Here is a 72,089-nt window from a genome sequence, read left to right as displayed (position 1 = left end):
AACTTCTTGAAAGTTAGTTAACTTTTTAAATTTAGAACAAGAAATTTTTCTAAAAGGAATACTTAGTTAAATCCTTAGTTTGAAAAGGAGGGAGTTTGATAAGAAAAATATAGTCAAATTTGAGATAGTTTTGAAAGACCATTTAGAAAACTACTAAGCTAAATTTGAAAAGTTTTTCGAAAGATATTTAATTAAATTTGAAAAACTTTAGTTTGAATAAATTAAAAAAACTTAGTTAAATTTGAAAAGCTTTTCAAGAGTTATTCGATAATTAGCTTGAATCCGCTTACTCCCCCTTAATTAATGCCAAATTAAATCCTTAGGGTCCTAGAGTACAAGCATAAAAAGAGCTTTAAAGTTAACATTATATTATCCTAATTCCATCTCACTCATTCTAGATTATCAAACATGTTCAGCTTATGAGTGAGTGTGAGACGGAATTAATTTTAATAATTGAAAATATTGAAAATTTAAGTTCCAAATGAGTAAGTATTAAACTTTTGAGAATATATTAAAAATTAATTGGAGTTAAATTTGCAATCAGAATATGATTTGAGAATTAAAGATTTTTTAAACCCCTTTAAATTAATTAATATTTTGAAATTAATTTTCAAATAATTTTAAATAATTTTTCAAATATGAAGTTATAAAATATTTTTAAAATAATTTTTCAAAGATTTTGAAATTAAGTTTAAAATGATTTTTAAATAATTTTTCAAATATTTTTCAAATACTTTGAAATTAAGTTTAAAATGATTTTTAAATAATTTTTCAAATATTTTGAAATTAAGTTTAAAATGATTTAAATAATTTTTCAAAGATTTTGAAATTAAGTTTAAAATGATTTTTAAATCATTTTTCAAAGATTTTTCAAATACTTTGAAATTAAGTTCTGAAAAGATTTTAAAATGATTTTGAAATTAAGTTTTGAAAAGATTTTAAAATTAAGTTTTGAAAAGATTTTAAAATGATTTTGAAATTAAGTTTTAAGTTTATTAATTTTAATCTCTTAGTCATCTCACCTGATCTTAATTTTCAATCAGGGAACCCTATAATTGTTGTGAGATGAATTATGGTTGAATGTTAGGGTAAGATTTAACTTTGTGTTAGATTCAGGTTTAGCTTTGGGTTCAACAAGTAATCATTCTTTGGATAAACTTCTGGGCTATGGTGAGTCACAAGGAACTCATTAAAGTAACCATGCCTTCGAGGTTTTCCAAATAGTCCTACCCATTGAACTTAATACTAAACCTTGGTCTAACTAGTTAGGATCCATTTAAGGGTAGCTTCGGTCAGTTCCACTTGGTCAAATGCACCAGGTCGAAGCCATATCTTCCTAAACATGCAATGCTCAAGTTTCCCTAACGTACTATCATCCAAAAACTTCACCAGTACCGTGGGTCAAGTTAAACCTAGCCCGTTTTAATTAACCTTCATTACCCTGCTGGGTATTCTACTCTTGTTTTACCCATTTCGGGTAGATTAAGTTCAGTTACCCAGTTGGGTAGTTCAGTTTAAGGGTGCCAGCTATTCTAGATCCTCCATCTATATTTGAATTCAAATTATTTTGAATTTATAATTTAATTTTAAAATTTTAATTTGATTTTTATTTTTGAATTTTGAATTTATAATTTAATTTCGAATTTTAATTTGATTTTAAATTTTGAATTTATAATTTAATTTCGAATTTTTAATTTGATTTTGAATTTTAAATTTTGAATTTATAATTTAATTTCAAATTTATAATTTAATTCCAAATTTTTAATTTGATTTTGAATTTTGAATTTAATTTTGAATTTTGAATTTTAATTTAATTTCAATTTTTGAGTTTTAAATTTAATTTAATTTTGAATTTTGAATTTAATTTTAATGGTTTTTCTGTTAACTCCCCCTAGATCATAGCCTCGATATGACCTATCAAGGTAGTATATTTGATCCTTTGGGATCCAATATTGACCAAGTCCAACTTGATTAATCAATTTGGACTTGGGAACCCATGCTTGAATTATGTTTCTATTATTTCTATTAACTAGAGACAGATATGATTTATATTTTGTTTTGGTCTTAAATCCAAGTCCGGATTTGTTGTAAATGGCTCGCTGTTCCAAGAATTAGATCCAAATTCTTGGAACCCAAGGTGAATCATTCCAACGTGTCTTTGAGTTCTTTAATTTGAGTTTTCAAATTAGAGTTTTCTTCCTCAAGTTGTTGGACTTGAGTCGAACTTCCAACTTGAACTGGCTCAGTTAAAGCACTCAAGTCAGTCACTTCCTTAAGGGTTGTTACCTCCTTTTGGAGTGACTTAACTCGGACGTTGGATTTAGCCAACTTCTTTAATAAGTAAGGAATTAAATTTTCTGAATCATCTAAGCTAATACTAGAAATTAGAGCACTTACAGTGGTTTTGGGTCCTTCAGAAACGGATACGGATCCGTGGCTTCGCTCGGACTCGGTGTTTGATTCGCTCTCGATTTCTGAATCGGACTCGAACTCGGACTCGATTTCAACAACATGTGCTAGCACTGGTAGAGTGAGGAGGCTTGCTTGTTCTTCTTCATCGGATTCAGATTCGTCTGTTGACTCGGACCATGTTGCCTTTAACACTTTCTTCGTCTTGCTTGTACCTGCAAATTGTTGATACAGTCTGACCTGACTGTTGTTTTGATGTTGACACTGATTTAAGTTTGTATCAGATATTAATTAAACTCAGACTGATTATTGATCAAGGTTGATCATGAGGAGAGGAAAAGTCCAAGTCCGGATACTTGGCACGCGAAGTCGGAGAGGGCTCGGCAGCTCGTTCTCCGGACTAGGTCAGAGAGGGCTCGGTAGCTCGTTCTCTGGACCGAACGAAGTCAGAGAGGGCTCGGAAGCTCGTTCTCCGGACTAGGTCAGAGAGGGCTCGGTAGCTCGTTCTCTAGACCGGACGAAGTCAGAGAGGGCTCGGCAGCTCGTTCTCCGGACTAGGTCAGAGAGGGCTCGGTAGCTCGTTCTCTGGACCAAGAAGACGTTAGAGTTTAGGGCTGGGAAGCTCTAAAACTAACTCAGGGACTTTGGATCGGTCAACAGACCGATCTAGTGATACTCTGTGTGACTGGATCGGTCGACAGACCGATCCAGTGATACTTGAAGTCTCTGATCGGTCTATGGACCGATCAGAAACCACACAGAGAGTTTCTGTGGGTTATCTGATCGGTCTGTGGACCGATCAGTTACCACACAGAAGCTTCTGTGGGCTATCTGATCGGTCTACTGACCGATCAGCAACAATTGACGGAGCTCAGAATCGAGGGGGGGATCGATCTATGCATCGATCCACCCATAGTCTGATCGGTCCACAGACCGATCAGACTCCTTCCAGACCGATTAGGAGAAACCCTGATCGGTCCAGAGATCTATGGATCGGTCTGTTGACCGATCCACAACATGTCGTTTGTGTCTGCTGCTTCTCTGATTTTGCTGATTCACTTCTGATTCATCTGATCGAATTATCTGCTGTGAGATCTTTAAGTTATAGGTTGCAGGTATCATGTCATTGGTTAATTTCAAATGAAGCCCCATCAGAAGAATAAGAACAAGTGACCTTTATGCTGTATTTCGCTGCAAGTGATGCAATTCGAGCTTCAACGTTCACTGACCGCGATCAGTTGGACTCTTGCTCATTGGTTCGAGCTCAGAGACACCAGAGAAGACCATGGATGGTATTGGTGTGAGTTCAGAGAACCAGGTGAGGAGCAAGAGTGATTGGCGACGCCTGGTTTGGTTGCAGTGATCCGATACAGGTGACAGCGATTCTCTATGGTAAGCAAGCAGAATAAGAAGAAGGAAGAAGAGAGGTTTGCTAAGGTTCTGGAAAAACTCTCTCTGTCGATCAAGCAAGAGGTTGTGTGTGTTGTTGAGCTCTTGGCTGATTCCTTCGATCTTTGTTTTTCTGCTTCGTGGCTGTAAGTTAAATTGTTCAATCCTTTAGCCACACTTTGTAAGTAATTGTGCTTCACTTTCAAATCTACTTTTGTGATCTTTGTGGAGAGGTTACTCCACCGAGAAGGAGAGATTCTTAGCCGGAATTTGTCCGGGGTGTGATCTACCGAAAGATCAAGGGATCGTCCACCTTACGGACACGCCGAGGAGTAGGGGCAAGTTATCCCCGAACCTCGTACATCATTTTGTTAGTGTTGGTTGGTTTTCTTTCCTTGCATCAGTTTTTGTTCTTGTTTATATCCGCTATGCTAACAAAGTTTTGTGAGGAGATTGTTGACTTTTAGTGGAGGCTCTTCACACCCCCCCTCTCTAGCCATCCCAAGATCCTAACAAGTGGTATCAGAGCAAGGCGCTCTTCATCCGGATTAACACCCTAACGAGCAAGAAGATGGCTATGAAGGAAGGCTTTAGCACCAATCGTCCACCCTACTTCGACGGAGCAGACTTCCAATATTGGAAGAGCCGTATGGAGTATTATCTCAAGACCGATATCTCCATGTGGTTCTCGGTCAAGGAAGGATTCACACCTCCGAAGGATGAAGAAGGTAAGGAACTAGAATCTTCGAGGTGGTCCGCCGAGCAAACTCGCAAAGGACAAGTCGATGCCAAGGTGGTGGTCACCCTATAATGTGGAATAGCCAAAGATCAACTTGTCAAGGTAGGTCCATTTGTGAGTGCAAAGGACTTGTGGAACAAGCTCATCGAGCTCCAAGAAGGAACTCGAGACTCTCGGATCGCCAAGAGAGATTTGTTCCTAAACCAACTACAAAATCTTTCCATGAAGAAGAGTGAAACGGTAAGTGAACTACACGGAAGGTTCAAAGAAATCATCAATGGTCTTCATTCCGTGGATGAACGCGTAGAAAATCGTGATCTCGTAAGGTACGCTCTCAAAGCTTTTCCAAGGAATGCCTTGTGGTCATCTATGGTAGATGCCTACAAGGTCTCCAAGGATCTTTCAATTGTTAAGTTAGATGAATTCTTTTGTGAAATGGAACTTCATGAATTTGCTAACAAGGGTCAAAAAGAGAAAGGTATTGCTTTAGTTGCAGGAGAAAAGAGCAAGGATGGAAGAAGGAAGAAAGAAAAGAAGAAGGAGAAAGAAATTCCTACATCCTCATCCTCCTCCGAGTCCGATGATGAAGGAGGATCATCATCAAGCGAGATGGCCAACTTCGTGAGGAGAATCATGAGAAGGAACCGAAAATACAAAGGGAAAGGTAAGTCTATTGATCAAAATATTGATAAGACTAACGTTACTTGTTATGAGTGTAGCAAGAAAGGACACTATCGGAGCGAGTGTCCAAAACTCAAGAAGAAGGAAGAAAGGGCCAAGAAGAAGAAAGCTCTCAAAGCTTCTTGGGATGAATCCTCCTCAAGCTCATCGGAGGAAGAGAAGGAGAAAAGCACTCGTCAATTAGCACTCATGGCGAGGGAGGAATCGGACTCCGGAAGTGATACATCAGCCGCGACTTCATCATCTTCGGATGATGAAGAGGTAACTTCCCCACATTTAGAAAAATGCTATAGGACTATTGCTCATTTGTCTACCATGCTTAAGAAATCAAAAACAGAAATTAAATCTTTAAAAGAAGAAGTAGAACACTTGAAGACTCTTAGGGAAGATGAGGTTGATGACCTTCATCAAGAGCTTCTTGAGGATGAAAATAATGCCCTAAAGAGTGAAGTTGAGAAACTCAAGAAAATGCTTGAGAAATTCTCAACTAGCTCTAAGACCTTAGATATGATTCTAAATGCCCAAAGGGCGGTCTACAACAAGGCTGGATTAGGATACCAACCTAAGGAGTCTAGTTTCATTTCCTTAGTGTCTAGAACCCAATTTCATAGATCACATGCTTCTAGGGTTCATGAGACTAGGAAGGGTGTGACCAAGGCATGGGTTCCTAGGTCTTTCATTGTAGATGCATTAGGTCCCAAGATTTGGTTACCTAAAACATCTATCTTTCGTGTCTTGTAGGCATTTATCGAGGGGGAGCATCTATCAACTTGGTTTGTTGATAGTGGATGCTCTAAGCACATGACCGGGGACAAGTCACTCTTTACCACCCTTCAAAACAAAAATAGAGGTAATGTGTTCTTTGGTAATAATGGTAGTCTTAAGGTTATAGGAATTGGAGATATTCAAATATCCGAATGTCAAAAAAATCAAAAATGTCCTTCTAGTCAAGGGGATAACTTTTAATCTTCTAAGTGTCAGCCAATTATGTGATACGGGTTACACAATTGAGTTTCATTCAAGTCAATGTCTGGTCAAACACATTGACACACTTGACACGGTACTAGTAGGCACAAGGGTAGACAACATTTACCAAGTATCCTTTAAAAGTGCTACTAATGCCTCTGCTAAGTGTTTCATGTCAAAAGAAGAAGAATCGTGGCTGTGGCATAGGAGGTTGGCCCATGTGAACATGAAGAATATTCGAAAGCTGGCCAACAAAGGATTAGTGCGAGATTTACCAAGCATCAAGTATCAAAAGACAAAATTATGTGATGCATGTCAAAAGGGTAAGCAAACAAAAGCGGCTCATAAAGGTAAAAGCGTTGTAAGTACATCTACTGCTTTAGATCTTTTGCATATGGATTTGTTTGATTGCAGTAATGTTATTTCATTAAATGGAAGTAGATACTGTTTAGTGATCATTGATGATTTTACTAGATATACATGGACCTTCTTTTTGAAAAATAAGGATCAAACCATAGATGTTTTTGTTTCTTTTTGTAGAAGAATTGAAAATGAAAAATCGACAACAATTAAAACAATTAGAAGTGATCATGGTGGAGAATTTCAAAACCATAGATTTTTAGAGTTTTGCCAAGAAAAAGGATATAGGCATGAGTTCTCTACTCCAAGGACCCCACAACAAAATGGGGTTGTGGAGAGAAAAAATCGAGTCTTGCAAGAGGCTGCACGAAGCATGCTCAATGAGTACTCATTACCGAGCTACTTATGGGCTGAAGCGGTAAATACCGCTTGCTATGTGCAAAACCGAGCCTTGATACATAGATTTTTAGGAAAGACCCCTCATGAACTTTGGTTTGGGAAACCCCCTACAATTAAACATCTTAGGGTGTTTGGTTGTAAGGTGTTTATCTTGAACACCAAGGATCATCTTGGAAAGTTCACGGCTAAGGCTGACGAAGGGATACTAGTCGGGTACTCTCTAACCAGCAAAGCCTATCGAGTCTATAACAATAGGACTAAATTGATTGAAGAGTCCTCTGATGTAGCATTTGAAGAAATTCCTAAGTCAAATGATCAATCAAGGGATGTAGGAGAAATTCAATTTGAACTTAGAAATCTAAGTTTAAATGATCAAAACATAGAAAAAGTCGAAGTTAACTCCGATGACGATGAGCAAAGGCAAGAGAGGACTCAGTCTGATCCTTTACCTGATACTGAGCCCTTTCCTGTGTCTAGTGAGATCATTCATGAGGCACCGCCAACATCAAGGCAATCTAGGATAGCCTCTAGTCATCCCCAAGATCAGATTGTGGGAGACATTCAACAAGGGGTTAGGACTAGGTCATTCTTCAGAAATGAGTCTAATGAGGTCGCCTTGATCTCAGAAATCGAACCAAAATTAGTTGATGAGGCATTGCATGATCCTGATTGGATCATAGCTATGCAAGATGAGTTAGGTCAATTTGAAAGGAGCCAAGTGTGGGACTTAGTTCCTAGACCTAAGAAGACCACCATTATTGGAACCAAATGGGTCTTCAAAAATAAGTTAAACCAAAAGGGAGAAGTAGTTAGAAACAAGGCAAGACTTGTAGCCAAGGGCTATAGTCAAGTCGAAGGCCTCGATTATGATGAGACTTATGCTCCCGTTGCCCGATTAGAGTCCATTCGTCTAATGCTAGCTTTTGCTACACATAGAGGCTTTAAGCTCTATCAAATGGATGTCAAATCAGCCTTCTTAAATGGTTTCATTAAAGAAGAGGTCTATGTTGAACAACCACCGGGGTTTGTGAATACCGAAGTTCCAAACCACGTGTACAAGCTCAAGAAAGCTCTTTATGGGCTTAAACAAGCACCTCGAGCTTGGTACGAAAGGTTATCAACTTACCTATTAGAAAAGGGTTTTGTGAGAGGTCAAATAGACCCAACACTATTTCTGCGTAGAGATTGTGAAAACATATTTGTAGCTCAGGTGTATGTCGATGACATAATTTGTGGCTCAAATAACAAGGGCTATTTGAATGAATTTATCACTCACATGGAAAGTGAGTTTGAAATGAGTCTGGTGGGAGAATTGACATTCTTCCTTGGACTTGAAATCAAACAAACTCGAGATGGCATTTATGTCCATCAAACAAAATATACTCAAGAGATGCTCAAGAAATTCAAAATGAGTGACTCTAAGGAAGTATCCATTCCAATGGCGACAAACACTCACCTTGACAATGATGAGAGTGGAAAACCAGTTGATCTAACGCAATATAGAAGCATGATTGGTAGTCTTCTATATCTCACAGCTAGTAGGTCGGACATACTTTTTGCTGTGGGCATGTGCGCTAGATATCAAGTCTGTGCCAAGGAATCTCATTTAATTGCAGTCAAGAGAATTCTGAGATACCTTAAGGGCACAATTCGAGTAGGTCTATGGTACCCTCGCACGGAGTCCTTTGACTTGATAAGTTATACCGACTCCGATTACGCTGGGTGCAAATTGAATCGGAAAAGCACTAGTGGGGGTTGCCAATTTTTAGGTTCATCATTAGTTAGTTGGTCAAGTCGGAAGCAACATTGTGTTGCTCTCTCCACGGCCGAGGCTGAATACATCGCCATGGGAGAGAGTGTATCACAATTGTTGTGGATGATCCACACTCTAGAGGATTATGGGCTTTCGTATAAGAGAGTGCAAGTGTTGTGTGACAACATCAGCACAATAAACCTAACAAAAAACCCAGTCCATCATTCAAGGACCAAACATATTGAAGTGCGTCACCACTTCATTAGAGATCACGTAGCTAGGGGAGACATTGCACTCACCTATGTTGAGTCAAAGTCAAACTTAGCCGATATTTTCATCAAACCTCTTCCGGAAAATGAATTTAGTCATTTGAGGAGAGAATTGGGAATGTGTTTGGCTCAATAGGCCATTAGGACTTCATCGTGATCAATAAGGACAATTAAAACAACAAGAGAAATAGGGGAATTAATTTGGGCAACTTGGGAACATCTCACACAAACTATAAGGTTTAACAAATGATTTTTGTTTGCTAGAAATGGGGTGAGATGCTAGGATCAGCCGAATTATTCAAAATGTATCATGCATCCCTTGAATAATTAGGTTGTGGAGACATAAATTGAGTATGGGGAAGACCATTACATAATTCATGTGTATTTGGTTCCTAGATCTTACTCATATATTCCAACCAAGGAAACTTGGTTGGACATTTACCTAAAAATTATGAAACTTTGGTTGATGGACTGTTTGATACACTTGAATGATGCTTTTCATGATTTTGATTGATACTAGGACAAGTCATTGAAAGAATGATAGCAAGTTGGTTATATTTTGACAAACTTGAAACTGAACATAACTAGTCGAAAATTTCAGTTTTCAGGCCTTAAGTTGCCTGCTTTCTGAATGTCTGAACTTTAGGGCTATAAACAAGTTCAGACCATAATCTCTAGGTGATAGTTATGCTTGTAGATCCTTTAGGTTCTAGGTTCTGAATTTGGAAGTTTTTCTAGAGAAACTTCCACGAACTATCGATAATCTCTACTAATTTCAGTTACTGAAATTACTGGAGATCTAAGTATCAGACACTGATCGGTCTACGGACCGATCAGGTCAGCCTGGCACGCTTTCTGATCGGTCTACAGACCGATCAGAGAGTTCCCTGATCGGTCCGGAGACCAATCAGATCAATCCGGCACAAGGCCACTGATCATTCTCTGATCGGTCTACCGACCGATCAGGAAGTTCCCTGATCGGTCGGTAGACCGATCAGCGAGTACTGATCGTCTCCTGATCGGTCGACAGACCGATCAGGATGTTCCTGGATCGATCCATGGACCGATCAGGAGACTCCTGATACCTCCTGATCGGACAACCGTCTGATCATTTCTTCACTGTACACCCATCTGTAACCCTTAAAACTTCCCGATCCTTTCTTTTTCTCTTCACGCGAAACCCTAGCCGACTCCTCCCTACACCTCACCACTTCTCCTCTCTTTGCACGCCGGAACCCTAGCCGAAGTTCTAGCCCTCCGAAGCTCTAGCCAAATGTTCAATGGCACCAAGGTAACTCCCTATTTCTCTAGAACTTTGGCATTTCGATTTCATTTCTCACATATCTGTGGTTTTTGTTTCTGGCGGCTCCGATGCTCATTTACTTCCCATTGTATCCCATTGTTAACATCTTAGAAAGAAACTAGTGGGTGAGGGGACCTCTAAGTCACCTGAAAAGTCGAAGTCAAAGGCCCCTTCTCGTCCTCAACCATCTATTTCCGGGAGATTCCCGAACCACAATTTTGAGGAAGCCTTTAGACAAAGAACCTTCAAATTACTCCCGTGTAGGTCTGTAGATCGTAAATTCATGGACGAATTTTGTCCAACTGTGTCTGAAACCATTTCCTACTACAAACTTGACTCACTTGTCTACTTAGAACGGGATATCAACTATGACTTGGTCTCTGAGTTTTACAACAACCTTCATCAGACTGCTAATGATGTAGGTTATAAAACAAGAGTTGCTAAGCGGACTATTGATTTCAGTTTCTCATCCTTCTTTGAGTATCTCGATTGTCGGAGGTGTTCCGGTAATGTCTTTTCGATATTTCCTGATCTACCAGACCCCCTACCCTCACCTTTTGATGTCACACCTGACTCAGTCTATGAGTATTTCTTCAGACAACCTAGACCGGGTGGCCTTGATGAGCTAGATGTTGACTTTCCTACTTTTGCAGCCTTGAGATTATCTCCTCAAGACTACATTCTTTTTAAAATTGTCACAAACTGTCTTCTGCCTATCACATCTAAACCATTGTCTGAGATCCATCCATATCATTGCCTGATGCTTTATGGATTGCGTCGGCGTCTCGACTTTGACATCGTATCTAGCATCTACTCTTCGATCATCTCCTATAGTGAGCCGAGCGACTACACTGTTTATATGTCTTATGGGCATATAATTACATATTGGCTCGAGACCCTTCAGATTGATGTCTCTAAGGGTAGAATAATCAAGATGGTCAGACAGGATTGCAGACTTGGGAAGCGGACATTTTCCAAGTCTGGAATCATAGGACAAAATGGGGACGTCCGGTGGAAGGATGGGAGAGCACTAGGTGAGTTACCACGAGGACCTCCACGACAGGTTGCTCCCATTGCTGCTCCTCCTGCTGCTGATGATGGAGAGGCCGATCCTGATCTGCGCTGGCAGATCGCCGAGCTGGAGAGTCGCTTTGATCGACACGATGAGCTGCTGAGCTTCATGGGACCAGCGCTACGATGATTTACGCAGTCAGCAGCTGGCGACACATGAGGTGATTATGGATTGGATGGCCAGATACCCACCTCCGCAGGATTTCCCGGGCTATCCATCCTCGAGCAGCAGCGTGCCACCTCAGGGACTCATTCCTCCCGTTGATGATGCTGATGCTCCTCATGATGAGGAGGCTGAGTGATATACATTGTTCTATGATGTTATTTTGACTGTCTATGTTTTTTGGATGTTGCTTGTTGGATATTTTATGTCTGACCTGGATGCTTGTTCATTTCATCTATGTTTGCTGTTTATTTTCTTTCTTTATGTTTCGCTCCTTATTGGTTTTTAATATGCTACTCATATGCCTTGTCTTGTATGTCTCTTATTCATTTATCACTGTCTTATAATACACTTAGAGGGTGTTCTAGGTGAATTAAGAAAAAGAAAGTATGAGTTAAGGGGGAGTCTTTTGAAGTTTTATTACCTAATTCGCACCTTTTCGGTGTTTGACAAAGGGGGAGAGAATAACTAAGTTTAGAGATAAATGAAAGCTTGGCTTTAGGGGGAGGACCTTGATTCCCCTATCCTTACATGGTGTTATATCTATCTTAGGGGGAGGATCTTGATTCCCCTAAAATTAGGGAAATATGAAAATATGAACATTTCTGATCTAAACTTAAATCGTGTTGTCAAACAACAAAAAATGGGAGATTGTTGATACAGTCTGACCTGGCTGTTGTTTTGATGTTGACACTGATTTAAGTTTGTATCAAATATTAATTAAACTCAGACTGATTATTGATCAAGGTTGATCATGAGGAGAGGAAAAGTCCAAGTCCGGATACTTGGCACGCAAAGTCGAAGAGGGCTCGGTAGCTCGTTCTCCGGACTAGGTCAGAGAGGGCTCGGTAGCTCGTTCTCTGGACCGGACGAAGTCGGAGAGGGCTCGGCAGCTCGTTCTCCGGACTCGGTCAGAGAGGGCTCTGTAGCTCGTTCTCTGGACCAAGAAGACGTTAGAGTTTAGGGCTGGGAAGCTCTAAAACTAACTCAGGGACTTTGGATCGGTCAACAGACCGATCCAGTGATACTCTGTGTGACTGGATCAGTCGACAGACCGATCCAGTGATACTTGAAGTCTCTGATCGGTCTATGGACCGATCAGAAACCACACAGAGAGTTTCTGTGGGTTATCTGATCGGTCTGTGGACTGATCAGTTACCACACAGAAGCTTCTGTGGGTTATCTGATCGGTCTACTGACCGATCAGCAACAATTGACGGAGCTCAGAATCGAGGGGGGGGATCGATCTGTGCACCGATCCACCCATAGTCTGATCAGTCCACAGACCGATCAGACTCCTTCCAGACCGATCAGGAGAAACCCTGATCGGTCCAGAGATCTATGGATCAGTTTGTTGACCGATCCACAACATGTCGTTTGTGTCTGCTGCTTCTCTGATTTTGCTGATTCACTTCTGATTCACTTCTGATTCATCTGATCGAATTATCTGCTGTGAGATCTTTAAGTTATAGGTTGCAGGTATCATGCCATTGGTTAATTTCAAATGAAGCCCCATCAGAAGAATAAGAACAAGTGACCTTTATGCTGTATTTCGCTGCAAGTGATGCAATTCGAGCTTCAACGTTCACTGACCGCGATCAGTTGGACTCTTGCTCATTGGTTCGAGCTCAGAGACACCAGAGAAGACCATGGATGATATTGGTGTGAGTTCAGAGAACCAGGTGAGGAGCAAGAGTGATTGGCGATGCCTAGTTTGGTTGCAGTGATCCGATACAGGTAACAGCGATTCTCTACGGTAAGCAAGCAGAATAAGAAGAAGGAAGAAGAGAGGTTTGCTAAGGTTCTGGAAAAACTCTCTCTGTCGATCAAGCAAGAGGCTGTGTGTGTTGTTGAGCTCTTGGCTGATTCCTTCGATCTTTGTTTTTCTGCTTCGTGGCTGTAAGTTAAACTGTTCAATCCTTTAGCCACACTCTGTAAGTAATTGTGCTTCACTTTCAAATCTACTTTTGTGATCTTTGTGGAGAGGTTACTCCACCGAGAAGGAGAGATTCTTAGCCGGAATTTGTCCGGGGTGTGATCTACCGAAAGATCAAGGGATCGTCCACCTTACGGACACGCCGAGGAGTAGGGGCAAGTTATCCCCGAACCTCGTACATCATTTTGTTAGTGTTGGTTGGTTTTCTTTCCTTGCATCAGTTTTTGTTCTTGTTTATATCCGCTGTACTAACAAAGTTTTGTGAGGAGATTGTTGACTTTTAGTGGAGGTTATTCACACCCCCCCTCTCTAGCCATCCCAAGATCCTAACACAAATGACGCAATACCTTTCTCGGCCGGAGTAGTATTAGTCTGCTCAAATAATTCGTTAATTAAAACATGCTTACTTACTTGGGTACCTTCGTGTAATTGAATCAGATTCTCCCACAGCTCCCTGGCGCTTGAGAATGGGCCGGCGCGATTCAGCACCTTATTCGTTAAGCCGCACTGAAGTGTATACGTTGCTTTTGCGTTTGCTTCTACCTTTTTTATAAGGTTTGCGTCCCAGTTCTCGAACGGTAGTGGCATGCCGGCGCCGTCAGTTGGTATTTCGAGCCCAGTCTTGGTGATCATCCAGACATCGAACTCGGTTTGTAGGTACGACTCCATTCGGCCTTTCCAGTAGCCGAAGTCTTCGTAGGAGAAGAGCGGTGGTCGAGTGGTGCTATAGCCTTCTTGGAGAGCCATTGAATCTTGCACAAAAAAGTGAGCAAAAACCTTGTCCCAGGACTTAATCCTGGATTAGTAGTATGGTAGAAGGATAGAAATAGAAATTTACGAGTTTCGAGAAAAAATAATAAAATATTATTAAAAAATATTTAAAAATATTATTTCAAATTTTGTCAAATTCAATATTTTATCAATACTAATAAACCATGAAAGGATGAAAATGTATTTTTTGAAAATAATTTTGGAGGGAAAAAATGAAAGGCGTAAGGTTTTATTTTTACCCTATAAAAATGACAAAGCCACGAAAAAATGCTTGAATGGTGGTTGCACCAGTTCAAAGCGACCCCACTCTGATACCAATTGTTGGATCGAGACGCACTAGAGGGGGGGGTGAATAGCGCTCGCGGCTAATTCATTTTTCGAATCGCAAAACTATCGGAGTAATTAAAACGCAACGGAATAAAATAAAGAAACACAAACAGAAGGACACAGAGAATTTACTTCGTTCGGAGCCTGTAGCGACTCTTACTCGAAGGCCCACGATCCTTGATCGCTTACTGTGGGCAACAACTATAGGCTCAAATAGATTTACAAGTTTAAGTACAAGAAGCAAAATAAAGAATATAAATATAATTTTATACTGACAACTAAACTGCCAAATTGAAGCTCCAGGTCGTCGGTGTAGAGTTGCAGCACTTCGGAATGAGTTCGTTAGCCGTTGAATGCAGAAGAATTGCTTGGATGTTGTTGTTCCTCAATGCTGCTCGAAGTCCCCTTATAAAGGGCATCCAGGGCGCCTTGAAGGCCTCCGAAGGCGCCTCCATAGCTCCAAGTCCACCGTGCAGATGAGCGCTGACCATTCTGCGCTTATCACCTTGAAGGCGCCTTCATAGGTCTTCAAGGCGCCTTCCAAGGCGCCTCCATAGCCAACCGAGGTTCAGCCCTGCTTCGCGGCCAGGTCAGCTTTTACACCCGAGGCGCCTCTAAGCTCCATGGAGGCGCCTCGGACACTGTTCATCCGAGGGAAAACTTCGTTATTTTGTACCTGCAAGACATGTTAGTCCCAAACAATATCCTGCAACACAAAGATAGCATAAAACAACAGTATGAATATGATAAAGAATATTATGACAGTCTCCGGACTGTCCGGATCTGACATCGGATTTTCGTCCGGAAACCCTAGGTCGACCCGACGCCTACTGTTCCCTCTACGGGGAGCGCGTCCTCACCTACTCCACTCAGGAGATTTACCTGCTGCCAGTGCGATCCTCCATATCGAATGGACTTTTGCTCAGCACTCGACGCTTCCGGACTTTCTGCTAGACATCCGCTTCCCAGCTAGTCCAGTCTTTCACCTGGTTCGCGACACCAGGACTTTCCACCTAGGGTTACCACCACCTAGGACTTTTGCCTGAAGCCATCGACCTGCCAAGACTTTTCGCATAGAGTTACCACCCCCTATGACCTAGGGTTACCGCCCCCTAGGGTTTTCCCTTTGCCTAACCGCAGCTAGGACTTTTCTCCACCTAGGGTTACCACCCCCTAGGACCTAGGGTTACCACCCCCTAGGGTTTTCACCTGCCTAACCGCAGTTAGGACTTTCCTGAAACACTCATTTAACATGTTAGATAACAAAGAATCTTAACTTTGAATCCCTTTGCCATTATCAAAACTTAGGTTCGATCGTCGGATGCTTCCCGCACCAACAAGAAATTTCGATGATACTCAGAATATAGATCCATCGATGCTTTCTATTTTCAAATTTTCTGGTAAACCAATGGGTGCATCTGTTTCTAGATGGTTAACTCAACAAGAATACCATGCTGCAAGAACATATATACTCTTAAACTGTGATGAGGTCAAACCCTACATAAAGTAAGTTAACTTCTCTAATCAAGCTTTTATTTTGTTGTAGTTAATTGCTTGATATCCTAATTTTCTTATAATTACCTTTTTTCAAAGCTTGTATGAGCAACAATTACATCTTCAAAATCCATCAATGACAGCAAGTAAGGTTGCTGAAAAGTTATAGACCGAATTTGTATTATGGTTTCAAATATATGTGAGTTAGAGAAATTTTCATAATTCTTTATTAAAATAAATTCGGTCCTAATTTTTCTTATTACTATTTTGATAGGTGAAAGACCGAAGAATATCTAATGTACAAGATGATAGAATATTGAATCTTGCATCTGGACCCCTATGCCAAATAATGGTCTATTCGGGTTACTATGTTAATGGTCTCAAATTCCATGTGAGACAACGAGATTCGCAGAGATTAACTTTTAATTCTGGTGTCTGCGTTAAAGGATCTATCGACACCAATAATACTGAGTTTGATTACTATGGTAGACTTGAGGAAATTATAGAGGTTGAGTATCCTGCATTACCGATAAAAAGGTGTGTGTTGTTCAAATGTTCATGGTATGATCCAACCCCAAGAACAGGTACCAGAATACATCCAAATTATAATTTAGTAGAGGTTAATGCAAACAGAAGGTTTAATAAGTTTGAACCTTTCATTTTTGCAATACAAGCGGGTCAGGTTGTCTATCTTAAATATCCTACGAAGAGAAGAAGAGCTAGTGAATGGTTGTCTGTTTGTCGATTGAAGTCTCGTTCTACCATAGAAATGTCGAACACTATTACTGCTCAAAACCATGATGCATTTCAGAATGACGAACTAGAGAGACATTCGGTTGATTCACAACTCCAATCTACATCACAATTACTTGTAGATGGTAATGCCACTGACGAGGAGATAGATGATGGAGAGAAATCCAGCAGTGAGGATTTTTTTGAACTAACAGAGTCTAGCGACGACGACTTACACACTGTTAATGTTGAGTAGAAATGCTTCTAGAGACTAGCATTGATTAAATTTTAGCATTATTATTCATCTAGTAAGTTATGCTTTAATCATGTTTTGTTGCTCATTTATCATGTTATTAAAGACCTATTATCATGTGCTGTAATATGTTTTTGTAGATATAAGGTCTCATGGCAGATCTTCCAGCACCACTCCGTGGATCCACCGTACTTAGGGTTGTTGGAGAGTCGTAAGTATTTTTTTATTATTAGTAATTCAAGTTCTTTATTTATAACATATATCTTATGTCTTAATATTGCTTATATGTAGGTTTACTCCCGACGGCCATCGAGTATCCACATATATCACATGGAAATTTAAGGAAAGAGTCTGCATATCTGGGACTACATGGAGACATGTAGATGTTGGAACTAAGGATTTCTATTATCAAGAATTTGTGGTAAGTAAATTGAATATGTACATTATATTTATCCTTTAATATTCTAAAATTTTATTTTTAAATTGCAGAAAAAATATACATGGGAGGAGGGGCACGAGGTAGAATTTGCAAAAACTTGGAATATTTATTGTGCCAAGTTGTACAAAGACCTATTATACTATGTGAGAAAGGATGGCACACGGCCTGCTTATGTATCCGACGAGATTTGGAGTGCATGGACGGCCACTTGGTCTGCAGAAAGATGGCAGACAAAAGCTCTAAAAGCTCGAGCGAATAGGAATACAGAGCCAGGTGGCCCGAGTACCGGATCTGCTCTGCATACATCAGGATCTCGATCCATTGTTAAGCACGCTATGGATCTGGTGATTTTAATTTAAAGTTATATAAATTATATTTTTATTTATTAATGAACTTGTATAATTTTAGCCAAATTTATTTGTGCATGCAGGAGCGTTCTTTAGAAAGACAACCCACTTGCTTGGAGATCTTTCTCAAAACTCACCAGAGAAAGGATGGCACATATATTGATGATCGATCAAAGAACATTGGGGTTTGAATTATTAACTTGCAATTTATATTTAATCTTTAATAATGATTAATTAGCTTTAATAATTGTGTATAATATATAAATTGTATATTTTTTCTACACAGGAGGAAATGACAAGCAGGGTTGCTCAGGCATCTCATCCACCAGTAGAGGGAGGGGAGTCACCGGATCTATCCACCCAGGAAATAAATAAAATTTATTATGATGTTGTGGGTGGAAGGACAAAGAACTCCTCCCTCTACGGCCTTGGTTCCCAGGCCAAGGTGGTATTTGATCGCTTGAGGACTCCTAGGGGTCGTGCGAGTTCCTCTTCTTCTTCTTCTGAGGTGGAGTCATTAAGAAAAGAAAACCAAGACTTGAAGACTCAGATGACTACCATGGATCAGAAGTGGGAGAAGAAGTGGGCTGCACAGGAGCAGGCATTGGCCCAGATGCAAGTAATCATTGCACGATGGGACCCATCACAGCAGCCCCAGTCAGAGGAGACCCCAGACCCATCAGACCCAGACCCGCTGATGATTAGATTTTGTTGAGGTATGTTTAACTATAACTTGATTTTTTTTAGATTTTTTTAGAAATTCATTAAGTCAAATATATTTATTGTATTGGGATATTATTAGATGCTTATCTTAAAGTTTTTTACATTTTTCAGGAGTTCATACTGATACATTCACCATCACCACTATTATTGGTTATCCAAAATATAATCCAGGTATTTTTTTTTTACAAGTAAAATTAGTTATATATAACAATGTTTGAGTTATATTATATTTGCATTGATTTATTCTAATCATAATATATTGTATTTGACTTTTACAGGATTATATTCGGATATATGTATAAGTGATGTATCATGGTATGTATTTTGGATATTTTGTATTTGTCGTTCACTTATATACTTTTAGATACTTATGATTGTGAGAACTTGATACTTAGATTTTATTATAGTTTGGAGATTTTCTATTTGTCGTTCAGTTATGTTTATATATTTGTTGTATGTTGTATTTTGGAGATTGTGGATTGATTTATATTGTGATCTTGTTGTTGTATGTTGTTAATATATTGTGTGGATTGTGTTTGTGATGCCATCGCTTGTGATGGTTTGTATTTGTATTAAATTTGTATATGGGAAACGAGCAAAATAGGGGCTGGATTCCAAATTTTTTCCAGTTTTTTACCGACAGAATTATAGTTTCCGTCGGTAAATTATCGAAAAACACAGTGTTTTTTGCCATATATTCCCGACGGAATCACTGATTCCGTCGAGAATCACCAACGAAAACAGTGATTCCGTCGGTGTTTACCGACGGAATCAGGGGTTCCGTCGGCATACTACCGACGGAATCACTGTTCCGTCGGCATACTACCGACGGAATCACTGTTTCCGTCGGTAAACACTGACGGAATCACTGTTTCCATCGAGAGTCTTCGTTTACCGCCGTTTGTTTTTTACCGATGGGTAAGAAACTCAGTCGGTAATAAACCGACGGAATTATATATTCAGTCGGTACCTACCGACGGATATACTTTTCCATCGGTAAAGTGAATGCCGACTAAAATACTTCCGATATCATAAATTTCGTCGGTATTCCGTCGGTAATGTCATATACCGACGGAATATTCAGTCGGTAAAAATGGTATTTTTTGTAGTGAAAGTTAAGCTGTGTTATGATATAACAAATCTAGCTGAGTGTGCAAAAAAGTCTTAAGTAATCTTAGACAAAGTGAAAGTCCTAGTTGAGATTAGGCAAAGAAGTCCTAGTGGACACAAGGCAGGTGGAAAGTCCTAGCTGTGTCTAGGCAATGAAGTTCTGGTCCATGGGACTAGATAAAGTCTTGGTAAGTCGAGGACGTTGGGCAAAATCTAGGGTCGAGAATACTAGGTGAAAGTCCTGGGAGTAGTGAACACTAGGCGGGAAATCCTAAGGTCGAGGACACTAGGTGAAAGTCCTGAAATCTCGGATGCTGAGTAAAAGTCCAGAAGGACGTCGGTCCAACCTAAAGTTTCAACGAAACTCAAAGTTAGGACCGGACAGTCTAGAGACTGTCACAATTCACTTTACTTTGCATATTATTACTTTTTTTTCTAACTTTGTGGTGTAGGTGATTGAAAGTGATTGAATGGCTGGAAAATAGGGCTCTGAGCGCCGAGAGCTTGTCTAGATGCCTGGATGTCCAGGCGCCCGAAATTGCTCCAGGCACTCAGGTCAGTGGCGATGAGGGAGCGCTCGGGCAGGTGCTTTCGTCATCGAGGCACCTGGACAATCCAAGAGCCTGGAGTTGCTCCAGGTGCCTAAACCAGTAAAAATTCATCTTCGTACCACGGTGTCACGCATTGACTAGCTGACCCACGTCAATGGTTCAGGTGCCCGAAGGGGGTCCGGGTGCCTGGACATGGATAAACTTCTCGGATGAAGTTTCGACAAGAGCACGCCATGTCAGCACATCTAAGCACCCGGGGAGGGATCCAGCCCGGAGTGGGTTATAAAAAGAGGGTTCGACCAACAGCTTGGACACAACAATTAGAATGACATTCACTCTTGCAACTACTCCGAAAATAACCCTATGATGCCCAAACGCTACTCCGATAACCAAAAGCTCAAGTCTCCACATCTTTAGTTATCGGTAAGTTTTATATATTTGCATTTAAAGTTGTAATCGAGATATCCCTTGTAATACTTCTAACTATTAGTGGATTACCCAATGAAAGCAATCGACTATCGCGGGCCTTAGAGTAGGAAACATCATAAGCTCTAAACCAAGTAAATAAAAGTGTTAGTGATTGATTTCCATTACTACTATTCCGCTGCACTTTTACTCGATAGTGATTTCCAAAAAAACGTTAAAAGCCACGAGCGTTATTCACACCCCCCCCCGCCCCGCCCCGCCCCATAAGTTAACACTCCCTCTTAAGTCAATACCTCTGGTAACCCTTGTTACCTACAATCCGCTCTACTTAAGTGTCTAAGAGACTTAGTGTTGGGAATATTGATTTCTCAGAAAATATATTATTTTGAAAAACTAGTATTTTCTATTCACTCATTCTAATTGTTAATTAAGTTTAATTAAAATAAAATTATTTAAATTAATCATTAATCAATTATTCCTGAAAAATTAATCTCAGATTAAGTTAATTAAATAAAAATTAAATTTCAGACTAAATGAAATAATTGGTTACTAATATTTTATTAATTAAGTTAAGAATAAATTAAGTTCAAATTGTTGAATTAAGTTAATTAAATTCAAATTCTTAAGTTTAAACTTTTAAGTTCGAATTCTTAAGTTACTGTACATTTAATTTGATTAAGAAATTCAAAACTAAATTAGATCGATTATTATTAATATTGATTAACTATTGTTTATTTAACTCATTTTAATAATTTAGTACATATTTGATTAATTAAATTAGAGTTAATTAACTTAAATTTTGGATTAACTTAAATTTAGATTAATTAAGTTTTATTTAAGTCTAATTGAATTAATTTAAGTTTTAAATAATTTTAATTGTATTAAGTTAAGTTTAATTTGTCATGCCCTAGAGGGTATTTGTCACAAAAATTGGGCAGCATCTTCCCTGTAACCGTGACAATTGAAATATGTACACGATGCCACAAGCCTACTCACAAGATATCAACAGCTCACACAGCTAGATATAAATAGAACCACGTAGTTTATAAGTAGCTCACATGACTAGAAGTAAACACAACCACACAGTTGATAAACAGCTCACACGGTTGAAACAAAACACAACATAAGTCCCAAAATAACGAACGCAAATCCACAAAATAATTTACTGCGAGCCGACTCTAGCTTACACAATGACTACTAAAATAATAAAATGAAGCCACGAGGCTAAATACCCGGTCCAGGTCCATAGACCAAAAGGGAAATAAAGCAGAAGATAAAAAGATAGAAATCATCCTCAAATGTGACGTGAGACTAATGAGACTGATAGTCAGGATGCTCCAAGCAACTTCATAAATCCCCTACCTGTTCCTTGGCGAAAGAAAACCAATAAAAGGGTGGTGAGTCCAAATGACCCAGCAGATATAAGATAGATAGTGCATGAACATAATATAACTAGATATCCAAAGGTATACAGTATCATAGTGAGCAATCAATAAGCATAATAGTAATGCCATAATAAGTGTCCATACCTGAACGATGTGTCAAGCACCTAATAAATGCAAGTGCAAGAGAGCTACAATAGAATTATCTGTATCTACTAAAGTATCGTATATGGTCTATCCAGCTACCAATAAGCAGACCAATGTCAAGTACATGCAAATGACGTATCTCAATCATATGTAAATATATCACAGATATATAGATATAATCAATCACAAGCATATGCAATCACATATCATATGTATATGCATGGCATGGTCACTCTCACCCACCTTTCAACTACCATGACCCCTGTATAGTCAGGAGGCTCGGATAATGATAACTATACACACTACCAACAACCACTACTCCTGAGTGGTGCGAGTGAACAGTTTGTTGAGTAGCTATCTAGCTACATAGCAACGAGGTCCCTGCTACTCGTAACTCCAGCTAACACTATCCCTAAGTGAATTGAGTTGGACATGTCAAGATAAGTTTCAATTACTCCAAGCATACTACCCCAAGTGGTTGAGTGAGTAGCAATGGCCAACGACTCTCTCAACCACAAGGGAAACATAGTTGCTAGCATGCATGTTATGATGAGTAAGATGTAAATAATCATCACCACAGATATAGCAAACAACTATGCTATAGTATAACTAGCATATCCAATAGAGTACATATACATAAAGCAATCAATGAAAAAAAAATATATCCAATATCTACTAAATATCATAGATAGCAACAAGAGATATATAGATATGAAATCAACCATCTCAAAGATCAATCATCCAAGTATCAAGCTCATGAAATAATACGAATAGAGTCAAGGTAAATACTATTAGTGTAATCGACCTAGGTTTGATCGGCATGATCATGATTTTGATGTGTGTGTCAAAGAGTTTAAGTTAGGCTTTCATATGTGTTTGAGTCTTGCAGGACTTGGTGAAACACATGAGGAACATGGTGCGGCCAAGTTTGGGAAGCTCATCCTAGGGCTCGGATCCGTGAGTCGGTGAAGGATGGTGGAAGATATCCAAGAGACCGCCGAACAAGGAGCAACGGAGTGAAGCTGAGGGAAGCGGAGTTCAAGGCAACGCAAATGGTGCAGGGAAAGGAGTTGAGGGCTCGGGTGCATCTAAGGGACGAAGGCCGAGGAAGAGAACTTCAAAGGTGACTCCAGAAAGGATGAGTGTGAGTGAATGCAAGGTACCAGTCGATTGGTATTTAGACCAGACGACTGGTACTTAGACCAGTCGATTGATACTTGGACCAGTCTATTGGTACTTGGACCAGTCTATTGGTACTTGGACCAGTCAACTAGTCCAAATTCACGAAGAGCACAGAAGGTTCTGTGCTTAACGACTAAGAAGACCAGTTAACTGGTCCTAGGATCAGTCGACTGGTATATGGTCGTTGTCAAAAAATGAGTTCTATAGAGAACCATTGGTTGTGTCTAACGGCTACATCAGTCAACTAATGCTGATTTGAGTTGATTTGTTGATCAACTCTCTCCTCCTATTTAAGGGAAGCTTTGGGATACGAAGGAGGTCACTCATGCTTGTTGAATAACTCATAAGTCTTTTGCCAAAGCTTCCAAGCCCTCTCTTCCTCTCCAAACCTAAGTTCCATTTTGTAAAGAGGAAGAGACCTTTGTACAAGCACAGAACTTTGTTGGTCACTCGAAATTCTGTTCTGCTTCCCCTGTACAAAAATTTGTACAAGCACAGAACTTTCCTAACAACCTATGTGTTCCTCATGAGTTAAACTTGAATTGGAAACGAAACTTAACATTTTTTACTTCAAGTTCAACTCATGTGTTTTCAGTAGTTAAAACTTGGATTGCAAATGATACTTCACATTATTAATCCAAGTTCATCCAATGTTACAAAAGTTGATTAAATATCTATTTCAAAGATTGGCTTCCAGGTTAAACATGGCGAGACACTTGACCTTCTTGGGTATGGGACCATCCACCACTTCCTAGACAAAGCCTTTCAAAGAAATTGAATATTTAAACTTCTTACAGTAACCCTAGGTTTAACTACAGAGATTTCAATAGAAGCACAAGATCAAAACACTAAATCGAAACACAAAACGAAACACGAAATCGCTAGCCTCTTGTGTTGGTATTTCAGGATCCATATAAAGAACATAAACTAATTAATTTGAAGCGAAAACAATTAATTAGTTATACCTTTCTTTTTAACTAAAAGACCTCTTGATCTTCTATTGTATTCCTCTCCTTCTCTTGGACGTCGTGTGGGTGACAATCTACCAAGATGAAATCCACCCAAACAACTGTTTGATCGAAAGCGCTAGAGGGGTGAATAGTGCTCATGGCTATTTCACGCGTTTCGGAATCGAAAAAACAACGTATTGAGTTAAAGCAGCGGAAAGATAAAAGAAATAAGAACAAACACACAGAAGACAGAGGACACCAAGAATTTACTTGGTTCGGAGCCTAGGGCGACTCCTACTCCAAGGCCCACGATCGTTGATCGCTTTCGATGGGCAACAACTATAATATCGAAAAAGATTATTACAATTTGAGTTACAGTTAAGTGCAATAACTAAAAAAACTATACCAATGAAATGAGAACAAAGAACTTTGGAGCTTTAATTCGTTGGAGTAGCAGAGCGTTGTTGGAGTGTTTGTAGCAGCACACGGAAGAGCACGGGTTGTTCTGTTCGAGATTATCTTTTCGACTGCTTCTGAGGCTACTTTTTATAGCTTCTGTGAAGCTGATCCAGATCCCCAAGTTTCAGGATTAGGCTTGACCCGAGGCGGATCGGTCGACCGATCCCTGCGTTCGGTCAACCGATCAGACGGTCTTCTCCCATCTGATCCACTCACTCCGCTTCGATCTGGTCAAGTCTCATCCTCGGTTCGGTCGACCGATCCCCTCGTTCGATCGACCGATCAACTCCTCTGACCCGATCAACCTGGCATGATCCAGTCGACACTGATCCTTGGTTCGGTCGACCGATCCCAAGGTTCGATCGACCGATCCTATGGTTGAGCCTGGTCCAATCTCTAGAAGTTTGATCTGCTGGCTTGGGGGTTCGATCGACCAATCCCAATGTTCGGTCGACTGATCCCGGTCAGACCTAACCCTACATAAAAATATTAGTTTCCTACAAAACAAAGTTAGAACACAAACGATAATATATAGAAATAAATTTGGCAGTCTCCAGACTGTTCGGGTCTGACTTCGGATTTTCGACCGGAAAACCCTAGGTCGACCCGATGCCTACTGTTCCCTCTGTGGGGAACGTGTCCTCACCTACTCCTCTCAGGAGAGTTACCTGATGCTAGCTCGATCCTCCAGATCGACTGGACTTTTGCTCGGCACTCGATGCTTCCGGACTTTCTACTGGACTCCCGCTTCCCGGCTCGTCCAGTCTTCCACCTGGTTCGCGACACCAGGACTTTCCACCTAGGGTTACCACCCCCTAAGACTTTTGTCTGAAGCCCTCGACCCGCCAAGACTTTCCGCATAGGGTTACCGCCTCCTATAACCTAGGGTTACCGCCCCCTAGGGTTTTCCACCTGCCTAACCGCAGCTAGGACTTTTGCCTAAGTACCACTTAGGACTTTCCTGCAAGCTCCATGAACCTTGTTAGATAACAACATAACCTTAACTTTGAATTTCTTTGCCATTATCAAAACAATGGTTCGATCGTCGGATGCTTCCCGCACCAATAACAACTTCTTCTCCCTCCAAGAAATTCGGCCACCAAGGGAAACCAAAATAGGAAACTTCCTACTCTTCTTCTTCCTCTCCAAGCAACCGGCCATAAGAAGATGCCACTTGATGTGTCACCGACCCTAAGGAAGAAAACAAGGTGAAGAGGCCTCCTTCTTCTTCTTCTTCTCCACCACACAACCGGCCACCAAGGATGAGGATATGTGCCGCCGAACTCAAGGGAGAAAGGGAGAAGAAGGACAGACCACAAAGTAATAGAAGAGGAGGCTTAGGTTGTGTGTTACCCATAAGGCACCATCTACCTCTCTTTCATAATCTTTAGTCATGGCAAAAAAGAAAATTTTAATAACAATTAAAATCTCTCTCTTTTAAATTTCCTATTGTGATGGTTACAAAAGGAAAGTTTTAAAATTAATTTCTATCTTTTAAACATTGTAGATGACTACAAAAAAAGAAAAGATTAAAATTAAAACTTTTCTTTTAAATCATGGTTACAAAAAAGGAAAGTTTTATCAAAATTAAAATCTCTCTTTTAAACACTACAAATAAGGAAAGATTTTAGCAAAATTAAAATCTCTCTTTTAATCCTTTGTAAATAGCTATAAAATGAAAGATTTTAAAATTTAAAACTCTCTTTTAAAACCATGTAGATGGCTTCAAAAAAGGAAAGATTTTACCAAAATTTAATTTTAAATAAAATCTCATGTTCTATCATGCTATGATCGGCCCCTTGCTTGGGCACCAAGCAAGGCTTGGCCGGCCACATCTTGGACACCAAGATGGGCTTGGCCAACCCCTTGCTTGGGCACCAAGTAAGGATGTGGTCGGCCCCTAGCTTGGGTAAGAAGCTGGGCTTCGGGTGGATAAAAAGGCTTTTAATTAAGAGGCTACAACAGGGACCTAGAGGAGAAATTGATTTTGCCCTCCTGATGGACTTGAGCTTCCTGTGTTCGACCCGAACATCCAACTCAAGTTCATCAATAATAACTCATACCACTAAAGAGTTATTATTGAACTACCGCATCAATCCCAAATTACATTATGGGCTCCTTCTTATTATGAGTGCATTAGTCTCCCTGTGTTTAAGATATCGAATGCCCATTAATTAAATGAGTTACTGACAATTTACTTAATTAATATCTAGCTCCAAGAGTAGTACCACTCAACTTCATTGTCATATCAGACTAAGTCCACCTCAGGGTTTACATGGCAATCCTTATGAGCTCCTCAAGAGGGCATCATCAACCTAGATAACTAGGACACAGTTTCCTTCTAAAATCAACAACACGCCATATAAATAATATTATTTCCCAACTTATCGGACCTGATGATTTAACGAATAAATCTCACCCATTGATAAATTAAAGAAATAAATACTAAGTATATGTGCTTGTTATTATATCAGGATTAAGAGTACACACATCCATAATAACAGAGGTTATGTTCTTTTATGTAATCAGTATAAAAGGAACAACCTCAAATGGTCCTGCTTAATACACATATAGTGTATTAGTGTAATTTTATAGTCAAGATAAACTAGTACCAAATTATACTACAACCATCTAATGGTTTGTCCCAATCCATCTTGGTTGTGAGCTACTATTTATAATTTATAAGGAACTGATAATATGATCTTCTGTGTGACACCTCACACTATGTCATCTACAATATAAATTAAATGTACAACTACATTTAACTAAATGCAGACATTCGACCAATGTGATTCTTATTCAAAATAAATGTTCATTCAATAAATCTTCATACAAAAAGCTAGGCTTTTAGTATACATCCTAACAGCTTTGGGACACGAAGGAGGTCACTCATGCTTGTTGAATAACTCATAAGTCTTTGTCCAAAGCTTCCAAGCCCTCTCTTCCTCTCCAAACCTAAGTTTCATCTTGTAAAGAGGAAGAGACATTTGTGAGAGGTTTGCTCCACCGAGAAGGAGAAAAATCTAGCCAGAAATTGCCGGGGACTATTCCACCGAAGGATTAAGGGTTCGTCCACCTCAAGGACAAATCATGAAGTAGGAGCAAGGAATCTCCGAACCACGTTACATCGAGCTTGTTAGCGTTTGTGTTCCTTCTTTAATTGTTTTCATTGTTTTTATATTTTCGCTTGTGCAAACTAACAATTGTAGGAAAGTAATTGACTTAGGGGTGTCCAAGCTATTCAACCCCTCTCTAGTCGGCCACCGATCCTCCTACAAGTGACATCAGAGCAAGGACGCCCTTCAATGGACTAATCGCCAAGAAGAGCAACATCATCAAATGGCCAGCTCAAACATTCACCCATCAAAATTCGAAGGAGATTTCTCTTAGTGGAAGAAGAGAATGGAGGTATTTTTTGAAATCGATTTTGATATTATGCTAATCATGGAAAATGATTTTTAAATGCCTTGGGATCACAACAATGAGATACTCGAGAAAATAATATGGAGCAAGAAGAAAAGAGAAGAACATTTAGTAAATTCAAAAGCGATACATCATCTATTAAATATTCTTTCCCAACAAGAAGTGACAAGGGTTGGAAACTACTCAAGTGCCAAGAAACTATGGGAAAAGCTGGTGGACCTTTATGAAGGGGCATCAAAAGTGAAATTAGCAAGAAGAGACCTCCTTCGAACTCAACTCACCAATATCAAGCTTGAAAAAGGAGAAAAGGTATCAAGTTTACATTCTAGAATTAAGAAAATTTTAAATGGACTAACAAGTGTAGGTGAGACACTTATAAATCGAGACATCATAATGAAAGCCATCAATGCTTTCCTAAAAACCTCGACATGGATCTCAATTGTAGACTCGTTCTACATTTCAAAAGATCTAAAGAAATCTTCTCTAGATGAATTCTTCTTAACAATGGAGCTTCATGAAACAAGAGTTGAAGGATTAGATGGAGAAACCCATAGATCAAGAGGAGTAGCCCTTGTGGCAAACAAGGGAAAGGGGAAGAAGAAGAAATCTCCATCTCCACCATCTTCCGATTCTGAGGAGTCAAGTGTCTCAATGGATAGCGATCAAGAGGCATATATGGTAAGGAAGATGAGAAAAACATTTAAGAATTTTAATTCTAACAAATCATATGTTAGGAGAAGTTCAAGAGGCAAAAGTAGAAGAAGGAAGGTAAAGTGCTACAATTGGCAAGGAGAATGACACATAAGGGATGAATGTCCCCTCTTGAAGAAGAGGGAAGAAAAGAAGAAGGAAGAAGACAAGAAGTCAAAAGAAAAAGGGTAGAAGGTCAAAAACCTAAAAGTAATATGAGATGATCCATCATCATCTGAGGAAGAAGAGCACCATGTGTCTCATTTTGCTCTAATGGGAATTGATGATGTAACCTCCACCTCATCCAAAAATGAAGAGGGAAAGAGCTCAAGTGAAGATGAAGAAGGGAGCTCAAGTGAAGGGGGAGGTCAAACTTCGAATTCGGACTTCTCGGTAAGTGAAATATATAATCTTCCTCCCCATGTTTTAATTAAAATTATTTCAAGTACAAATGATGATTTGTTTAAGGAAAAAAGAAAGAACACATCTTTGAAAAATGATATTTGCATGCTTAAGGAAAAAATTAGAATCCATGTTTATTAAGGGTAATGATGTGCATGCTTCTTCTTCCTCAATTTTAAATGATTCATGTCTAGAAGAGGAAAATAGGGAATTAAGGGAAAATGTAGCATACGTTAGCAAAGCCCTTAGAAAATTTGAAATTGGCTCAAATACCCTAAGCATAATTATTGGGAGCCAAAGGGCAAGATTTAACAAAAAGGGGCTAGGATACAATGAACTCAAAAATTAGAAAGTCTATCATTGTTTATTTGCTAGGGGACAATCAAAAACAAAAACCATAGATAGGAAATGGATCCCCAAGGAGTATTTGGTCAACTCAATTAGAAAGAACCTCTATTGGGTGCCAAAATCAATCCTCAAGGGTTAAAGGATTTTGGATCAAGTCAACCATGATAGTCATAATTCTAATTTTTTCTAATGATTAATTTGAGACTTAAGGGGGAGCACTTAGCCTTGAATATAACCTCATGAAGGCTAAGTAGAGGTTACCTTCATTTTATCTCACAATGAATTGCATTCTATTTCTAAACATAAATGTGAGATGATAGGATGATACAAATAATTCACTTATGCTTATAGCATTTTGATGAATTATGAAATGTATCAATTTTTTAGTAATCATAGGCCAACTATGGGGAAAGTAAATGTTTAATTAATGGACATCTTGCCCATAGATTATAGTTGGACATTTCAAATATTTTGAAAACAATTCTATGTTTTATTTACAGTGAATAGCTATTTTGCAACATATGAATTCAAAACTAGGGTTTAATTTGATACAAACTTGCATGTTTTCGAGATTTTTGAGATTTGATCAAAATTTCAAAGATACTTTGACTTTTCATGAAAATATATTTTTCTTAGTTAAAGGACATTTTAAGAAATATGTTTTTCAAATTTCATGATTTTTCAAATTTTTTGGAATTTTTTATGCATTTCTGAAGTTAGCTTTAGAAGGCTGAAATTTGGGTTGCTTGTGTACCGATCGACTGCATCAGTTACCAGTCGACTGGTACCAGCTTCTGTTTGCTTTCTGAAATCAAATTTTTGATCAAAATTTGATCAAACTTGATGTCATATAGTGTATGATTGTTTGGTACAATCTTTTTGATGGTGTCAAAGAGGGAGCAATTGGTAGGTTTATGTTAGAAAACTTTATTTCTCCATACTTGTGTGCAAAACTTGAAAATTAAGGTTGAGAGCATATGTTAAGGGGGAGCTTGGGTTTTATACTTCATGTTTACATATTGCTTGTAATTTTCAAAGTTATTATTTGTGTCTAACTTAAACATATTGCCACACATCAAAAAGAAAGAGATTGTTGATACAATCGACCTAGGTTTGATCGGTATGATCATGATTTTGATGTGTGTATCAAAGAGTTTAACTTAGGCTTTCATATGTGTTTGATATGTGTTTGAGTCTTGCAGGACTTGGTTAAACACATGAGGAACTTGGTGCGGCTAAGTTTGGGAAGCTCATTTAGGGTTCGGATCCTTGAGTCGATGAAGGATGGTGGAAGATATCCGAGGGGCCGCCGGACGAGGAACAACGGAGTAAAGCTGAGGGAAATGGACTTCAAGGCAATGTGAATGGTGCATGGAAAGGAGTCAAGGGCTCGGTGCATCTGAGGGGCGAAGGCCGAGGAAGAGGGCTTCAAAGGCGACTCCCGAAAAGATGAGTGTGAGTGAATGTAAGGTACCAATCGACTGGTCCAAATTCACGAAGAGCACAAAAAGGTTTTGTGCTCGTCGGTTGAGAAGACCAGTCGACTGGTATATGGTCGTTGGCAAAAAATGAGTTCTGTAGAGAGTCGTTGGCTATGTCTAACGGCTACATCAGTCGACTGGTCCATGGACCAGTCGACTGATGCTGAGTTGAGTTGATTTGTTGATCAACTCTCTCCTATTTAAAGGAAGCTTTGGGACATGAAAGAGTTCACTCATGCTTTTTGAATAACTCCTAAGTCTTTGCCCAAAGCTTCCAAGTCCTCTCTTCCTCTCCAAACCTAAGTTTCATCTTGGAAAGAGTAAGAGACCTTTGTGAGAGGTTTGCTCCACCGAGAAAGAAAAGCTCTAGCCAAAGATTGCTGGAGACTAATCCACTGAAGGATTAATAGTTCATCCACCTCAAGGAGAAGTCGTGGTGTAGGAGCAAGCAATCTCCAAACCACGTTACATCGAGCTTGTTAGCATTTGTGTTCCTTCTTTAATTGTTTTCATTGTTTTTATATTTTCGCTTGCGCAAACTAACAATTGTAGGAAAGTAATCGACTTGGGGATGTCCAAGCTATTCAACCCCCTTCTAGTTGGTCACTGATTCTTCTACAAATAAAACTACCTATCTAGGTAATAAGTCATATATTAAGGTCAAAGTACTATAGAAACATGGAAAGAAGTAACCACCTCTGTGAGCGTAATCCGTGCCAGATAACTCCCACGTCGTGTTTCTCATCTTAATCAGTGTCCTGCATCAGCATATGCAATTTAGCTATCATTATACGAATTAAATAGCTAAAACAATTTTTCCTAAACTAGTTAGGGTAGCCCTAATCGACAAAACGATCTTCACTTACTCCCCGAATAGTTGTTTAAGTCTCTCTAATCCCATTCTCTTCATTAGATTAGATTTAATCCTCAATTAACCCTAATTACTTCACAATCCAATTGGTTTCAGTTAACCCTAACGAGTCAATAACCAAAATGGATTTAATTTAAGCACGAATTAACCTAAAACTCACCCAAATCCGATTACACAGCTATAGACTCACGACTGGAGAAGTTCACTACTAGATAAGGTGGTTAAAACTAGATGAAACTGCTTCCCCCAAACCAATTAACCCCAAATCATCACTAAGTACAGATTAATCACTCAAAACATTAGCTAGAGTTAATTTTGTTACCTCAATAGCACAAAGTTGGGATCCGGCAGTTTCCAATCTGACCCCAGCAGCACACAACACCTCAGGGATCACCAGCCTACTGTGGTGTTCGGGATTCTGTCAAGAAGATGGTCGCTAGAGCCCTAGATCTGCAACCAGCAAGCCAATCGGATGAACACAGTGGCCGGCGGTCATGGAGGGAAATGAACAAAGATAAAGTGGCACACCATACCTTCTCGTGACCGGATGAGTGGCAGCTGTCGGGTATTCCACAGTCGGTACCTACGACCAATGGAGTCAGCGATGTGGGTTGTGGCATCCCGCGACAGAGAGGGGAATGGAAACGATGACTGACTAGATTGGTTAGGGAATAGGCGGAGTGAAGAGAATGGCGATGGCGGCCTTACCCAAAGCTAGGGCATGGCTCGATGTAGCTTGCGGGCTGCCGCCACATGGGTCAGCTCCTGGTTGGAGCTATCATCCAAGCAGGAGAGGCTAGCCCAAGAGATCAGTGTGGCTCAGCGTCAGGTGATCGATATCGTGAGAAGGGAGGCGACACCGGTGGCGATCGAGTGCAGAGCAGAGAGGTTATTCGAGTGAGGGACAGAGGCGTACGTGAGGAAGAAAATCGGGAACGAGGAGAGTAGAAAACGACGTTTTAGCTTTAGGTCACTGTAGCATTGATTAAATACTTAGGATTAAATTTAATTAAACTCTAAGTTAATTTCGCAATAGACTCCCACTTAAACGGTTGTTCCAAACATGTCTCCTTTGAACCTAAATGATTCTCCTCAAATGGTTGTTCCAAGTTATAATCATTCAATGTTGAATTTAATGTCAGTCATTATTGTTGAGATATTATAGAATTACTATTAATGAATTTAATGTTAGTCATTATCGCTAAGACGAATCACCATTAGTAGATTTAATATTAGTCATTATTATCGTTATAGAATCATCATTAATAGATTTAGTGTCAGTCATTATTATCGAAATGATACAGAATCATTATTAATTGATTTAATGTCAACCATTATTATCGAGATATTATAGAATCACCATTAATGAACTTAATATTTCCATTAAACTCTTGAGCAGGTAGCAAAAAGAAATTCAGATAAAACATTAGTTTATTTACTTGGACAAATTTTTCTCGATTGGTCCAGCATTCAACGCGCAAGTCATACTCGCACATGAGTCAACTTGATTTAATATAAATCTGAGTTATGAATTTACACACTTTACACACCCACACATGTAAAAAGAGGCTCTCCTCATATATATATATATATATATATATATATATATATATATATATATATAGGAATGTTAGCCTGCGGTGCATTTCTTGCGATTTTAGTGCGGTTACCTTCCTGATCGATCTGGTGACCGATCAGGGAACCTCCTGATCGGTCTGCAGGATCGATCAGGAGTTTCCCTGATCGGTCAGGAGGTTCCCTGACCGATCAGGAGTTTCCCTGATCGGTCTGTAGACCGATCAGGAATATCCCTGAACGGTCCAGAGACCAATTATATATATATATATATATATATATATATTATATATATATATATATATATATTATATATATATACATATATATATATATATATATATATATATATATATATATATATATATATATATATATATATATATTTATTTCATTTTTTTTATTATATAGATTATGATATATATATATATATATATATATATATATATATATATATATATATATATATATATATATATATATATATATATATATATATATATATATATATATATATATATATATATATATATATATATATATAAAATCTCCTTTTCTCTATCTCTTTATTCTATCCATATTTCCAACTGTATTACAAGTGTCTATTAATTCACTTGTCAAAGAAAGGGAGCTAAATATGCTAACTTTAAACAATTATTTCTCTTAAACAATGCCTCGGTCAATAAAGAGGTTTAAAAGGTAAATGTGCAGTTTATGCATGAAACATTTAGAAACATGCTTATAGGGCACCTAAATGTACAATCTATCATACAGCATAATAGGCAAAGTCCTTTAAATATATTATCATAATCAACATTATAAAACTCTTCTTATTTATTAGTTATTTAACGATCGACTATAAATTAAATTTATAATTTATCTTTTTTTATATAACTTTAAAATAGATTATGATAAATATTTAAGATAAATATAATCATTGTTTATTATAATTAACGAACATCACAAAAGATACAGGCATAACATACAAACAAACTAGTCCTACAATGCTTACTCCCCCGACGAAGACACTCCTTGAAAAGGCTGGGATTTTTGCAGGTTTGTAAACCATTTTTGGCATGATTGGAGAATTATTAATTATCACCAAGAACTTCAAATGGGTAACTTCGAAGTTAGGTCATATTTAAAAAAAAAAAAACTTTCAAAAAGTTTACTTATAGTCCGTTTCAAGTTTTTTTTTTGGATTTTTTTTTTACACTCATAATCCGGTCCCAGCTTTTTTTTTTTACTTTGAAAAAGATATCAATAGTCCAGCCAAAGTCTTTAGGATGTAAAGAATGTAGACTTAGCGGGGCGACAGACGTTTCAAAATAAGAATATTTTATTAGAAAATTATCAACGATAATTTATCAAAAGACATACGTCGAATAAAAATATTATTAAAAGATATATCGTAGTTATGTATTTACCAAAAGATGTAGTTAAGTGATGTGTAATTCTCATTTTAACCCTCCCGTCAACATCCTCTCTTCAGTCGTGATTTCGCAGACATCCGAACCATATTTTGAAGCAATTTGATTTAAAAATAAATATGCGATCATTTTTCTCCTTCCCTCTGTCAACTCGTGCATGCCTGGGTTGTTCATAATTCTCCGATTGCAGCTCCAATTTTGTGGCGAAATCGTCCCAGTAGTAAAACCCTACGTAATGTCTTCGTGTCTCTCTCAAGCGGCATCAAGCATATAGATCTAAAAATCCACAGTGTTCGTGAGGCTCCGGTGAAAGGTTTTAGGGTTTCCGTCAATAATCTCCATTCATAATGGCGCAAAGAAGTGGATCGAGTGTATCATCCTCTCCACTTCAATTATATGTAAAGGTATCACCTTAGAAACTCTTTGATTTTAAAACTCTGTGATTTTGAAAAGTTCAACGAGTATGAATAAAAAATTTTAAATTTTCTAAATTGTAGGGTTCAGTTGATGTTGGACAGAAACTGCATTGGAACAGTGTTTTAGGTCACTTTAAAAGTTTTTTTCAATCATCCACAAAGAAAGGAAGGCATCATGGATTTGTTATTTTACATGACTGACACATAGCATTGATCAAACAGCTACCCTTTAGTATATTTTTGGACATACGAGATATGCAGCATATCTGTGGTATATTGGCCAATATATTTCAAAATTGGGATTCAAGTACTCAAACCTTTAGATTCTCAGGTACAATTTATAATTTTGTAATTTAATCACGAAGTAGTTGTATAGTAAAATAAAATATTTTGTAAAGGTCAATAATTTAGTCAGCTAATGGCACTGATAGTGGAGTCTTATGACAAACGAGGGCCTGATACAATATAATATCAGGCCTAATGTAGGCCTGATACGATATCATATTAGGCCTAACGTAGGCCTGATACGATCATATCAGGCTACATTAGGCCTGATATGATATCGTATCAGGCCTAATGTGGGCCTGATATGATATCATATCAGGCCTAACGTGCGCTTGATACGATATCATATCAGGCCCACGGTGTGCCTAATACATATGTATATGTTCGTAGATGTCAACTAATCATTTAACTTGATCAGGTGTTCCGGTTGCCTTCACAAGAAGAGACATTTCATTGCTACTTGGTATTGCAGACCGAGGAGCTTCAATTCCGATCCGATAAACTCTTTCTAACATACTTCTCAAACAAAAAAGAAGCTACTAGATCAAGAATTGAGGAGTTGCTTAAATTTTATGCCAATCGCGTTGAAGGAGAAGATGATGTTTTATTATTTTACAAATTCTATATTTTGTATATATTTGTTTGTGTATTATTTTCTTCTAGTACATATAAGGTCCCGTTATGTCTTATAGATATAGTAGATGATTTTGAGAATCTTGCTAGATTCAATTGGGTTGAAGTTATCCATGAATTTATGGCTCCACAATTACCTAAGATTGGGGACATATTTTCATCAAATCGGACATTACATTCTAACACCAACCTCCCTTACCTAAAGGGTTTTGCTGGTTTTTTGACAGTAAGTTTATAAATGATGTTAAATTTAACAATAATTTACGGACATGTATGAATAGTTAACACTTATGATGGTGAATTAGGCATGATTTTTAGAGCATGTTCTAATCCAAAAATCATACAAAATAGAAGGAGCAGGAATAAATAAGTGGAGGAATATTCCTTCACATATTAATAAGGTGAGGAATTTGTTCGATCGAGTCTCATCTGAAGAGGTAAATTTTCATTACTGTGACTTTAGTTAGGTTAAAAGTCCTTTTTTAACATGTGTTATAATAATTTTACAGGTTATGATTGACATAATCCCTACCCAATATGAGAAATCATTGGTTGAGAATCTTGTTGACGTTGATGACATTCCATGTGCAATGAAGACATCACAATTTGAAGTAAATGAAGAAAGAAGCCAAAGTAATAAGGAATGTTGTAATTGCATTATTCAAGCAAACAGAATTAAGAAGCTAATAATGGAGAACATGCATTTGAATGATAGGGTGAAAGAATTACTTAAAATATTAAAAAATAAAGGCATGCAAACTCAATATAGCGAGTTTGTAGACGATCCTCAATGTGAACCAGTAGCTTTTGCAACAAGAAGGAGGAGAGGACGTGACAAAAGTCGCTATGATTACAGGGATACTCCAATTGATACTCCATTATGGTTCCAAATTTAACCTAAGAGACAGTGGAGAAATATACAAATATGTGAGCCTGCAGAGAACATTTCAAGACAAGGAAAGGGAAAAAAAATGTTTAAAAGAAATTGATGTTCTGGAGAAGGGGAAAGGAAAATTTAATGTGGATAATATGGAAGAAGAAATAGTCATTATACAATTGAAGGAAGACAAATCTGAAGAAGAGGCAGATCAAGGATGTAGATAGGATTGCCATACATAACAAAATGAGGAAACAAGCCATAGATGTGAGTAGATATTTGCAAATTTTATAGTAACATGTTTGATTGAATTCATTATTTAAATCCCTTTTATGTTGATGGGCATAGTTTGTGAAGAAGCAATTTAAGACTTTGAAGAAAAAAAACAAGATGAAGATGTGGCGTACTTGTTAAAATGTTGGAAAACTAAAATATGTGAATTACATAGGTGATTTAATTAATTTATAAGTCAAGACAATTATATTCTTTTCTAATTTAGATAATTATATGGTTCTCAATTAAATTTTATGACTTATAATCATTGATTTACTTTATAGGTTTACAAATGATTTAGTTTGGGAGGAAACACCCTTTGCTTTAAATGTGTATTCCCTCTTATCCGGTGTGAATGGAGAGATGCTGACTGATCTTGTCTGAGAAGCTGGACACGACGGAAATTCGGAAGAAAGAAACCCACCGTGCGGATGAAGAATGACGTACGCCGAATGCCGATCCGAGAAACCGAAAGCGGATCGAGAAGCAGTAGAGTCACCCAAGGTTTCTTCGTATCGAGATCTGATGATGAAAAAGAAAGCCAAATCTGAAGAGAAGAAACCCAGATTCAAAGCTCCCCAAGCTGCCTGCACACAAGAGAACAACCAACACTACCGTCAGTGACCTAAGACCGGGGTGGGGATCCCTGGCTAGGCCCTCCGACGCTCAAGTCAGTGCTCTCTCTCGGTGGGGAAGAAGGAGGAAGAAGACGAACAGTGGTTGAAAAGTTAGGGTTATGAATGTGCGCAATGATGTGAACTTGTGAACTTACCTTGCCAACAGAGAGGATTCCCCCTTTTATACCACTTCATATTACCTCCGTAGTCATGAAGTGGACCCCGGTTTGTTAGAGTTCGTTATGAGATGACGTCAGCTATGTACTTGTGGTAGATGATATTTAAGGAATCTTTTTTGTACCCCAGATGTACCTTCTTTGTCGTTTAGTACCTGCAAAATAATCTGGAAGCATACTTCCCGCCAAAATATATAGTACCTGTCATGCATTTACATATTACAGATATCCTCGTTAATTATCTTCTTTGAAATATTCATTCATGATCCTTTCTCATGCAGCTTCATGCAGTTTCTATTTACATCCTTTTTATATTAATAAACTGCATTTTATCCAGTATATTTCCAAGGTATTGATCGACCAACCCGTACTGGCTCTTCCCTTGAAGGTATGTCCCGGCCGATATTAGCCTACCTTCGTCCTGAAGTTATGTCCCGGCCGATATTAGCCTACCTTCATCCTGAAGGTATGTCCCGGCCGATATTAGCCTACTCCATTTAAAGTATATATATTTTTCCCGTGGGAGATGTATTTCGGTTGATATAGGCTTACCTCCTATATCTCGGTCGATATAGGCTTATCTCCTATTGGGGTATGTCTTGGCCGATATTAGCCTACCTTCATCCTGAAGGTATGTCCCGGCCGATATTAGCCTACCTTTGTCCTGAAGTTATATCCTAGCCGATATTAACCTACCTTCGTCCTGAAGTTATGGCCCGGCCGATATTAGCCTACCCTCATCCTGAAGGTATGTCTTGGACGATATTAGCCTACTCCTATTTAGAGTATATATATCTTTCCCTCGGGAGGCGTATTTCGGTCGATATAGGCTTGCCTTCTATATCCCGGCCGATATTAACCTACCTTCGTCCTGAAGTTATGGCCCGGTCGATAGTAGCCTACTTTCATCCTGAAGTTATGGCCCGACCGATATTAGCCTATCTCTTTTGCTTTTCCTTCCTCCTTTTCTTTCCTCATCGGGAGACCCACACAACCTAACTCATATCACTAGCTTTCCCTTCAAGTCTAGTCGAAGGAGGTGTAGACGACTGACTAGACATAAGTATGGTCTTGTCTTTTCCTACCCGTGACTCTGCTCCAGATTTTGAAATGACCTCATAGATTTTGTGTACCACTGTTTCTCTAGACCAAGTATAGTGATCCTGTGAGCCTTTTGCTTCTTTGAATAGGCTTACAGCCTTCTCTTCATCCACCGGTCCTTTCAGTTCTTTTCCTCCCTTGTCATCTCTTATTGCTAAGGTTATGGTCTTGGATCCTCCCCTTTGGGGGCGACTTGTGTTAGACCAGGTGAGATCTATATATGAGTTTATTGGAATTTTTACTCCAACTACCTCTAAGGTTCAAGGGATTGTCTTAAGAGATGAAGCCTCATTATTCATATTTTTCATCCAAAGATACCGATGCTCTGAAGGACTCAAGAAACTTCAGAGAGATTTTTGCTACTCATAGAGGGGCAGCCAAATGACCCAAGGGTGTTGTGTGAAGGGCACAACACATGTTACCCTTGGGCTATACCTGGTTGCTTCACTGGCTGAGCTCTAGGGCTTGAGAGGGGAAGTGGTTTTTACATTTACTTTTCCTTCATGGAATGCATAAATGTTTCCCTGTCTCGTTGCCCTTGAGCTTTTCTGTTTTTGTTGCTTTCTTCGTCCCAGGCAGAATATTGCCACTTATGTGCCTTGACAAGCTTGGACGAAGTGAGCTATCTCCATCTCCACTCCATGGTAAGTTTGAATCCAGTGGGACTGAAATTTTTCGAGCGTTCTAAGGGCTTATGTTTGTAATATTTGTTATCTATCTGAGGTTTACTGTTCTGAGGGGAAATGTGACGTGGTGTACTGGCTCAGATTCTAAGTGTAAAAATAAACTTTTGTATCGAATTAAGTGGTTCTATTGAATCCTTCTGTATTTTACCAGATTAACTGTGATGTAGCATTCATCGTTCCTTGGTGTATCTTGTGTGTCATTTCTTATAGCTAAGGCTATCTTAACTGTCGGAACATCTTCACACTATAACTAATGTTATACCAGCCAATATTATCTCGTTGATCAAAGTCAACACTATACTTATCTAGCATAATCACAGTTATATTAATATAAAATTACTCTGATAAATACTAGTTTGTATTTTATAAGGATATTAATTTAAAAGTTGTCACTTGCCTAAATCTCCCTCCTTAAATGTTTTTGTCTTTAGCCTGGGCTTAGTCAAAAGTTCAGTCCTTTTTATTTTTATTATACCCAGTTATTCATGTCTTCTTTCGAAGCTTCCTAGCTAGTAATTGTCTCTTCTTCGGGTGAGAGAATGTTGAAAATGTACCCCGAGACGCTACCAACCCCAGCATGATCCGACCTGTCACTTCCGATATAAATGTTTTTATGATGGTATGACACGCACTTTTTCTGACCGCCACGTCACGTGGGTCTTCTGCCTTTCTATTGTGATCCTCCACGCCTGCAAAAAATGTTTTGATCTGACGACGGTTGTATGTCTTACAAACCCTAAACCCTTCGTCTCCTTTTAAACCTTGTCCTTTCTTTTTCCTTCTCTAGAGTTCTTTTCTTGTTGCTGCCTTCAACCATATCCCAGGCTCACCGTTTTTCGATGATCTCTTCTCTTGTCTTCAGTAAGTAATCTGTTACTCCACTAGCCTATACTTTTGTCCATGGCTGCGGAAGCAATAGCTCCTTGGTATGTTCATATGTCTTCTTCCTTTGATAAGAACGCTAGATTATCCATCCGTCGTCAATATGAAATTCCTAGGGAATATAGAATCATACTCCCAACACCGAATGATCGACCTCATCATCCCCCTGATAACTGCGTGACTTTTTTCAGGGACCAGTTGATAGGGGGCTTAAGGTTCCCCATTCCTCCTTTCTTGATTGAAATAAGTCGGTACTTTGATATTCCTTTGCAGCAGTTCGCCCCTAATGCATTTCGTTATCTATGTGGTACTTACATGTTGTTTCGTCTATGGGATATTCCTCCTACTCCTCAAAATTTCTTCATGTTTTCTTATCCCAAGTGCTCAGAACCGGGTGTTTTCCTATTTCATTCACGAACTAAAATGGTTCTTTTTGAGGGTATGCCTTCATCTCTCAAAGCTTGGAAATCTAGTTTTTTCTTCTTAAAGTTTCCAGGACCTATTCCTTGGTCTCATGCTTGGAAATCTTTTTTGTCTCCCTTGCCCGACGTCAAGGAGTTTCATATTCATCCTTCTTTCCCCCTCTATTGTGAGAAATTGTTAAATCATCGGCTTTCCATTCTTAAGTGGCTACGGGTTGATCTCCTATACTTGTTTGGTTTAAGCCCTGTCAGACCTGATACTCGAGTTCCTTTAGGTAATACCCTATTTCTTTCTCCTTATTTTTAACTGACTGAACTGTTGTTCTTTTTTCTGTAGTGGATAGCTTTTATGATGCTTTGATTGACGAAGAACTACGTGTGAAAGAGGGCATACTTCGCGCCAAGGAGGCTGAACTTCTGGCTGCAATTGCTCTTCCTCCTCCAATCGAAGAGCCAACTCCTTTGGCTGAAGTGTCTAGTTCTTTGGGTGCTCTTGAAGCTCTTGGAGCTCCTAGAGACCCTTCTGCGGAGATCCTTCCCAATCCTGTACCCACTGTTACTTCTCCAGCAGCTGCTGCCATTTCTTCTTCTACTGCTCTCCCTGTACTCGAACTCACATCTCCTGATAGCCCCAGTAAATTGATAACTGAAATTTCTTCGGGCAAGCGTCCAGGGCGTAAACTAACCAGGGCTCCTCCTTCAAAAAGGAGGCTTATTCTTCCTGCTGATGAGTTGGTTTCAGAAGGCTTTGCTTCGGCTGGCCTTCCTTCTGATGAGCCGACGCTGGCGGAGCTTTATCCTTCTCTTAATTTTCCTGCCTCACCTTTTTCTAGTGCAAGCACCTCTGGGGATGTTTCTTTTACTTTTCCTCTATCTATACCAACTTCTGGGTCTTTGCCTTCTTCGCCTTCTTCTTACTTAATCTTTGCCCCCCCCCCCTATTCTTACTTCTTCCTTCTCGGCCGGTTCCTCTACCATTCCTGTTCTCCCCATATTATTAGGGGGTTCCTTTGCCAGCTCTTGGGATGAAGTTCGTCCCCTTTTTGAAGAGCTTTTATTCCTGAGGCAATTGATCGCTTCTCTCACAAGGAGAATCAGGTGTGCTCATTAACGCTTATTTTCTATTTCTCAACTATTATCTTATGACTTTTCATTATGTTTCCAGCGATGGATAGAAAATATGGGTTTCTCTCGACTACTACACAACTTATACACTGAGAACAAGAGGTTGAGATCGGAGAACTGTAACGACCCAATTTTCCCTATTTCGAGTTCCAAATGTCCATAAAAATATTTGGAAATGCTTTTAAAATATTCTAGAGATTTTTAGAAATTTTTAGAGTATTTTTACGTAATTTTTGGAGATCGTTTAGTATGTTTACAAAAAGAAAGAAATCTTGACAAAAAACCGTTGAAGGCGAGGCTCGAACCCGTGACCTTGGGTCGAACCCGACCTAACCGGACGCAGCTGACCAGCTGAGCTACGCAGGTTTTGTTAACCTAATATGGAACGAAATGTATTTAAGCTATGATTGATACAAAAATACCTTAGTTTTAAAAAAAAGGTTGCAGAGAAATTGCCGAGCCGAAGCTCGACCCGGCGACCTGGGGTTTCGGCAGAAACGCAGATAACCAGCTGTGCCAGCGAGTTTTTGTTAATTAAGGAAAGAACGGGTTATATTTAAGGTATAGTTAGTAATAAAAACCCTAGTTATAAAGGGATTAGGTTTTCCCTTTCTCGCCGAAAAATTCTCGTTCCTTTCTCCTCTTCCTCCCGACGCGAGCGGCGTTTCTGTGCTTGGGCGAAATTGAAGCCGAGTTAGGTTCTCTCCTCCGGCGGTCGGCGAAGGCTTCTTCCGGCGAATCTTGCGGATCCGAGCTTCTTCCGTCGAAGAGAGCCCGCGGACACAGGAGAAGCGCTGAGATTTGAGCCCTCCGAAAACCCTAAGAGCCTTCTCCTTCCTCCTTCTCGGTTGTAAGTGCAAGAACAAGGGGTAAGTACTACTCACCTGCGGTAGGAGTTGTTTCGGATTTCGTTTTCTTGTTTTCGAATTGTATTTCTTCTTGTTGTTGAATCTGCCATGAGTTTTTTCCTATTTGAATGATTGCTGCGATGAGTTTAGGATAAGTGGTTTTCCTTGTTTCCGAATCATGCTTTGAAAGTGGTTGAATTTAGGGGTTTAGGATGACTGCCGTGGATTACATGGGGGAAACGGAAGAGATTGATTGTTTAGGTTTTCTTTTTGTGTACCGAAACATGCAGTTTAAATTGTGGTTGCTAGGGATATGTTTTATTTCCTTTGAGTATTTGAATTATACCATGCAGAATAGAGGTTGCTGAAGGCTTAAGTGTAGTTCCGAGATTGTTTCTTTCTTTTCCTTGCCGAGCGTGAACAGATTCTCACTGATTCGTTTAAGCATTTCAGTTGGGTTTTCTTTGCTAAGCACAGCATGTTTAAGAAGTATTTGTTTTAGGTTATGACCTTGATAATCATGCTCTGTTTCGGGTGGACTGCAAAGGTTTCTTGTGTATTGTTCAGAGTCTTTTTCATGACCAATACATTGCTATTATGTTGAGCTCAGATTGATATGAGTTGACTGCAGAATTTCTGAACAGATAAGAAGGAATAGGTTTAGGTGTAGTAGCAGAAGTTTTCATTGTTTCGTCTTTTGAAAGTGCATGTTTGCAATTATAGAGGTGCGTTAGTTAGTTTTCGTAGCTTTGCATTGCTTCGAATTAATGTAGACAGAATGGTTCAGATTGATCTTGCTGTGACATTATGTTTCGGTTAAAACAAAAGTGCATGTTTTCAACCATGTTAATGTTCAAAGTAAAAGATAGATTTTGCATATTACGAACATGATAAAAGGAGGCTTATAGTATATTTTTAAAGAAGTTAGGTTTGTTTTCCTTTGTTTCTAAATCTGTTGTAGCATGCTTAGAGGAGTTAGATTTGTTTTCAACCATGCTTAAAGAAGTTTGAATGGTAGCTTAGCATCTTCCTTGCTACTCAAAAGGGCAAGAACAACCTTTATTTAAAGCATGTAGAGTTAGTTTCTTGGTTTTCCTGATCATGAACAGTTATTAAGTTTATCTTGCGGTTGATTGGCTTATGTTATTTTTATATAGCATGCTGGGTTAGTTGTAATCCTATACTTGTTAGATATATCTATAGGATTCTAATAGGCTCCAATAAAGGATTATAAGAAGCATGAGTAAAGAAAAAGGCTAAAGTCTAGTTAAAAAGAGATAACAAATAAATTAAAGTAAGAGGCTAGTACCCGACTTCCGAGGTTGTCGTTAAATAAATCCAGGTGACCGATTCCAAGGTCTTGGCCCTGGTAAGACCAAGGTCTTTACCTCATAGGACTAGAGGCTCGCTACCTCAGTCACTATTAGAGAGCGCGCAAAACAAAGATGGTACTAAGCTTGGGCCCAAAGAAGAAAAGAAAAGAAGAACAAGAAGAAGAAAGTGAAAGAGAAATTAAAAGATTAATTTCTAGTATAAGAAAAGTAAGAAGAACAAGAAGAAGAAAGTGAAAGAGAAATTAAAAGATTAATTTCTGGTATAAAGATATAAGAAAATGAAACAAATTTATGCTTAGAGTCAATAAAAGTTTAGTTCTTTAATTCTAAGCTTACAGTAGTTGTTTCATTACTTTCATGTCAGTTAGTGAGCATGTTTAGTACTCAGTTTTATTTCTGTATACCATGAGTACATGTAGCTTTGCTTTTAGCATTTCAGTTTTAGTATTGTTGCATTCTTTTTATGCACTTCGAGTTTTTGTGAGATAGATTAGTACTTACTAAGCGTTTTCGCTTATAGATCTTTTGTTTTCTTTCCTCCTACCGCAGATAAAGGAAAAGCTAAGATATGAAAAGGAGGCGACAGGATGGTGGTGGTGATGAAGATGTGTGATGTTTGGACTGTGGAGAGATCCAGAGAGTGCTAGCAAACTTGCAGGACCTAATGATTAGAGTTTATGCTTTAGTTCTTTTCTTTAAATACTGTTATGAAGTTTATGTGATTGTGATTGAGTTTGATTCGTATTGTAGCTTATTTATGTCTTATTCTAGGAGTTGTGTTTAGTTCTTGTTGCTAGTCTAGTCTTTTGGTTATAGTATGAATTTATTACTGCGTGGTTGTGAATAAAATGTGTTCTAGTCGCATGTGGCTGCGTATATATCTTGTGTATTATAGATTTGGTCACCGGTACAGGGGAGACTCTGCCGAAATTTTTCGGTAGGAATTCCTCTGAACCGTGATAAAATCTAACTGACTCTAATAATAGCTCAGTGACACTAGATAGAGAGTTGTAGTTAGGTAACATTCGCTATTAGAGAGTAGAAGTAAGAAGGGTGGGTTGTTACAAGAACGATAAGCTAAAGCAAGAGGTTGTTGGATTATCTTCCATCGCGTTTCTGCTGCCGCCAAGGAGCAACTCGAAGTACAAATTGAAAGTCTTCAGGCAAAATTTAAATCGGTTACGGACCTCAACCGAGAATTGACTTCCAAACTTGGTGAGCTGAAGGATAATTATAAAGCGGAATTGATTGAGAAGCTCAAAGCCTTGCAACTGAAAGAGGATGAGGTAGCCTCTCTGACCACCTCCCTTGATTCGGCTAAAGCCGAGGCTTCTGCCAAAGAAGATGAATTAAAGACCTCTCAGATGGCGTTGGTAGTCTACAAAAGGAACGAGGATGTTCGTTACAAGGAACGAGCTACGGCCATGATTGAATCTCCCGAGTTCAACAGACCGATCGTGAGATCCATTCTATCTGCCTTTACTGCGGGAGCTCAAGGGGCGATTCAGCAATTAAGAGAAGAGAGTTACTTATCTCGTGATCCCCCTCCTAATTTCTTAAATAAGCGCAAACTAATTGAAAACAAACCTCCTGATCTGTTCCCTAGGTTGACTCTAACTTAGATTCAAGTTATTGGGATTCTGTAATGATAAGCTCGTGTGACTTTGATTATCCCCTTTGGGTTGTGAATCTTACTCTTTCTCAGGATAACTATCTGTTTTTTGTAAATGTATCTAATGTTATTTGGTTTACCATAACGCAACATTTCCCTACGGGCCTTTTCTTAATGATCGATCGGTATATATTAAGATTGCTAAATACCGCCCGATATTTTTATAGCTTAATTATGTCTCGCCCGATTGGACATATTTCTATCATGGTATTCTTAATATTGGTTGATCTTTTTTGATTGATCGGCTTACCCTCACTGTTAGAACCAAAAGTAGCTAGAGGGGGGGGGGGTGAATAGCTCATCGCGTGCTCGTTGCTCAGTGTTGCTTGTTTCTTCAAGAATGCACAGCGGAAAATACAGAAACAAATACAACAATGCTAACACGGTTGGTTTACTTGGTATCCACCTCACAAGAGGTGACTAGTCCAAGGATCCACACCACGCACGCACCCTCCACTATGGAAACACTCCTTTTCGGTAACTACCGAGGGCGGAGAAGCCCTACAAGACTCTCAGTACAAGAAGAAAGGAAAGGGAAACAAAATACAAGCTTACAAGCTTACAATGAGTACAAAACCCTAACCCTAGCTTCTCTTCTTGCCTTTGATCCGCCTCTTGACTTGGAAAGCTTCCAAGATCCTTCAAGAACTGGCGATCTGATCTTTGAGAGCGCTGTGGAGAAGCTCGCAAGTAATCTGGAGTGAATCGGAGAAGTTCTACCGCAGCCATCGAACGCCTGCAGCTATAAACGATGCCAACGGTCGGATCCCGATCGATTCGAATGTTCCCAATCGATCGGGGAGGCTTTGGATCGATCCACGGATCGATCCAGAGCGCCTCTGTGCTCTGGAAACGCGCCTGGATCGATCCACGGATCGATCCAGCGCTTATCGTGCGAAGCAGCTGCGTCCCAATCGATCCACTGATCGATTGGGACCTCTGGATCGATCCACGGATCGATCCGTAGGTTCTCTGGGACAGGTCTGGATCGATCCACTGATCGATCCAGAGCCTGGATCGATCCACTGATCGATCCAGCACTTGGTTTTTGTCCAAAACCAAGTCCTAAACCTCCCAAACCAACATCCGGTCAACCTTGACCTGTTGGTATGTCATGCCTAGCATCTAGTCACTCCCTTGACCTGCTAGGACTCCCTTACCAAGTGTCCGGTCAATCCCTTTGACCCACTTGGACTTTTCTCTGTACCAAGTATTCGGTCAATCCCTTTGACCTACTTGGATTTTTCTTTCATGCCAAGTATCCAGTCAATCCTTTGACCTACTTGGACTTCCCAGCACCAGATGTCCGATCATCCTTGATCCATCTGGATTTTCCCTTGCCTGGCTTCACTCACCAGGACTTTCACCTAGCTTCACTCACTAGGGTTTTCATCTGCCTAGCTTCACTCACTAGGACTTTCACCTGGCTTCACTCACCAGGTTTTCCATCTGCCTAGCTTCACTCACTAGGACTTTCATCTGCCTAGCTTCACTCACTAGGACTTTCACCTGGCTTCACTCACCAGGTTTTCCATCTGCCTAGCTTCACTCACTAGGACTTTCACCTGGCTTCACTCACCAGGATTTCCATCTGCCTAGCTTCACTCACTAGGACTTTCACCTGGCTTCACTCACCAGGATTTCCATCTGCCTAGCTTCACTCACTAGGACTTTCACCTGGCTTCACTCACCAGGATTTCCATCTGCCTAGCTTCACTCACTAGGACTTTCACCTGGCTTCACTCACCAGGATTTCCATCTGCCTAGCTTCACTCACTAGGACTTCCTTCTGCCTGGCTTCACTCACCAGGACTTTTCTTCTGCCTGGCTTCACTCACCAGGACTTTCATTTTGCCTAACATCCCAGTTAGGACTTCCCAGTCAAGTATCCAGTCAACCTTGACCTACTTGACTCTTCCTCAATCAATATCTTATTGTCAAACATCTAAACCCAAACCAAGACTCAGCTTGGTTACCCAGGTCAACCTTGACCTGAGGGATATTGCACCAACAATCTCCCCCTTTTTGATGTTTGACAATACCACAATAACACTTACAATCCCATATGTAAGTTAGGCTAATCCCATAGCCTCCTTCTTCATGCCACTAGGTAATGAAGCTCTTCATTACCTAGTCGGCGGTTAAGCATTAATTAAGCTCTTCATTCTCCCCCTAAGAGGGCAAACTCCCTCTAGGTAATGAAAGCCTAACTTACTCCCTTTCATGAGTCCTTTCATTCTCCCCCTATGACCTTCCCATAGGTAATGAAGGACTAAGCTTAACCATACATTCTCCCCCTATTGGCACACATCAACCCATCGTTGGACACACATCAACCCATGCTCCAACTCTGGGTACACTTCAACAAATCCATTTGTTGAAGACTCTCCCCCTGAAGAGTTGCTCATCGTTGTTCACAACATCACTGGTTGTGATCAACACGATAATGAAGGTCCCATACCCTTCATTTATCCTTAACTTCTCCCTCAATGTAGACAACTACCCAACCTTGAGTATTATCTACCACTTGAGCGTCCACTTGAAATAATGAGGATATCCACTCCCCATTTCTCCCCATTTCAAGTTTAAATGCTCAACCTTGAGCAAGTTCACAACAGAAGGTTAACCACCTTCCTAGGTTCATGAAAATTATTTTTCATGTCTTTAAAGAGTCCCTCCCCCTAAAGACATGGTGGTAACTTCTGTCATTGCACCAACAATGACTTGGAATCCCTAAACCTTTAGGAAACCCAAATTTAGAAGTTTTGAGGTTCAAATATTCAAAATGTGAAACAACCTCAACCTAAACTTCTACTTAGTCTTCGTTAACCAATCCATCCTTGTTTTCAACATGAAAACACCCTTTGTATGTATACAAATGTATTTAAGGGGTTTGGAATGGTTACCTAGACTCAAAGCGGTTCAAAGATGCTGAAATCAGGCCTTCCCAGCCAAAATCAGCAACTTGGATCGATTGAAGTTGGGTTCCAATCGATTGAACCTTTCTGAATCGATCCACGGATCGATTCAGACTCCCTGGATCGATCGACTGATCGATCCAGCGAGCTTCTGCTCGCGGGAATTGCCGTTTGAATCGATCCATGGATCGATTCGGGCACTCCAATCGATCCATGGATCGATCAGAGCTCTGATAGTTGCTGAAATTCTATTTCAGTCAACTTCAGAAACCCCTAGAAAATTCTACAAAAATCCAAAAATCATGAAATTTCGTGTAGACATTATTTAGGGCATACTTAATCATGGAAAAATAGTTTTCTATGAAAATACATCATATTTTCAAAGATTGACACAAACTTGAAAACTTGCAAAAACTTTAGTGTTTTTCTTCAAGTTTGTGTCTAACTATTCAATGGTGATTACTATCAAAAGATAGCCTTCACCAAAGTTTTCCAAAAACATTTTAAAACCATTTTCAAAACCAATATCCCATCACATTCCTTGGGCTTAATGCACATGACTTGTACATTAGCTTTCCCAATGATGGGAAAACACATAACTATGTGTTTTGATGAACTTAAAACTCAAAAGAATGTACTAAATCAACATCTTGAGTTTTGTTCATCATCCTAACATCTCACTTGTATATAATATGCACTAAAACACATACAAGTCACCTTAGAGGTCTTTGTGAGATGTAGATTTTGGTTTTTGCCCTAATCTAGGGATCATGCATATCTATCTAGGCATTTTAGAAATGTTAGACATCCACCTAGGATGTCACTTGTCAATAAGTGTCATTAGATGCCATTTGTCCTTAATTACAAGGAATTGAACTTAAAGCATGATTATGTTATGGCATACATCAAAAGAAAATAATTTTCAAAAGAAAATATCCTATTGCTACATGATGTATGAATGTCATGACATGGTATTTTTGTATTTTTCATGATAAGTCATGAATGCAAAATACAAATAAGATAAAATATGATGTCATGGCATATTATGAGCAAACAATCATGGCAAGATTTAGCATAAATAAAATATACCTAGATTAACTATCTAAGTATTCTTAAAGTCTTAGCTAAACTTACACCTTAAACCTAGATTGCCCTAAAGTGCTTCAAGAAAATGCCAAAGCCTAAGTTTGCATTTCTTATTCCCTTGATTAATTTATGCCAATTAAAATAAACATGTCCTCAAATGTTGGCATATTCCATTTTTCCTTAAGAGTAGCACTTTTAAATTTAAGGCCCGGATTGCCTTAAATTGCCTAAGAACATACCAAACTCCCAACTTGATAGTTCTTATGAATTTCCCAATATGTGCCATTTAAGATTAAAATCAATTCTTCCACCATTAGGCACATTTTACTCTTTCAAGGAGTAATCAATAGGTCCATTTCATTTTCAAAGGTTAACTAAACCTTGAAAATGCTCCTTGAGTGTCAATTTCCTCAAAGTTGGGTTAACTACCCTTCTAATCGGAGTTGACACTCTCTAACCCATCTATGGGGTAGAGAAGATGCTCCTAGGAACCCAACACCTATTGGTGCTCCTTGGATGCTCTAGGTACTCACTAGGAATAACTTCCCTAGATACCTTCCTAGTGACCTTGTTGGGCTTCTTAGAAGCCTTGGTCACATTTTCTAGGTCAACTCTAGGGATAACCTCCCTTGTGACCTTGTTTGTGACTTTCTTAGACTTCTTAGAAGTCTTAGTCACTTTGGTTGCAAAGATACTTCTAGGGATATCTTCCCTTGTATCCTTGACTTGACCTCTAGACTTAGGGTTCGTTCCATAACTATATGGAACCCTATGATAACTAGGCACATCCTTCTTGGCTTTTGGTTTGTATCCCAAACCTTTATGACCATTGGATGGCTTTTGTACCCCTAAACCTAGGTTATGCTCATTTTGCCCTAATAGGATATTTTCCATCCTTTTTAGGATCTTTTCCATTTTATCAAGCCTTGATCTCAAGACTTGATTTTCTATCACTAAGTCCTTAGTTTTTGATTTTTCATTTGATCCATGAGCATTTTTGTTTCTAGGCTTGTATCTTACATCCTTAGAGTTATCGCCTAGGTTTTTACCTACATTCCTAGCCTTTGGGATAGTAGTTTTGGCATGTAGGGCCATATGCTTTTCCTTAAAGCCCTCATGCTTCCTATTCTTATGGTAAATCGCATTAAGATGATAAAAATTTGACCTAGCATGCTTTTTACCATTTTGCAAGGGAATAGGCTCAATGAATGTTACCTTCTTCTTTACCTTGGAGGCTCCCCCTTGACTAGTGCCTCCTTGAGCCTTGACCATCTTCTTCCCCTTGGGGCATTGACTTCGGTAATGCCCTTTTTGTTGACACAAGAAGCACACAATGTGCTCCTTGCTCTTCTTTGTCCCGGGGGTGGTCACCTTGGGCTTCTCCTTGCCCTTTTGTGCCACTTGGCCCTTCTTCTTGACCAAGTTGGGACACTTGCTCTTATAGTGCCCATTTTCCCTACACTCAAAACATATTATATGATTTTTATTATTAATTGAAATATTTATACCTTTGCTTGTAGGGGTGGCATCTTTTTCTTTGGATCCGGAGGTAGAAGCTTCCTCTTGATCGGACCTTGATTCTCCTCCATTTGATTTTTCTTGACTTGTGGAGGTAGAAGCTTCTTCCTCCTCTTCTTCTCTTGACCCGGATGTAGAAGCTTCTTCTTCTTCTTGATCCGGTGTCACCAAGGATTGCTCCCACTCAATCCTAGAGGTGGAGGCTTCATCATCTTGAATATGAAACAAGGAGTATGCTCCCTCCTTGTTCCCTTCGTTGCATTCCCTTGAGGATGAAGCTTCTTGGATTTCCTCTTCTTCGGAGGTTGAGCATCTCTCAACCTCGGAGTCCTCCTCTTGGTCTTGCTCCACAGAGTCACCCTCTCTGGATTCTTCATGATCTTGTACAGTGGAGGGGATCTCTTCATGAAGCTTGGCCAATTTGCTCCATAGCTCCTTTGCATCTTCAAACTCTCCAATTTTGCAAAGGATGGTGCTTGGCAATAAATTGACCAAAAGCTTGGTCACTTTGTCATTTGCCTCGCACCTTTGGACTTGCTCCGGGCTCCATTTGCTTTTCTTTAGAACTTTGCCCTTTGAATTGCTTGGAGCCTTGAAGCCTTCCATTAGAGCAAACCATTGCTCTATCTCCATCATAAGAAAATTTTCGATTCTTGATTTCCAAGAATCGAAACTCGTAGAAGTGTATGGTGGAGCCACCCTTGTGTCAAATCCAAGCCCATCTTGGAATTGCATCTTGAAGTTGAGCTTGATAAAGTCTTGAACTTGAAGAGTTTGCTCCAATTTCTTCACCCTCTAGCTTTTCTTGATATGCTTGACCCTTCCGGCGATGATTCCGGTGAAGAGCGGCCTCGCTCTGATACCACTTGTTAGGACCAAAAGTAGCTAGAGGGGGGGGTGAATAGCTCGTCGCGTGCTCGTTGCTCAGTGTTGCTTGTTTCTTCAAGAATGCACAGCGGAAAATACAGAAACAAATACAACAATGCTAACACGGTTGGTTTACTTGGTATCCACCTCACAAGAGGTGACTAGTCCAAGGATCCACACCACGCACGCACCCTCCACTATGGAAACACTCCTTTTCGGTAACTACCGAGGGCGGAGAAGCCCTACAAGACTCTCAGTACAAGAAGAAAGGAAAGGGAAACAAAATACAAGCTTACAAGCTTACAATGAGTACAAAACCCTAACCCTAGCTTCTCTTCTTGCCTTTGATCCGCCTCTTGACTTGGAAAGCTTCCAAGATCCTTCAAGAACTGGCGATCTGATCTTTGAGAGCGCTGTGGAGAAGCTCGCAAGTAATCTGGAGTGAATCGGAGAAGTTCTACCGCAGCCATCGAACGCCTGCAGCTATAAACGATGCCAACGGTCGGATCCCGATCGATTCGAATGTTCCCAATCGATCGGGGAGGCTTTGGATCGATCCACGGATCGATCCAGAGCGCCTCTGTGCTCTGGAAACGCGCCTGGATCGATCCACGGATCGATCCAGCGCTTATCGCGCGAAGCAGCCGCGTCCCAATCGATCCACTGATCGATTGGGACCTCTGGATCGATCCAGAAGCTTTCTGTTCGCTGGGACAGGTCTGGATCGATCCACTGATCGATCCAGAGCCTGGATCGATCCACTGATCGATCCAGCACTTGGTTTTTGTCCAAAACCAAGTCCTAAACCTCCCAAACCAACATCCGGTCAACCTTGACCTGTTGGTATGTCATGCCTAGCATCTAGTCACTCCCTTGACCTGCTAGGACTCCCTTACCAAGTGTCCGGTCAATCCCTTTGACCCACTTGGACTTTTCTCTGTGCCAAGTATCCGGTCAATCCCTTTGACCTACTTGGATTTTTCTTTCATGCCAAGTATCCAGTCAATCCTTTGACCTACTTGGACTTCCCAGCACCAGATGTCCGATCATCCTTGATCCATCCGGATTTTCCTTGCCCGGCTTCACTCACGGGACTTTCACCTAGCTTCACTCACTAGGGTTTTCATCCGCCTAGCTTCACTCACTAGGACTTTCACCGGCTTCCTCACTGGGTTTTCCATCCGCCTAGCTTCACCACTAGGACTTTCATCCGCCTAGCTTCACTCACTAGGACTTTCACCGGCTTCACTCACGTGTTTTCCATCTGCCTAGCTTCACTCACTAGGACTTTCACCTGGCTTCACTCACCAGGATTTCCATCTGCCTAGCTTCACTCACTAGGACTTTCACCTGGCTTCACTCACCAGGATTTCCATCTGCCTAGCTTCACTCACTAGGACTTTCACCTGGCTTCACTCACCAGGATTTCCATCTGCCTAGCTTCACTCACTAGGACTTCCTTCTGCCTGGCTTCACTCACCAGGACTTTTCTTCTGCCTGGCTTCACTCACCAGGACTTTCATTTTGCCTAACATCCCAGTTAGGACTTCCCATTCAAGTATCCAGTCAACCTTGACCTACTTGACTCTTCCTCAATCAATATCTTATTGTCAAACATCTAAACCCAAACCAAGACTCAGCTTGGTTACCCAGGTCAACCTTGACCTGAGGGATATTGCACCAACACTCACTAGCTACCTATTCTGTATGAATGTGTTCGATGTTGCTTGGTTTGTCATCATACCCTTTTTCCTGATAGCTCGTCTCTTAATGACTGGTTGATATATATTAGGATCGATAAATATCGCCCGATATTTCATAGTTTAGTCATATTTCGCCTGACTTAACACAGCTTTATTATGCTATTCTTAATATTGGTCCATTTTATTTTATTAGGTCGGTTTACCCTTGTGTCTTCATATGTCTTTTTCCACATAGTAATTGGTTCTCACGGGGTTTTATTATAGTGTATATTATTTGCCTTATTATAATAAGCCTTTGGTCAATATATTTTGAGTGATCTTTATCTCGGCCGATTTATCAAAACCGTCCGATTTTTATCTATGGATCTCGTTTATTAAATACTATCTGACATTCAACTTCCATTTTATTACACCCACACCTTAAACTTATAGTTATTATACTAATTTCTATCTGTCCTTGTCAGGGTTTCCTAAGAGTATTTCTAAGGAAACTCACACATTTCCCTAGGTAGCTTTTTTAACTTTACTTCTTTCTCTTGACTTTATTCTTTAATATTATTACCTATTTATGACGATTGATACTCCAAGCACCTTTTACTCTCCTTTTTCCCTTATGTCGTTTCAGCTGAGGGGTTTTAGCACAAGGCAAAAAAGAGAGATAAGGGTTTACGAAGTTTTCTCCTGTTTTTCTTTATCTTTCGTCTTCTTGCTTGATTCCTTTTTCTGTGATTGCTTCTCCCTATGGCGGTTTCTCCTCCTGCGTGGTTTCTCTCATGCTCTTCTGACCTCATAGATACAGAAGAAGTGGACTTACAGGCAACCTATGGTTTTCCTTCCTATATCATCCGTCCCGCTCCTCATGAGGGTCCACATCTTCCCCCCTTAGGATGTATCGCCATCTTCAGGGACCAAGTCTTATATACAAGGTTTTAGATTTCCCCTTCATCCTTTTTTCTGCAATGTCAGCCGCTATTTTGATATCCCGCTTAACCAGTTTGTCCCTCAATCTTTTTCTATTCTAATGGGTTTCATTGGGGTATCAAAACTGTTGGATTTCCTCTTGTCTCCCCGTCTTTTTCATCACTTCTTCGTTCCTCGCCGAGTAGATGTTGGTGTTTTCAAGTTCCAGTCTCGTCCCAAGGCCATTCTGTTTAACCGCATTCCTCCTCAAGGTGAATGGTATCGTAAATTTTTCTACATGCGTCTCCCTTCTCCCCCTCCGTTTCCTATTCAATGGATACATGATTTACCTCCACTTCCTGACACTCACGATCTTCTTAACGATCCCTCTGTTGTTTCTGCTCTACCCAAACTGCAAGGAGCAAAATTCAGTTTGCCACATCTAATCGAAGAGGGCTTGATGTTTCCCTTCGGAATAGGCAATATTGACACTCCTTTGGATAGTTCCTTTGGTGAGTATAATTATTTCACTCCGCCTCTGCTGATTAGCATATCTCTTTGATAATGATGTTTATCCTCTGTATTTTAGCCAATGCTCTTCTTCCAGCTTTTATGTACAAGAATTCCGCTATGACTAAATCTTTTGTCAATAATCTTGGAGAAAAATGGTTATTTGCTCGCCGATCCGATCCTAATCCCTCCACTTTGGGCTTGCTTTCCGAAGAAGAACGACGGGCAGAGGGTGTTGCACTCCTGGAAGAGGAGGAAGAAGAGCCTTTTGTTACCTTAGTTAAAAAGTCAAATGTCGCTAAGGACTCTCCCTTCGGCGATTTCTTTGGCACTTTTGTGCAAGCTCCTCTTGTTCCGGCGCCTATTTCTTTTGAGAGAGGTAAGGCACCGATAACTCCCACCCATATTATATCCAATCCTACTCTTAGGATGATGAGGCCCGGTCTACTTATCCCTTCTTCTTCTATTATTTCAGCTCCTTCTGCTTCTGAGATGGCCTTTGTCCCTCCCGTGTCTTCGGCATCCTTGGCATTGGCCTTGCCTCCCTTGGCTTCTAGGCCTCGAGCAAAATGGACACCTTGCCGGCGATCTTTTCCAGGTGTCGGTCCTTCAACTGTTAGTGTTCCCCCCATTGCAACAACTCTTCCTACACTGTTACCTTCTATTCCATCTAGTTCCTCCCCTGCTCCTCCTGCTTCTACTATCCCTTTTCCTTCTATTGCATCCTCTTCTTCTCCACCTCTTGCTTCCTCTCTCCCCCGTCCTTTATTTAAACTGGCTGCGGGCTTACCTTCTCAATTGGGACAACCCTCTAGTCCACCTAGCTATGGCACTTTGCAATTACAAGGTTTACTGGCCGAATCTTGGATGCAGGGTTGTGAGCAACTAAGAGGTCTTAGTCTCCCACATCGAGCTGATCACCATAGTCATCAGGCAGTGACTGTAAGCATTTCTGGTTATATGTTATCAACTTTGTATCTTCATTTTTAGCTTACATTGTCCTTTTGTTTAGTTTCTTGCCACAAGTTTACATATCGACCAACTACTCACAGCTACGGATCATGAGAACAATAAGTTGAAAGCTCAACTGGAGACATTGAAGGCTGCTTCACCTTCTTCTAACAATGATATGGCTCAGTTGCAGGAGAAGGTGGCCTTGCAAAATCAACAATTGGTAACCTTGAAACAAGAATTGGAGGAATGTCAACAAATGTTGAAAGACAAAGAGCTTGCTAGAAGGACGTTAGAATTACAGGTGGATAGGTTACACTCTGGTCTTCGACTAGAGATTGCTTTGAAAGAGAAAGCTCTCTCAGATGCTTCTCAAAAAAGTCTTATTTTAGAGAAAGTAGAGAAACTCCATAATGTCTATCTTTCTGATCAAGCTCAGGACTTAGCCTCTAATGATTTCATTCTCCTACAGGAACAAGAGCAGAGAAAATCCCAAGAGGTTGAATTATCACTGCTTCAGAAGGAATTGGAGCAGCTTAAATCAGAGAAAGATGCCTTGCAAGATCAGAACGCGAGATTACAAACTGATTTTCAAAATTACAAGGACCAAGAGGAGAGTCGGTGGGAAGAATGGTGTCAGACTTATTTGAAGTCTTCAGCCTTTGCTCGGGAATTCGTTCGTAGGATAGTAGGTGCTCTAAACCATTCTGTATCGAGAGTTCTTCAACAATTAAGAGAGGGTGGTTACCTACCCAAAGAATCTCCCCTTTCTTTCATAAATCGTCGCAGGCTTAACGAAGAACTGCCCGCGGATTTAAAAAGCCCTTTTCCGAATGTTTAAAGAGATCATTTATAAAAGACTTGCACTATAGGAACTGCTAATGAAAAGAAAAGTGTGATTAGAGCTGTATAAATAAGTACTTGCAGTACATAAGAAAATTTTGATACTTGCTTCTTTATCATGCTGATTTGAGAATACCCCTTTGAAATACTTTTGAATATTGAGTATAAACTTTATTCGAGAATTCCCGGCTTATCTCTTGAAGTTAATCTTGGTCCTGATGAATTCTTCTGCAGACAACATCCGGTATACTTCATAATTCCAAAAGAATGCATAATTTCAATTGATCTCTAGATAAAGAGCTGTGTAAAATTTCTGAGTTCCGAGCTGAACATATTATTCCAGGCAAATTTTTAAATAAAGACTTCTAAATGGATAGACCTCCAAATGAATAATGTATCATATGTATAGCACCCCTTTTGAATTCCAGCCTCATGTCCGCATAATATCGATGAATTAGGTCTTGAATTTATAAGATCTCTTAATGGTGATTTGTGATGGGTTAGAAGACCCGTTCGAGTTACTTCATAGAATTTCCTGATCGATTTTTGCTTCTGAGATGGTTTAGAGTCTCTGGTTCCTCCTATGAAGACCCGACCGAGTTACTTCATAGGATTTCCCGATCGACTTTTGCTCTGAGATGGTTTAGAGTCTCCGGTTCCTCCTATGAAGACCCGATCGAGTTACTTCATAGAATTTCTCGATCGACTTTTGCTTCTGAGATGGTTTAGAGTCTCCGGTTCCTCCTATGAAGACCCGACCGAGTTACTTCATAGAATTTCCCGATCGACTTTTGCTCTGAGATGGTTTAGAGTCTCCGGTTCCTCCTATGAAGACCCGATCGAGTTACTTCATAGAATTTCCCGATCGACTTTTGCTTCTGAGATGGTTTAGAGTCTCCGGTTCCTCCTATGAAGACCCGACCGAGTTACTTCATAGAATTTCTCGATCGACTTTTGCTCTGAGATGGTTTAGAGTCTTCGGTTCCTCCTATGAAGACCCGATCGAGTTACTTCATAGAATTTCCCGATCGACTTTTGCTCTGAGATGGTTTAGAGTCTCCGGTTCCTCCTATGAAGACCCGATCGAGTTACTTCATAGAATTTCCCGATCGACTTTTGCTTCTGAGATGGTTTAGAGTCTCCGGTTCCTCCTATGAAGACTCGATCGAGTTACTTCATAGAATTTCCCGATTGACTTTTGCTCTGATATGGTTTAGAGTCTCCGGTTCCTCCTATGAAGACCCGATCGAGTTACTTCATAGAATTTCCCGATCGACTTTTGCTTCTGAGATGGTTTAGAGTCTCCGGTTTCTCCTATGAAGACCCGATCGAGTTACTTCTTAGAATTTCCCGATCGACTTTTGCTCTGAGATGTTTTAGAGTCTCCGGTTCCTCCTATGAAGACCCGATCGAGTTACTTCATAGAATTTCCCGATCGACTTTTGCTCTGAGATGGTTTAGAGTCTCCGGTTCCTCCTATGAAGACCCGATCGAGTTACTTCATAGAATTTCCCGATCGACTTTTGCTCTGAGATGGTTTAGAGTCTCCGGTTCCTCCTATGAAGACCCGACCGAGTTACTTTATAGAATTTCCCGATCGACTTTTCCTTCTAAGATGGTTTAGAGTCTCCGGTTCCTCCTATGAAGACCCGACCGAGTTACTTCATAGAATTTCCCGATCGACTTTTGCTCTGAGATGGTTTAGAGTCTCCGGTTCCTCCTATGAAAACCCGATCGAGTTACTTCATAGAATTTCCCGATCGACTTTTGCTTCTGAGATGGTTTAGAGTCTCCGGTTCCTCCTATGAAGACCCGACCGAGTTACTTCATAGAATTTCCCGATCGACTTGTAGTCTGTGCAAAAATATGACTCTTGTACTAACCTCTTGACAGTTTTTAAGGTTTCTTGACTTTGAGGGGAGCTAAATAGGTCTTTTGGGATTTCCTTCTATTGATTGCTCAAAATAGAAAATGAAGGTTCTCTGGATATTTATCAATTTGTATGAACCATACTTATTTCCAGTGATGATATCTGTTTTGCCTGGCTTTCATTAAAAGAAGTAGGGTACATAAACTGTAGGTATATTTGTCCTCAGTTCACCACAGACTTCAAAAAATTATGAACACTTTCTTAAATGGTATGATCTGGTCAGGTTCGATAAGGCTGTAAATGATTAGTGCTCCATGGGCGTTCCAAAATTCTCCCTTCAGCATCTTGAAGATAATATGAGCCTGATGCGAGCTTTTCTACCACTTTGTAAGGTCCTCCCCATTGTGGTGCCAGCTTACTGACATCTCCAACAGGTTTAATTCGTTTCTATACCAAATCCCCCACTTGGAAAAATCTAGGTATCACTCTCTTGTTATAGTTTTGCCTCATCCGCTGTCGATATGATACAAGACGGGTAGCAGCTTTATCTCTTATTTCCTCTATCAAATCTAGCTCCATAAGTCGTCGACCTTCATTTTCCTCATCATATAATCGTTGTCTATCAGACTCTACCCCCACCTCGATGGGAATTATTGCTTCTCCTCCATAAACTAACTGAAAAGGCGTGATTCCTTTAACTTCCCGGGGTGTAGTGTGGTGAGCCCAAAGAACACTGGCAATTCATCTACCCAGCTACCTCCAACATGATCCAATTTAGTTTTTAGACCTCTAATAATCTCCCTATTAGTTACCTCTGCTTGACCATTGCTTTGTGGGTAAGCTACAGAAGTGAAGGCCTGAATAATACCGTAACTGTTGCACCAATCAAAAATCCTATCCCCTTCGAATTGCCTTCCATTATCAAAGACTAATTTATGAGGAATGTCAAATCTGCAGATTATATTTTTCCATAAAAATTTAATAACTGCATCTTCAGTAATTCGAGCAAGTGGTTCTGCCTCCACCCATTTAGAAAAATAATCCACCGCTACCAATAAAAATTTTCTCTGTGCAGCTGCCATAGGAAACGATCCTACTATGTCCATGCCCCACTGATCAAAGGGACATGCAACTATAGAGGTTCTCAATAGTTGTGTAGGATGATGTGGAATATTTTGATGTTTTTGACAAGAGACACAAGTTCTCACCAGCTTGTTAGCATCTTCATGTAAACTGGGCCAAAAATATCCTGCTAACAGAATTTTACGAGGCAAAGATCTTCCCCCTATATGACTACCACACGAACCTTGATGAACTTCTCGTAAAATAAACTGTATATCTTCTGTGCTAATACATTTAAGCAAAGGTCTGGAAAAAGCCCTTTTATATAACTGTTCTCCCACCATAGTGTATTGAGCGACCCTCTTGTTAAATACTCTTCCTGTTCTACATCACTAGGAAGAATACCTTGCTGTAAGTATAATATGATCTGAGCCCTCCAATCGCTTTGAATCTCTGCTTCAGCATGTCTTTCAATACAAGATACTAACAGAGTTTGTTCCACGGGCCTATCTAAACTCCATGGTACTATAGCAGAAGCCAATTTAGCCAATTCATCTGCTACTTGATTTTCAGATCTAGGAACCTTTTGTATATTTACTTCTTGAAACTGGGACTTCAACTTATCAAACGCTTCAGCATATAACTTAAGCCTATCATTATTGATTTCAAAATTACCTGATAGTTGTTGAGCTGCTAATTGAGAATCGGAATAGATAAGGACTCGAGCTGCCCCTATATGCCGAGCAGCTTGCAAGCCAGCTATTAAGGCTTTATATTCTGCTTCGTTGTTGGTAGCTCTATAATTCAACCTGATGGAGAGTTGCAGTCTGTCTTCCCTTGGTGATATAAGAAGAACACCAATTCCGTTACCTTGTCTAGTTGAAGAACCATCTACATAAACCTTCCAGGTGTTTTCTTCCTCGGGGCCTTGAACTTCTATGATGAAGTCTGCTAGAGCTTGTGCCTTGATGGCCGAGCGAGGTTGATATTTGATGTCATATTCCCCAAGTTCAGTTGTCCATTTGATCAGCCGTCCTGATGCCTCTGGGTTGAGTAACACTCGCCCAAGAGTGCTGTTAGTTAATACAATAATCTCATGTGCTAAGAAATATGGGCGCAACCTCCGAGCAGTCAATGCTAGGGCGTAAGCTAATTTCTCTAGTGTAGTGTACCTACACTCAGCTCCTTTTAATAAATGGCTAGAAAAATATACAGGTTGTTGTTCCTTTCCCTCTTGTCTAACTAGTACAGAACCTACGGCGTTTTCATTAGCCGACAAGTATACCCACAGAGTTTCTCCTACTATAGGTTTAGCCAACACAGGGAGAGTAGCCAAATAATCTTTCAATTCTTGGAAAGCCTTATCACACTCCTCATTCCATTGAAACTTATTAGCCTTTCTGAGTATTTTAAAGAAATGAAAACTACGATCAGCCGATCTAGAAATAAATCTAGACAAGGCTGTGATTCGGCCTGTCAATCTTTGGGCTTCCCTCATGTTACGCGGTGGCTCCATGTTCTGCAGTGCCTTGACCTTGCTCGGGTTGGCCTCTATCCCCCGTTCGGACACCATATATCCCAGGAATTTTCCTCCCTTCGCGCCGAATAAGCATTTGCTTGGATTTAACTTGAGCCCATATTGTCTTAAAGTCTCGCAAGTTTCCTCTATATCCCTGCACAGATCAGCAGCTTGAAGAGAATTAATTAAAATGTCATCAACATATACTTCCATATTTCTACCAATCTGCTTCCGGAAAACCTTATTCATAAGCCTTTGATAAGTTTCTCTTGCATTTTTTAGTCCAAAGGACATAACATTATAGCAATAAGTACCTTCAGATGTTATAAAACTGACATTTTCCTGATCTTCTTTGGCCAAGGGAACTTGATGGTAACCTTGATAAGCGTCCAATATAGAGATATATTCGCATCCGGCGGTGGAGTCAACAAGCTGATCAATCCTGGGTAACGGATAATAGTTCTTCGGGCAAGCTTTGTTGAGATCCCGAAAGTCAATGCAGACTCACCATTTATTTCCTGGTTTAGAGACTAACACCACATTAGCCAACCAGCTTGGGAACTGTACTTCCCTAATATATCCCGCCTCCATAAGTTTGGTTATTTCTTCTTTGATGATTTGATTTTGTTCCGCGCTAAAACTTCTCTTTCTTTGCATGACCGGGCGGGCATCCGGGAAGACATGTAGGCTCAAGATCGGCCGCGATATATGTAGTAGCTTCAGGTCGACCAACCTGGATCTGAATTTCTTCCTTCTCTTCATAAACCAGGGCGGGCTATTTTTCCCTAATGGCGTTAACCTCCATTCTTTGAATCTTTCGGGCGGTGTTAGCTTCGGCTCGAATTATCTCTACATAACATTTTCGGGCTGTCTTCTGATCACCCCGTACTTCTCCAACTTGATCATCCACAGGAAATTTGATCTTCTGACAAAAAGTAGAAACGACCGCCCTAAACTCGTTTAAGGCAGGTCGACCCAATATCACATTGTAAGAGGATGGAGCGTCTACCACCATAAAATAAGATCTCCTGGTTCTCATCAGAGGCTCTTCTCCCAGTGAAATGACCAACTTTATTTGACCTAAAGGTTGTACTTCATTGCCCGTGAATCCATACAGAGGAGTAACGATTTGTTGAAGTTCACTTGGATCAATTTGTAGCTGATCGAAAGCCTTCTTGAATATAATATTGACGGAACTACCCGTGTCTATGAAGGTACGAGCAATGGCGTAGTTGGCTATCACAGCTTTGATGATCAGAGCATCATCATGAGGTATTTCTGCCCCCTCAAGATCTCTGGGCCCGAAACTTATTTCAGGGCTGGCTGCTCATTCCATGCTGCACCCTACTGCATAAATCTCCAATCTTCGGGCATGTGCCTTTCTGGCTCTATTAGAATCCCCATTAGTGGGTCCGCCCGCAATCATATTGATATTGCCTCGAGCAGCATTGTTTCTGTTTTCTTCCTGTCGAGTCATCACAGCTTCAGAAGGTGCTTTTTCTGATACTTGACTAGTACCGGCCGGGACTGGTATTGCCTCTTGCCGATTCTCGATCGGGCGATATTCCAATTTGGGTGGACTTTGTTGCCTGGGGTATTATTGTCGATAGTAGTTCTGCCTCTGATATCGCTCCCTATTGACTCGTCCATTCCTTAAAACAAAACAGTCTTCAGCATGATGACTGCTAGTTTTATGATAAGTGCACCACCTCCTTGGTGCTTCTGGCTGTATCTCCACATGTTGTACAGCTTGTGGACGATACTCTGGTTGTCGATGAGGTGGATGAGTTATTCTAGGACCTCTTGGTGGAGGCACAGGGGCTGGAGCTTTTCCTTTAATTTGGGTAGGAGAAGAGGTGACTCCCTCCTTTCTACGAGCAGCTTGAGCTTCTTCTACATTAATAAACTCAGTAGCCCGCTCAATCAAGGAATCAAAATTAATAGGGGGATTTCTTACCAAATCTTTAAAGAAACCATTATTATTCAGACCTTGAGAGAAAGCGCTTACTAATATCTCAGTAGTAGCATTAGGCACATCAATAGCTACCTGATTGAACCTTTTGATGTATGCTCGGATAGATTCTTTAGTCGACTGCTTGATTGAAAACAAACTCCAAGGAGTCTTATGATACCTCTTGTTGCTAGAGAAATGGTGTAGAAAGACTTTCTTGAAGTCCTTGAATTTTCAAATAGATTTTTCTGGTAATCTTTTGAACTAGCGCTGTGCAGCTCCTCCGAGGGTAGTGAGAAACATCCGACATTTCACTCCATCAGAGAATTGTTGTAATAACGCTACATTCTCAAATTTCAACAGATGATCTTTTGAATCTGTTGTTCCAGTATATTCCCCCGATCTGTAGGTTTTGATATCGCTTAGGAAGCGGATCATCTAGTACACTTTAAGAGAATGGGGAGATGACCTTCTCAGGTGAGCTATCACTAGTTATCATTTTGATCTTACGCTTTTCTTTATCAGGTGCTTCACCAGAGGATTCTTGGAACACAGGCCTTCTACCCCCCTACTCCATAGGAGTGCGAAGGAAAGCTCGGGGATGCCTCATCGGAGAAACAGCAGTTGGAGGAAAATACGCATGTTCCTCTTCTTCTAGTTCCTTTCCTTTCTGCTGCTCAGTAGTTGATATTGTCGGATTATGAGCTGTTGGCAGAGTAGCTCCAGTATGAGCTTGAAGTTGTTGTTGTTGTTGCTGCAAGGCTTTCTGGATATGGGAGTTGATGAGAAAATCCAAATCCTCTCGACTGATAATAAGTAGGTTTGATTTTCCGGCCTCTTCCATCATGTAGTCTCAGATTCAGGTGAGGTTCCTACAGACGGCGCCAAATTTGATCCTGTTTGAGAAGCTAGACACGACGGAAATTCGAAAGAAAGAAACCCACCGTGCGGATGAAGAATGACGTACGTCGAATGCCGATCCGAGAAACCGAAAGCGGATCGAGAAGCAGTAGAGTCACCCGAGGTTTCTTCGTATCGAGATCTGATGATGAAAAAGAAAGCCAAATCTGAAGAGAAGAAACCCAGATTCAAAGCTCCCCAAGCTGCCTGCACACAAGAGAACAACCAACACTACCGTCAGTGACCTAAGACCGGGGTGGGGATCCCTGGCTAGGCCCTCCGACGCTCAAGTCAGTGCTCTCTCTCGGTGGGGAAGAAGAAGGAAGAAGACGAACAGTGGTTGAAAAGTTAGGGTTATGAATGTGCGCAATGATGTGAACTTGTGAACTTACCTTGCCAACGGAGAGGATTCCTCCTTTTATACCACTTCATATAACCTCCGTAGTCATGAAGTGGACCTCGATTTGTTAGAGTTCGTTATGAGATGACGTCAGCTATGTACTTGTGGTAGATGATATTTAAGGAATCTTTTTTGTACCCTAGATGTACCTTCTTTGTCGTTTAGTACCTGCAAAATAATCTGGAAGCATACTTCCCGCCAAAATATATAGTACCTGTCATGCATTTACATATTACAGATATCCTCATTAATTATCTTCTTTGAAATATTCATTCATGATCCTTTCTCATGCAGCTTCATGTAGTTTCTATTTACATCCTTTTTATATTAATAAACTGCATTTTATCCAGTATATTTCCAAGATATTGATCGACCAACCCGTACTGGCTCTTCCCTTGAAGGTATGTCCCGGCCGATATTAGTCTACCTTCGTCCTGAAGTTATGTCCCGGCCGATATTAGCCTACCTTCATCCTAAAGGTATGTCCCGACCGATATTAGCCTACTCCATTTAAAGTATATATATTTTTCCCGTGGGAGATGTATTTCGGTTGATATAGGCTTACCTCCTATATCTCGGTCGATATAGGCTTATCTCCTATCGGGGTATGTCCTAGCCGATATTAGCCTACCTTCATCCTGAAGGTATGCCCCGGCCGATATTAGCCTACCTTTGTCCTGAAGTTATATCCTAGCCGATATTAACTTACCTTCGTCCTGAAGTTATGGCCCGGCCGATATTAGCCTACCCTCATCCTGAAGGTATGTCCCGGACGATATTAGCCTACTCCTATTTAGAGTATATATATCTTTCCCTCGGGAGGCGTATTTCGGTCGATATAGGCTTGCCTTCTATATCCCGATCGATATTAACCTTCCTTCGTCCTGAAGTTATGGCCCGGCCGATAGTAGCCTACTTTCATCCTGAAGTTATGGCCCGACCGATATTAGCCTATCTCTTTTGCTTTTCCTTCCTCCTTTTCTTTCCTCATCGGGAGACCCACAAAACCTAACCCATATCACTGACAAAAGGGGAGGTGATTGATACGTATTGTAAAATTCTATTTAGGGGGGCATCCTTGTCTGGTAAGACATACAACAAGTTTATTTATTATTCAACCTTCTTCACAGTAAGGAATCAATTTGAGAATAGTAAAAATTTGAATACATTTTATTATTTGGTTAAGTATGTATGACTTTGCATATTTGTAGTCATTAATAAAATTCTCAAGCAAGGTTGCCTTTCAACAACTGATAAAGACAGATACAAAAGATGGAGAGGTTAGGTATATTTTTATACCTTTGTGCAGTGATAATGCACACTTCCACTTGTTGATGGCGGACACCAAATCAATGGCGTTCAATCATTACAATTCTCTAGCAAGTGGAAGAAAATACAAATATGAATTTGGTACAGCGGTGAGCATCCAATATTCATGTGTATGTTTGTATTGTTTTATAAATGCTAGTTGATGTAAAATTTAAATTTGCTCTTCAATCTTACAGGTATTAAATTTAAAACTCTATAGTCGTGAGCACCTTGCTGCTATTGATTCAAAATTTGAAAGGCATCACCCCTTCGATCAATGGATGTCTCGCACAATAGAATGCCCACAACAAGAAGCCAAGTAAGTCAAGCAAATAGTGTCAGTAGAAAATATTGATATAAAATATTGAACATTAAATTGGTTATGTTATTTACAGCCTTGACTGTGGCTTCTTTGTGATCCAATACATTCGATGTCTTCTATACGATATGAAGATGGACTTCAAACAAGGAGACATGAAAAAAATTAGAATTGATGTAATTATATCAATTTTGAGGGATAAGTTTTGTAAAACATTGGATTAAATATCCATAATATTGTACGACAGAAAGTTGGTAAGGAATGTAAAGGTACAATTACGTAGTGTTTGTAGTTTTATATCTTTGTATGTAGTCTATGTTGTTTAAAACATTGGTATATATGATATGATAAGTGATCCGGTGATAAGGACGGGGGACCCTCGTTGGCGGAAGGTCAACGACACGTGGAGGTCAAAGGTCAGGAGAGTCGACACGGAGATAGGCCGACCGGAGGAAGCAGGCCCACCGAGTCAGGCATCGCATGCCGACCGGCCGTGAATCCCCCGAACCGAATGAAAGATAACCCGACTAAGGGTCGGGTTTTCGATGCTCAAGGCAAAAAGGTTTCAAGGCCGAGCGGAATGTCCGTTCGGCCGAGCACCAAGCAACAGAGGTAGGGCAATATCATCCGAGCATACGGCCGAGAGGTATCCCGGTCGGACCGATGACTATAACAGGCGACAAGAGTAATATGCCTGCCGAGCGACCTACCCGCTCGGCTCTGGAACAGACAAGGGATGCAAGAGGACAAAGGAGACAAGGGATAACATCATCCTCGAGACACCTGCCACCGATAAACAGCAGAGTTGGCGGCCGAGCCGTACACAGGATCATACGGTAGAAGCTTCCACCGTCACATCCGGGATATGCTCGGACGATTGCGGAATGGCGCCAGAGGTACTTTTCTGACACAGGCTCATTAAGGTAAGTTTGGGGAAGCGTGTACACATCGGGAAGCGTGCCCGTGTTTCCCCGGGGCCCTATATAAGGACCCCGAGACACCGACAAAGGTATGCACACATCTCTACTGTAGCCTCGTTACACTACCTCTCTCGTTGCCTGACTTGAGCGTCGGAGGGCCGTCGCCGGGAAACCCCTCCCGGCTCGGCTTCTTTGCAGGATCGTCGGAGGGCTACACCACCAGTCGAAGACAGCGGAGCGTGCCATGTCCCCAGCGTCCGTCGACTCAGCGCTCGGACAGGATCAAATTGGCGCCGTTTGTGGGAACACACCTGAATCCGAGCAGGGACGATGGAAGAAGCTGGACGCCAACTTATGGTGACGCTCTCTCCCGGAGAATTAGATGCGCTCATCCAAGCGCGGGCGGCCGAGATGGTCGAGCAACAGCAACAGGCTCAAGTCGATCGGATAGTACAACAGGCAACGTCGGCTTCAGGCGGTCGGGCGGCACCAGCCGACCGGCCGGAGTAACTCTCAATATGGGGCCAAAACAAAGGGCCGATGGGAACGTGCCTGGACTGGAACGTGAAGACGGATGACCCGTTGTTTCGACGAGTATATTGTATTCTCCTCACTCCACGGGTATTTGGGAGTCGAGAAATTGAGTCAGATTTTCTGCTAGTCGGCAGGTCAGTTTTTTTCAGTTATATTCTTTTTTCGGTCATAAAAGTTATCATAGTTTGTCGAGCAAACACTCCCGTGCCGTTCGACCGGGAGTATATAATCCGAGCCATAGGCTCGATGGCGAAGATCCCGTGCCGTTCGGCCGGGAGTATATAATCCGAGCCATAGGCTCGATGGCGAAGACCCCGAGCCGTTCGGCAGAGAGTATATTATCCGAGCCATAGGCTCGATGGCGAAGACCCCGTGCCGTTCGGCCGGGAGTATGTTATCCGAGCCATAGGCTCGATGGCGAAGACTCCGAACCGTTTGGCCGGGAGTATGTTATCCGAACCAAAGGCTCGATGGCGAAGACCCCGTGCCGTTCGGCCGGGAGTATATTATCCGAGCCATAGGCTCGATGGAGAAGACCCCGAGCCGTTCGGCGGGGAGTATGTTATCCGAGCCATAGGCTCGATGGCGAAGACCCCGTGCCGTTCGGCCGGGAGTATGTTATCCGAGCCATAGGCTCGATGGCGAAGACCCCGAGCCGTTCGGCCGGGAGTATGTTATCCGAGCCAAAGGCTCGATGGCGAAGACCCCGTGTCGTTCGACCGGGAGTATGTTATCCGAGCCATAGGCTCGATGACGAAGACCCCGAGCTATTTGGCCGGGAGTATATTATCCGAGCCATAGGCTCGATGGCGAAGACCCCATGCCGTTCGGCCGGGAGTATATTATCCGAGCTACTAGCTCATCATTGAAGACCGTCGAGCGGCGACGTTAAACTCTAGAGTCGGACCGGCGACTATAAACCCCCCGGCTTGAAGACCGTCGAGCGGTGATGTTAAACTCTAGAGTCGAACCGGCGACTATAAACCCCCCGGCTTGAAGACCGTCGAGCGGCGACGTTAAACTCTAGAGTCGAAACGGCGACTATAAACCCCCCGGCTTGAAGACCGTCGAGCGGCGACGTTAAACTCTAGAGTCGGACCAGCGACTATAAACCCCCCGGCTTGAAGACCGTCGAGCGACGACGTTAAACTCTAGAGTCGGACCGGCGACTATAAACCCCCCGGCTTGAAGACCGTCGAGCGGCGACGTTAAACTCTAGAGTCGAACCGGCGACTATAAACCCCCCGGCTTGAAGACCGTCGAGCGGCGACGTTAAACTCTAGAGTTGGACCGGCGACTATAAACCCCCTGGCTTGAAGACCGTCGAGCGGCGACGTTAAACTCTAGCGTCGGACCGGCAACTATAAACCCCCCGGCTTGAAGACCATTGAGCGGCGACGTTAAACTCTAGAGTCGAACCGGCGACTATAAACCCCCCGGCTTGAAGACCGTCGAGCGGTGACGTTAAACTCTAGAGTCGGACCGGCGACTATAAATCCCCCGGCTTGAAGACCGTCAAGCGCGGTAAAGGAAAACACAAACTCATAGATATCCATAGTTCGGTGGATGGTCGTTTGGCCGATCGGCGAAACAAAGAAAAGCACTTGTAGCGAAAAGCTCATAGAAATCCCAGGCAAGATGGATGGGCGTTTGGTCGATCGGTAAAACAAGGAATTTAAGAAATTCCCTACGAGAAAAAGGTCTAGTAACCGGTCGGCGTAGTCAAAGAGAACGCGAGATAAGAGATAACGCACCAAGAGTAGGCATTCATTTAAAATTAGCGTTTAAAGGTTACAGATGCCACGTGAAAGACACGCCGATCGGAAGCACTCCTGAAAACACATTCACTCAAAATAATTAAAGATATGCTTGGGAATGGATGCAAGAAGCGCCGCATGTTCCCGGGCGAGAATTTCCGCTGAAGTTGGAAGGAGACCCTTGGCTTTCAAGTAATCCGACGTGGCAGTGATGGCCAGTTCAAAGGCCTCGGTCATCCAGTTGCAAACCTTCTCAGCGAACTCGTCTGAGAAATGTAGTTTTGCCTCAGCACGATGAACCGGTTCGGCTCAGTCTCCTGGTACTCCTTGAAGGCGGCTTGGGAAGCTTCAAGAGCCTCCTGCAATTTCTTCAGTTCATCCTTACGTTTGAACGCTTCGCCCGAGCGGCTCGCCTTCTCGCCGTCCAGCTGCTCCATCAGCTCTTTGACTCGTTGTTCAAGGTCCCGCGCTTCCACGTTCTTCTTTTCCAGATCAGCGATCGCGGTGTTCTTCCGAGTGGTGGCCAGCTCAATCTTGCGGTCGTAGGATTTGACCTTCTTGTCTAGCTGGTCCAACATATAAGCTTGGTCGGCCGTCTTCTTCCGCTCGGCCTCCAACAAATCCTTGGTTTTGTCGAGCTCCTTCTGCAGCTCGGCATAAGAAGGGCCTCGGGAAGATGACGGGCCGCCCTAACTCTTCATCCTCTTCAACTCGTCCTCCACCATCACCAAGCGGTTGGAGACAGCGATCTCTTCCACCCATCGCTGAAGAACAATAAAATGTTAAGGAGGTCGATCGGGAAAACTACATTAAAAAGAAGTAAACCTTACCCCGGTGGCCTGCTGCATGTGGCTATCAGCCAGCTTGTCGAGTGGTATCATGGCCACACGGGCCCGAGCGTCCGTCCACATTTCAGCGAGAGGCCCCTTCATAGTGATCATATGCTCGGGGGTCGTAGGCCGATCGGACTCAGCCATAAAAGCCTCAGTAGGGAGATGCAAAATTGCCCTAACTGTGCGTCCCCTGCCCGGAGTCGTCTGAGCAGACGCCAAAGGATAGGAGGTCGGGCTGGAGAAGGTGGACAAAATGCCCGAGCGGAGGACTCGGCCTGGTGCAGGAGGAAGGGAGGCAACTGGAGCCGCTTTGATGGGAGTCGCAGGCATCTCCAACTGCGAGGGAGTCCGGTCGGAAGAGAGAGCCTCGACAGATGGTGCTTGGCCACGTGGGGAGACGGTGCCCGTCTGCTCGGACGCTTGCACGGCGGAAGTTGCCGAACGAAGTGGCTTCTCAACTCTCCGTCTTTTCCTATTGAGTGGAAGCTCGTCCTTCGGATCGGAACTTTCATCCCGAACGGCCGGTTCTTTGCCAGAAGTTGCACCGGCGGCTGCATCCATGGGCGAAGCCTGAGCGGCCAACTCGCCCGCCTGCTCTTCGCTCTCATCCTCATGAGAGCCGATAGGAGCAATGCCCAGTTGCTCCATTTCCTTGGCCGCTGCCGCTTCGAGCGCGGCCGCTTTCTTCTTCAGAATGCCGAATAGCACCGACTCCATTACGATATTCGCTGTAAAGAAAAGAGAAGGAAATCAGTTAGAACTCAAGGCAAAGGTCTAAGTAAAGTTCTTACCGAAGCTGCTCGGGAGGGGGGTCCGGCTCGGACTCAGACCAAATATGTACATCACTCCTTCAGGCAGGAGCTTATTAATGTCGAGCTTCAGACCGGCTAGCATATTTTCTGCTTAAAGATAGTCCGGTCGGGTCTTGTATTTCTTCAGCTCGGGAGAGATGGGCGGTCCGACCTGCCATTTCGTACGGAAGGGGAGCCGCCCGGGAACACGAAGATAGAAAAAATTCTCCTTCCAGTGTTTATTGGAAGAAGGCAACTTATCAAAAAAGACTAAGCCGGGCCGAGCTTGAAACAGATAAGTGCCCAGCTCGGATTGTTTGGGGTAATAAAA

At 40.9% G+C, this 72,089-nt stretch overlaps 1 long non-coding RNA gene across 1 annotated transcript; it reads right to left on the bottom strand.

The window, feature by feature from the left end:
- Positions 1-21,713: 21,713 nt before the first annotated feature.
- Positions 21,714-32,858, bottom strand: LOC121993670. The gene is made up of 4 exons (XR_006115356.1): positions 32,480-32,858; positions 32,269-32,396; positions 31,772-31,833; positions 21,714-21,973 (listed from the first exon to the last, which is right to left on the bottom strand). It is a non-coding gene; the product is annotated as an uncharacterized LOC121993670 (long non-coding RNA).
- Between the last annotated feature and the right edge of the window lie 39,231 nt (positions 32,859-72,089).

The sequence above is a fragment of the Zingiber officinale genome, chromosome 6A, assembly GCF_018446385.1.
Source record: "Zingiber officinale cultivar Zhangliang chromosome 6A, Zo_v1.1, whole genome shotgun sequence".
NCBI lineage: Eukaryota > Viridiplantae > Streptophyta > Magnoliopsida > Zingiberales > Zingiberaceae > Zingiber > Zingiber officinale.
The sequence above is the reverse complement of the archived record's forward strand: the minus strand, read 5'-3'. Positions and strand labels throughout refer to the sequence as shown.